We start from the raw sequence: 72,089 nt of genomic DNA on the forward strand, positions 1-72,089 counted from the left end.
TGGATATTTGTGGTTTAGCAGGCCCTTTCAATACTTAGCGGACGTATGCTGGGGTGGCACTTTCTCAGAAGAGCTGTCTCCCTCCCCGCTCAGCTAGAATTGTCTGAGAACTCATTCTTGGCGTTCACTGCAAGCTATAAGCTTTGTAAGTGGTGCCCCCAATGTGATCGCCTTGAAGTTACGCGTGAAGTTGGAAAACTCATCAATTTTCGGGGAATCCCGGTAAGGGACAGTCCTGGCTCCCATCAGGAGGACGGTATCCACGCGTAAACTACCAGGGGTTGGGTTATCATGGGTCAAGAAATGACCAAAGAACAGAAAGTATTTTTTAAAACAGTGCAACAGCTACTTAAGGCTATCCAGTGCACTGTAGAGCCTGGAGCTCTACACAAGCTTCTGTTTTTAATTCTGCAGGAATGCCCTCGGTTTGCTGATCAAGGAACCTTAGAATTATTTATGGGTGCAGGTAGTCCGCTGCCTGGAAAGAGGATATGAGCACGGTCATTTTACTAATGTTACTATTTTGACCACCTGAGCGCTGGTACGCTCCGCGTTGTATCCTTTTATCTGCCGGATTGCGGTGAGTCAGCCCGCTCATCTTCTCCGCCTGAAGGGAATTCAGGAGAGTTAAAGGAGAAGGAAAAACAGGAACCAAGACAACAGGGAAAGACTCTTCCCCACTCTTCATTCCCTTCTATGGGGAATAAGGAAGAGATTTTTGCTAGTGAGGATGAGGACGGACCGGAGCCTTTTCCTTCCCCTATAGAAAAGTCATTGCCTTCCTTTCCTCCACCCTTAAAGGGACCTGCATCCGTTGGCCCCATTCAGCCAACAGCGCCTCCCTTCCGCCTTGAGGAGATTGGCGGCCGCCCAACAGATGGTTCTTGGATAAGACCTCGGTCAGTGAACATCTGTATGATCGGGTGGCGGCGTCGGCCGACTGCCGACTCCTCGTCAAACTTCCTTAGTAGAAGGAAGTAAAGGGGGCCTCCAAGAGGGACTTCGGAAGGGAGACTCTGAGGCGCTTTTTGGCGCATTCCTTGTTATTGTTCAAAACAACAGGAGACGGCACGAGAGTTTGCCTTTTACTGCCTTTGAAGGGTTAAAGAAAAGTATTCATGAAAATGGTGTACATTCACCCTTTACGCAGGGGATGATTGAGGCTTTGGGGAATGGTTATAAGATGACTCCACATGACTGGAAAACTTCAGTAAAACTTTTGGTTTCACCTGCTGAATATACTGTGTGGTGGAGTGAGTCCAGTGATTTAGCCGTGTAGCAATCCTTACACAATTTGGATAATAATATCCCGATACAACTTGATATGCTATTGGGAACAGGGCCTTTTGCTTCAACTCAGGCTCAGGCTTAGGCTCAGGCAGATAGCCGTCTATTTCCTCAATGCTCACAGCTAACAATACAAGCATGAAAAATACCCATAAGACAATCCCAGGGTTCTTTTATGATAGTTAAACAGGGTGCCACAGAAACATACATTGAATTTATCAACTGATTGCAGTCTGCAATAAAAAAACAGGCACCCTATCCTAAAGCTGCCAAACTTCTTATGTTGTAATTGGCTTTTGAAAATGCAAATAAGGATTGTCAGGCAGCAATAACTCCAGTCCGAGCCACTGCCACTGAAATCAGCGTGTTTATTAAAGTGTGCCAGAATATAGGCACTACAACCCATCTGGCTCAGACCTTTGCTGCAATGATGACTGGGGCCACATATTATAATTGTGGCCTAACCGGGCATATGGCCAAAATAACCCCACTACTCTTTTCCTACTGTTAAACAAGAAACAATTTCATACTCTCCTAACTTGTGATCTTGATTGGCAAGTAGCAATGACTGACTTTATTGGTAATATCAGCTTTCATTGACCAGCCTCTAAGCTCCTGAACTTTTTACAAACTGTGCCTGTTAAATTTGTATTTATGTTGTCTCTGAGCCCTTGCTTTACACCACTTCTGTCTTTACAGATGGTTCAGGAAAAACTGGAAAGGCAACTATAGTGTGGCAAGATGCCATGCAGAACTGGCAGCACAAAATCCAGGAACATTTTAAAACTACGCAACAGGCAGAGTTAGGTGCCCTCATATTGGCCTTACAAACTTTTCCTCACCAAGACATAAATATGAAGATAAAGTGATTCCACTTATGTGGTGTATAATATTACTCATTTAGATCTTGTACATGTGAAGGGCATTACTAATGAACCCCTACTAGCTTTGTTTCTTGCAGCGCAAGAGCTCCTCTGTACCCGTCATCACCCTCTTTACATCACACATATTCGCTGTCATTCTGGGCTATCGAGTCCCTTATCAGAAGGGAACAATCAAGCTGGTGCTCTGGTACAAACACAGATGTGGTTTGCAGATTCTCCTGCCTTTTTGCAAGCTCAAACTGATCATTGCTTTTTTTTTTCATTAGAACGCCTGCAGTCTTAAACAACAGTTTCATTTGACACTTGCTCAAGCTCGCATGATTATTAAAACTTGTCCTGATTGCCAATGACATTCTCTTTCCCCCTTTTCCTTAGGGCTTGGTGCCAACCCACGAGGTCTGGTGCCTAATGCTATTTGGCAAACTGATGTTACTCAGTATCCATCCTTTGGACGTTTCAAATTTCTCCAAGTTACCGTGGACACTTATACAGGCTTAATATGTGCTACCACCTGGACTGGAGAAAAAACTGAAGATGCAATTGCTCATCTTTTTTAATCTATTATGACTTCAGGTCTTCCACAAACTATTAAAACTGATAAAAGACCTTGCTATCTTAGTGCTCGATTTGCACATGTATTGCAACTTTGGCACATACAACACAAAACTGGTATTCCTTATAACTCAACCAGTTATTAAACATACTCATCAAACTCTTAAAGTATATCTTAATAAACAAAAACGGGGGAATACGGGGCTCTCTTCTCGAGAATAGGACCTGTCGTTGGAGAATCGACTGACAATGATGGTGATGATTTGGACGGCACCTGACATTACCTGGGGACTGCTAAAGAAATTGGACCGACAGGCAACTATCCGGCTTGCCGTCGTGGAGGCCCCTGCAACTGCATCGGTTTCTTATGTATCTGGTGGTAATCAGGGAAACTTCTGAGAAAGTAAGACAGACATAGATGTTGGGGTGGTTGGTAATTCTTGTCCTTTGCCAAGTGGGATCAGCTCAAGAACATGTTTATTGGAGTCATATTCTAAATCCCCTTGTTTTTAATGTTATCGCACTGTGGGATGCTGACCCGCCTTTGTTATCTAATGATACTTCTTGGACAGGAGGTCGATAGGTGTCCCTGTCATACCCCTTAACTGAAAATTTGGGATGGATTAAACTTAATGACTCCTGGTTTTATTGTCTAGTAATCCCCTCTTTGTTTTTCCACAATAGCACATGATAAGTGTACTCTCATTCCTCAGGAGTGTCTTAACTATCAGCCTAAAAGGGATGCTAAACTTGCAAAATTGACCTTTATTTCTGCTGTTACTACTAATCTTACTAAGGTCTCTAATGAAGCTACACAAGTGCCTAATCTTCCTATATGCCGTCCGAGTAGGGACTGGCGATATAAGTTTGAGGCTGTCCAGTGGTCTCCATGCAGACAATCTGCACCGCGTCAAGGGCCTCTGTTTAATAATGGCACCTTACTTGATTGGGGTCCCCATGGTTATCTTACGTCTGCAAATCAGACTATTGGATTTGGGAGTCCCTCCAATAGTTCTATCACCTGGTCAAAGTATGGGCTTTCAGGACCAATATTACAACTAAAAGGGAAACAAGCTTTAAGCCCTGCTCATACCCAAATTTGGAGATTAGGACTTCCTTTATTTTTGAATGATTTCTTTCACATGGTGAGTACATTACTAACGGCAGCACCTATACCCTCTCTTTGCATAATAATGTTACTGACACAGTCCTGATTTGTACTACGCACCCCTATATACTTTTGTTTGGGCGAGGTGTTCTTAACATAAAACAGAATCAGTCCTTTTATAGTAATAAAGTCTCTTCCACTAGTTGGTATGCTACACGCTTGTCTTATCAAAATGTTACACGGTTAAATATAACCTACGTCATGATCTTAAAACGGCATGCAGAATTGTGGCTGCCTGTAAATTTAACCTGGAGCTGGGAAGGAAATTCCACCCAGCAGCTATTTAGAAAAACACTGTCTGATGCTCAGAAAAAAAGATTTCTGGCCACTTTAATTGACTTTTTAGTCTCAGCTATTATCATACTAGCAACTGCTGCTACTGCAGCTGTCTCTCTAACAGAATCTATTCACACAGCCTCAGTGGTGAACCACATGGTATATAATGTAACCCATGAATTTCAGGAACAGGTAAATATTGATAAAACTATTCTGTCTCGCCTGGAGGCTCTTGAAGCCACAGTTGAATGGCTGGGGAGTCAGCAGCAGGCATTCATTACCCATCAAAATTTACATTGTGATTGGCAATATAATCCTATCTGTGTCACACCTCTGCCATATAATAGCTCCCAATATGCTTGGGAGAGAGTGAAAGCACACCTGCAAGGGGCTTATCACGACCATTTTTCTTCTCAAATTTCTACTCTTGAGTGTGAGTTAAAGAAACAACTTGAAGAATGGTCACAGCAATTACAAATAAGTACCCTTCAGCAATTATAAGAAGGCTTTGTGGTTAAACCTGAACACTTGGTTGTCTGGGTAATACTGTAATGCCCAACCTGGTTTTTACTAATGCTGTTTTTAGACTCTCCCTTTCCTTTAATCACCTAGCCTTGTTTCCACCTGAATTGACTCTCCCTTAGCTAAGAGAGCCAGACAGACTCCATCTTGGCTCTTTCACTGGCAGCCCCTTCCTCAAGGACTTACCTTGTGCAAGCTGACTCCCAGCACATCCAAGAATGCAATTAACTGATAAGATACTGTGGCAAGCTATATCCGCAGTTCCCAGGAATTCGTCCGATTGATAACACCCAAAGCCCCAGGTCTATCACCTTGTAAATAGTCTTAAAGCCCCTGCACCTGGAACTGTTTACTTTCCTGTAACCATTTATCCTTTTAACTTTTTGCCTACTTTACTTCTGTAAAATTGTTTTAACTAGACCCCCCCCCCCCTTTTCTAAACCAAAGTATAAAAGAAAATCTAGCCGCTTCTTCGGGGCCGAGAGAACTTTGAGCGTTAGCCATCTCTTGGCCGCCGGCTAAATAAACGGACTCTTAATTCGTCTCAAAGTGTGGCGTTTTCTCTAACTCGCTCAGGTACAACAATATATACACATTTGGGTGATGGCCGCTATACTTACTCTTTTTTGTATCTGTTTGCTAGGTGTCTGCAGATGGCTCTGTGCTGCCACCCGGCACATCTATTAACAGGGAAGAATGATAGAACCTTACCTTGCATTGGATGACCAGCACGCTCTAAGAATTGAAGAAGGGGGAGATGTGGCAGGGTGCACATCAACATATTCAAGCTTATGTACATGACATTTGAGGTCGGGGCATGGAAAAATACTGAGGCACTGTGTATGTTATTTTTGCATAAGAATGTAATTCTTTGACCCTGAGAACAGGACAAGGGGTGGAGTGTGTAATAAGGAATGCTGAAAACAGCCTCCTGAGAATGCGGTTTGAGTCTTTTACAACGCTGTAAGTGCCTAAAGTAACCGACCTCAAATGGCCATCTAGTGGATGTTTGTGGTTTAACAAGCCCTTTCAATACTTAGAGGACTGATGCTGGAGTAGCACTCTCTCAGAAGAGCTGTCCCCCCGACCCCCACCCCACTCAGCTGGAATTGTCTGAGAACTCATTCTTGGCGTTCACTGCAAGCTATAAGCTTTGCATTACTCCTAATATCATAGTGGGTGTACACCATATGTGTATACACTGTAATATTACTCGTTATATCCTAGGCAGATATTATGAGTAATATCACAGTGGTTATATGTTCTGTGATATCACATGTAATGTGCTAGAAACATATGATTCCAATTATCACAGTGGCCATATGTTCTGTGATATCACATGTAATGTGCTAGAAACATATGACTCCAAATATCACAGTGGCTGTACACCCTGTGATATTATTCCTAAAGTCCTAGGGAGATATTACTGCTAATATCAAAGTGGGTGGACACCCTGTAATATTACTTCTAATATCCTTGGGAGATATTACTCCTAATATCACAGTGGATGTACACACTGTGATATTACTAATAATATCCAAGATAGATATTACTCCTAATATCACAGTTGGTGTACACCCTGTGATATTATTCATAATATCCTAGGGAGATATTACTCGTAATATCACAGTGGGAGTACACCCATTGATACTACACATAATATCCTAGGAAGACATACTCCTAATATCACATTGGGTGTATACCCTGTAAAATTACTTGTAATACCCTGGGGAGATATTTCTCCTAAATCAGAGTGGATGTACACAGTGTGTACACACCCTGTAATATTACTTGGAATATCCTAGGGAGATATAACTCCTAATAACATAGTGGGTGTACACCATGTGTTTACACCCTGTGATATTACTCATAATATCCTGGGAAGATATGTCTCCTAATATCAAAGTGGGTGTACACTGTATGATATTACTTGTAATATCCCAAGGAGATTTTACTTTTAATATCACAGTAGGTGTACACCATGTATGTACTAAATGTGATATTAGTCATAATATCCTAGGAAGATATTATTCCTAATATCATAGGAAGTATTCACCCGGTGATATTAATTGTAATATTCTAGGGAGATATTACTCCTAATATCACAGAGTGTGTACACCATGTTTGTACACCCTGTGATATTATGCATAATATCCTAGAGAGAGATTACTCCTAATATCACAGTGGGTGTAAACCCTATGATATTGCTCATAATATTCTAGAGAGATATTACTGTTTATATCACAGTGTGTGTACATGATGTGTGTACACATGCCATGATATTACTCATAATATCCTAAGGAGATATGACTCATAATATCACGATGGGTGTACACCATGTGTGTAAACCCCGTGATATTACTCATAATACCCTAGGGAAATATTACTCCTAATATCTCAGTGGGTGTATGACATGTGTGTATTCCCTGTGATATTACATGTAATATCCTATAAAGACATTGTTCCTAATATCACAGTGGGTGTACACCATGTGCGTACACCTTGTAATATTACTTGTAATATCTTAGCGAGATATTACTCCTAATATTACAGTGGGTGTATATCATGTGCTTATATCCTGTGATATTACTCTTAATATCCTAGAGAGATATTACTCCTAATATCACAGTGGGTGTCCACCACATGTGCACACCCCATGATAATACTCATAATATCCTAGGGAGATATTACCCCTAATATCACAGAGGGTGTACACACGTGGTACACATAACATCCTAAGGAGATATTACTCACAATATCACAGTGGGTGTACACCCTGTGATATTACTAGTAATATTCTAGGAAGATATTACTCGTAATATCATAGTGGGTGAACATGGTGTGATATTACCGGTAATATCATAGGGAGATATTACTCTTAATATCACAGTGGGTGTTCACCCTGTAATATTACTCATAATATCTTATGGATATATTACTCCTAATTTCACAGTTGGTGTACACCATGTGTGTACACCCTGTGATATTACTAATAATATACTAGACAGATATTACTCCTATTATCATAATGGGTTTACACCATGTGTGTACACCCTGTGAGGCTACTCATAATATACTTGGAAGATATTACTCCTAGTATCATAGTGGGTATACGCCATGTGTGTACACTATGTAATATTACTCATAATATAGTAAGGAGATATTGCTCCTAATATCACAGTGGGCATCCACCATGTGTGTACACCCTGTGATATTACTTATAATACCCTAAGGAGATATTACTCCTAAAATCAGAGTGGGTGTACACCATATGTGTACACCCTGTGATATTACTCCTAACATCCTATGGAGATAATACTCTTAATATCACAGTGGTTGCACACCCTTTGAAATTACTCATTATAACCAAAAACACATTACTGCAAATACCACAGTGGGTGTACATTCTGTGATATCACTCAATATCCTAAAGAGATATTACTTATAATATTACAGTGGGTGTATATAATGTGAGTACACCCTGTATTATTTCAAGTAATATTCTAAAAACATATTACTGCTAATATCATAGAGGGTGTACACCCTGTGATATTACTGATAAAATTCTAGGGAATTATTACTTTTAATATCACAGAGTGTACACACATAATGTACACCCACTGTGATATTACTCATAATACAGTAGGGAGATATTACTCCTAATATCACAGTGGGTGTACAACGTGTGCGTATTCCCTCTGATATTACACATAATATCCTCTGGAGATTTTGCTCCTACTAAAACAGTGGAAGTACACCCTGTGCATGCACCCTGTGAAATTTCTCGCAATATCCTAGGGAGATATTACTCCTAATATCACAGTGGGTATACAACATGTGTGTATTCCATGTGACATTACATGTACTATCCTAGGGAGATGTTACTCCTAATATCACAGTGGGTGTACAACATGTGTGTATTCCCTCTGATATTACACATAATATCCTCTGGAGATTTTGCTCCTAACAAAACAGTGGGAGTACACCCTGTGCATGCACCCTGTGAAATTTCTCACAATATCCTAGGGAGATATTACTCCTAATATCTCAGTAGGTGTACAACATGTGTGTATTCCATGTGGCATGACATGTACTATCCTAGGGAGATGTTACTCCTAATATCACAGTGTGTGTACACCATGTAATGTTACTCGTAATATATTAGGGAGATATTTCTCCTAATATCACAGTGAATGTACACTATGTTTATGCACTCTGTGATATTACTTGTAATATCCTAGGAAGATATTTCTACCATAATCATAGTGGAGGCACACCATGTGTGTATACCCTGTGATATTCCTCATAATATCCTAGGGAGATATTACTCCTAATATGACAGTGGGTGTACACCACATATTTACACCCAGTGATCTTACTCTTAATATTATAGGGAGATATTACCCATAATACTAGGAATATATTACTCCTAATACCATAGTGGATGTTATATTACTCGTAATATCCTAGGGAAATATTACTCTTAATATGTCAGTGAATGTACACCCTGTGATATTACTAGTAACACACTAGGGAGATATTGCTCTTAATATCACAGTGGGTGTACACCCTGTGATATTACTAGTAACATCCTAGGGAGATATTACTCCTAATATCACAGTGGGTGTACACCACGTGTGTACAACCTGTGATGTTAGGAGTAATTTTCTAATAAGATATTACGAGTAATATCATAGTGGGTGTGCACAAAGTGTGTAAACCCTATGATATTACTCATAATATTTTATGAAGATATTGCTCCTGATATCACAGTGGGTGTGCACCCTGTGATATTACTTGTAATATTCTTAAGAAATATTACTGTTAGTATCACAGTGGGTGTACATCCTATTTTATTACTTGTAACATCCTAGGGAGCTATTACTCCTAATATCAAAGTGCATGTACACAGGGTGTATATGTATATTAATCATAATATTCTAGGTAGATGTTACTTCTAATATCACAGTGGGTGTACACCATGTGTGTATAACCTGTAACATTACTTGTAATATTACAAGTATCACAGCTGTGTACACCCACTGTGATATGACTCGTAATATCATAGAGAGAGACTACTCTTAATATCACAGTGAGTGTATGCCATTTGGTATTATTCGTAGTATCCTGGGGAGATATTACACCTACTATCACAGTGGGTGTACACATACATTCTAGGGAGATATTTCTCCTAATATCACAGTGTACACCGTGTGTGTAAACCTCGTGATATTACTCATAATATCCTAGGGAGGTATTAATCCTAATATCAAAGTGAGTGTACACAATGTGTACTATGATATTATTCATAGTATCCTGAAGAGCTATGACTTCTAATATCACAGTGGGTGTGCACCCTGTGTATACAAATTGTGAAATTATTAGTAGTATTTTGAAGAGATATTACTTCTAATATCACGGTGGGTGTATACCTTGAGTGTACACCTTGTGATATTATTCATAGTGTCCTAGGGAGATATTATGAGTAATATCACAGTGGGTGTACACACTGTGGTATTACTCATAGTATTATAGGAAGATATTACTCCTAATATCACAGTGACAGTGGGTGTACACACGCTGATATTATTCATAGTATTCTAAGTAGATAATAGTCCTAATATCACAGTGGGTGTACACCCTTTGATATTATTTGTAGTATCCTGGGGAGATATTACTCCTAATATCACAGTGAGTGTACGCCATTTGGTATTATTCGTAGTATCCTGGGGAGATATTACTCCTAATATCACAGTGGGTGTACACCCTGTGATATTATTTGTAGTATCCTGGGGAGATTTTACTCCTAGTATCATGGGGATGTACACCATATTTGTACAACTTGTGATATGACTCGTAATATCCTAGGGAGATGTTACTTTTAACATCACAGTGGGTGTGCACCCTGTGATATTACTCATAATATACTAGGGAGATGTTACTCCTAGTATCACAGTGTTTTTACATCATGCGTGTACTCCCTGTGATATTACTCCTAATATCCTAGGGAGCTATTACCCCTAATATCACTGTGGGTGTACGTCCTGTAATATTACTCATAATATCCTAGGGAGATAATACTTTTAATATCGGAGTTGGTGTACACCTTGTGTGTACACCCTGTAATATTACTTGTAATATCTTACAAAGATGTTACTCCTGATATCACAGTGGGTGTACAGCCTGTGATATTACTCATAATATCCTAAAAAGATATTACTCCTCATATTACAGTGTGTGTACACCCTGTGATATTACTGGTAATATTCTAGGCAGATATTATGCCTAATATCACAGTGCATGTATATCAGGTGTACATTCTAGGGAAATATTACTCCTAATATCAGAGAGTGTACACCCACTGTGATATTAAGAGTAATATATCCCTAAGATATTATGAATAACACCACAAGGTGTACACACATGAGGAAAACCCACTGTGACATTAAAAGTACACACAGGGTGTGCACACCCACTGTGATATTTGCAGTAATATTGAAGATATTATGAATAATATCACAGGGTGTACATTCACTGTGATATTAGCAGTAATATCAAAGATATTTTGCATAATGTCACATAATAATGCCACTGTGATATTAGCAGTAATATCAAAGATAGTAGTAATGTTAAAGATATTATGAATGATATCACAGGGTTTACACACATGTTGTATCCCCCCTGTGATATTTGCAGTAATATCCTTGATAGATATAGTGAATAATATCAGAGTGTGTACCCCCAATGTGATATTAGCAGTAATATTGAAGATATTATTAATAATATTACAGGGTGTACCCCACTGTATTACTTCTGTATTACAGGGTATACACCCAGGGTGTATACCCACTGTGACATCAGCAGTAATATCGTAGATATTATGAACAGAATCACAGGGTGTACACACAGGGTGTACACTTACTCTGATAATAGCAGTAATATCATCAAAGATATTATGAACAGTATCACAAAATGTACACACAAGGTGTATTCCCACTGTGATATTAGCAGTAATATCGTTGAAGATATTATTTTTAGTATCATAGGTTGTACACCTACTGTGATATTAGCGGTAATATCATCGAAGATATTATGAACAGCATCACAGATGTATACCCACTGTAATATTAGCAGTAATATCATCAAAGATGTTATGAACAGTATCGCAGGGTGTACACCTACTGTGATATTAGCAGTAATATCATCGAAGATATGATAAACAGCAATATCCCTTTAATATTTATAATATGCAGTGTTCACACACTGTGATATTAATGAAAAACTCTCTGATATTTATAATATCCAGTGTTAACACTCAGTGTTTACACAGTAAGATATCAACAAAATATTGCTCTGATATTTATAATATTTAGTGTAAACACACTGGGATATTAATGAAATATTGCTGTGATGTTTATAATATCCAGTTTCCCCACACTTTTTACATACTGTGATAATAATGAAATGTTGCTCTGATATTTATAATATCCAGTGTTTACAGACAATGTTTACACAGTGATATTAATGAAATATTGCTCTGATACTTGTAATATCCAGTGTTTACACACTGTTATATTAATGAATTATTGCTCTGATGTTTATAATATTCAGTGTTTACACACTGATTTTAATGAGATATCACTCTGATATTTATAATATTCAGTGTTTGCATGCAGTGTTTACACACTGATATTAATGAAATATCCCTCTGATATTTGTAATATCCAGTGTTTACAGTGTTTACACAGTGTGATATTAATAATATGTCAATCTAATATTTATAATAACCTTTGTTTACACAGTGTTTACACACTGATATTAATTAAATATTGCTCTGATAGTTATAATATCCAGTGTTTACACACAGTTCTTACACAGTGTGATATTAATGAAATATCACTCTGATATTTATAATATCCAGTGTTTACACACTGTGATAGTAATGAATTATTGCTCTTATAATTATAATATCCACTGTTTACACACGGTGCTTACACAATGTGATATTAATAAAATATTGCTCTGATACTTATACTATCCAGTGTTTACACACTGTGATATCAATGAAATATTGCCCTATTTATGATATCCAGTGTTTATACCCTGTGATATTAATTAAATATCACTCTGATATTTACATTATCCAGTGTTTAAACACAGTGTTTACACACTGTGGTATTAATGACATACCATTTTGTTATTTATAATATCCAATGTGTACACACTGTAATATTAATGAAATATCACCTTGATATTTACAATATCCAGTGTTTACACACTGAGATATTAATGAAATATAGCCCTGATATTTATAATATCAAGTGTGTACACACTGTGACATTAATGAAATATCACCCGGACATTTATAAAATGCAGTTTTTACACACCGTGATATTAATGATATATCACCCAGATATTTATAATATCCAGTGTTTACACACTGTGATATTAATGAAATATCACCCTGATATTTATAATATCCAGTGTTTACACACTGTAATACTAATAAAATATCGCTGTGATATTTATAATATCCAGTGTTTACACACTGTGATTTTAATGAAATATCAATATTACTACTAATATCCAGTGTTAACACACTGTAATATTAAATAGTGTGATATTGTTCACAGTATCACCAATATTACTACTGATGTCCAGTGTTAACACACTGTAATATTAAACACAGTGTGGTATTATTCACAATATCACCGATATTACTACTGATGTCCAGTGTTAACAAGCTGTGATATTAAACAAACTGTGGTATTATTCACAATATCACTGATATTACTACTGGTGTCCAGTGTTAACACACTTTGATATTATTCATGGTATCACCGATATTACTACTAATATCCAGCGTGTGTTGTGTTAGCTGACAAATGTTTCCAGATTAGTGGTGAAACTTGCATTTTCAGGTTTTTTAGATAACTATCTGTTTATTGGAGTGGTGGTTTTTAAAACATGGCTACACAAAGTTTTTGACACTCTTCCCATCAAGTGGCAGGGTCTGTCTCCCCTCCCTTGGATCTGAGCAGGCTTGAAACCAATTAGTAGAGATGAAGTGATGTGCTGAGATTTCTGCAACTAGATCATAAAAGGCGAGTAGCTTCCATCCTGTTCACTGGAACACTCACGCTCTGATCTGTCATGTAACAAATCTGACTATTCCGGAACCACCATGATGGAGAGAGTACTTATAGGCACTCAAGTCAACAGTCACAACTGAACTCCCTGCTGATGACCGACCTCAACAGTCATTTGTAAGCGAGCCATTGTGGATGGCCAACCCAACCAAACCCTCAAGTAAGGGCAGCCCCAGCAAACATCCATCTGCGACCACGCGAGAGACCCTCAAATAAGAAATGCCCACAGAGCCTTTCTCGGGCTCCTAATTAACAAACGTGTGAGCGAAACAAATGGTTGTTAGTTTACAAAACTAAGTTCTTGGGTAAATTGTTATACAGTGATAGTAACTGAAGCATTATGGTTTGTGGGCTGTTATGCTAGGAGGGGACTGAAAGGGAATGGAAGAGGAGAAACATGTGTCGGACATTCCTAAATTGGCTTGTAAATCAGAATCTTGTGGGAATTTGTAGAGTCTCTAAGTCTTAGGTGGGCCCAGGAATGTTTAAGAATAATCTCCTGTGGAAATGCTAAACTACTTGTATCACAATAGTAGTAAATGGACAATTCAAAAGGACATAAATTTCTCTTCCTCCACCATGGGATTCCCTTCTGTTGTTTTTTTTCAAAGTTTTCCTGGATATTTATTTCTCCAGTGAATTCAAGATCATTTTGCCATGTTCCTCCCAAAATCTTGTTGCTCTTTTGATTGCGATCCCATTAACTGTATAGGTTAATTTATGAAGAAATCATACTATTCAATACTGGGTGTTCTTATCCTAGAATACAGTTCAGATGCTCCTTGATTTATGATGGGATTACATCCCGATAAACCCATTGTAAATTGAAAATATCGTAAGTTAAAATGCACTTAATACATCTAAGCTACCGAACATCACAGTTTAGTTCTGCCCACCTTAAATGTGCTCAGAAGACATATTAGCCTACAATTGGCAAAATCATCCAACAGAGCCGATTTTATAACAAAGTGTTGAATATCTCATGTAATTTAAAGGGTACTATACTGAAAATTGAAAGTCAGGATGCCTGTATGGGTAGTGCGGTGTGAACCCAAAATAACTGAGACAGGTCTCAGTCAATTCAGAAAGTTTATTTTGCCAAGGTTAAGGATGTGCCCGTGACACAGCCTCAGGAGGTCCTGATGGTGGTTCTATACATTTTAGGGAGACATGAGACATCAACAAATATATGTAAGGTGTACATTGGTTCGATCTGGAAAGGTGGGATGACCTAAAGTGGGGATGGGGGCATCCAGGTCATAGGTAGATGAGAGAAAAATGGCTGCATTCTTTTGAGTTTCTGATAAGCCTTCCACTGAAAACACAATTTACAGGAATAGTCACTTAGGCCTTAGTCTCTTAGTGAAACAATATGGCAAAGGAAGCAATCAGATAAGCATTTGTCTCATGGTGAGCAAAGAGAGTACTTTGAGTTCTGTCTGTTCTTTGTTCACAAGGAATTTCCTTGTGGCCTAGTGATATTTGGAGTCCCAAGATTTATTAGTGAGTTCCATTTGGCTTAGTGGTTTTGGGCTCCTGAGATTTATTTTCCTTTTTCAATGGTTTCTACTGAATGCATATCACTTCTCCACCACCGTAAAGTCAAACCCTGGTAAATTGGGGACCATCTGTATGTTCCGCTTTCTCCAAGTGTCTCTATGTGTCCCTTGGCAGGGCTATACCATGTCCATCGTATACCTCCTATTTCTGTTAAGGTCTATCATAGGTGTGTTAAGTTATGATTGCAAATGGGATTTTCTACCACTTCTAGTTAATTTTTAATTGATATTTCCTATAGGAAAGCTGTTTTTTATGTTTACTTTGTAATCAACCACTTACTGAATTACCATATCTCTGATGGTTTCTCAGTTGATTCCCTTTTGTTTAACACACATCATCTGAAAATTATTTGACCTCCACTTTCCAAATTGTATACTTCATTTCTCCCCCTTGCTAATTACATTGCCCAGTGCTTCCACAATACTGTTAAATTGTCATGATATGGTGGGAATGCATGTTCACTAATGCCTTTTGTTTCCAGTTTGGCAAACTCATACCAATGAAATCTGATACAAGCAACCCACAATCAGCACCAGGGGTACCACTGATATATGACACCACCTTTATCAGCTTACTTCTTCAACCTGGCCTTGATACATAGTGCTCATTTTCATGATCCCAGGGGAATAAGAGGTCAGTAAAATTTCTTCAGATTCTCTGAGACAGGCTGGACCTCCTCCCCAATGGGGAGGGGTGTTCCAGGAGTGGTCATTCCTTTTGCATTCTTCTATTACAACCAAGTATAGGATATAATGATGGCTCCTCAGTGGGAGAGGTCAATCTTTTTTTTTTTTTAGACACAGTCTCGCTCTGTCACCCAGGCTGGAGTGCAGTGGCGCGATCTTGGCTCACTGCAAGCTCCACCTCCTGAGTTCATGCCATTCTTCTGCCTCAGCCTCCCGAGTAGCTGGGACTACAGGCGCCCGCCACCACGCCTGGCTAATTTTTTGTATTTTTTTTTTTTCAGTAGAGATGGGGTTTCACCGTGTACCATGTTGGCCAGGATGGTCTCAATCTCCTGACCTCGTGATCTGCCCGCCTCAGCCTCCCAAAGTGCTGGGATTACAGGCGTGAGCCACTGCTCCCGGCCGGGAGAGGTCAATTTTACAGGCCTAAGTGATGACACACAGCAGAGGCTAAGAGGAAGTGCTGTCTATCTCTCATCATTTACTTCTTCCTTGTCTCTCTGCTACTGGAGAATGGCGTGGAGAAATCAGGCTCTTAGAGATGAGTATCAGCCTTCTCCTCTCGCCTGCCTTGAAGAGTGTTCAGGGAGCAAAAGGGTTCATGCCAGGTGCGGTGGCAAGGCTGAGGCAGGAGGATGGCTTGAGCTCAGTTCAAGACAGCCTGGGCAACATAGGGAGACCATGTCTCTTAAAAAAAAAAAATACTGGGTGTGGTGCCTCATACCTGTAATCCCAGCACTTTGGGAGGCCGAGATGAGTGGATCATTTGAAGTCAGGAGTTCAAGACCAGCCTGGCCAACATGGTGAAACCCCATCTCTACTAAAAATTACCCAGGTGGAGGCTGGGCTCGGTGGCTTACGCCTGTAATCCCAGCACTTTGGGAGGCCGAGACAGGCAGATCACCTGAGGTCGGGAGTTCAAGACCAGCCTGACCAACATGGAGAAACCCCATTTCTACTAAAAATACAAAATTAGCCAGGTGTGGTGGTGCATGCCTGTAATCCCAGCTATTCCAGAGGCTGAGGCAGGAAAATCACTTGAACCTGGGATGTGGAGGTTGTGGCGAGCCGAGATCGTGCCATTGCACTCCAGTCTGGGCAATAAGAGCAAAACTCCATCTCAAAAAGACAAAAAACAAAAACAAAAAATTAGCCAGGCAGTAATGGCACGTGCCTATAATCCTAGCTAGTCAGGAGGCTGAGGCAGGAGAATTGCTTGAGCCTGGGAGGCAGAGGTTGTGGTGAATCGAGATTGCGCCACTGCACTCCAGTTTGGGCGACAGAGTGAGACCCTACCTCAAAAAAAAATTAGTCTGGTGTGATGGTGTGCACTCATAATCCCAGCTACTTGGCAGGCTGAGGCAGGAGGATTGCTTGAGCCCAGGAGTTCAAGGTTGCAGTGAGCTACAATTGTGCCACTGCATTCCAGCCTGGGGGACAGAGTGAGACCTTGTCTAAGAAAAAAAGAAAAGAAAAGAAAAGAAGAAAAGGAAAGAGACACAGAGAGAAGGAAAGAGAAAGAAGAAAGAAAGAAAGAAAAGAAAAGGGCTCCATGAAGAAAAGAAAAGAAAAAAAAAAGAAAGGAAAAGAAGGAAACAAATGGACTCCACCTCCACTGCGCTATTAAGTGGGAAAGATTATTAACTGACCCAGAGGTTCTTTTCTCCCCTTCCAAGTCATAACAGCAGAACAGTTTTCAAGGAAAGGTCTAACCAAGCCAGAAGTGGTTGAAAATGTATTTATTTTTTTCAAATGATCTTTTTCAAGCAATAAATAAAACCAGACATATTGACTTCTAAAAAACAAAACCAAACAAACAAAAAAAATCCCCTAAACTATATACATCCTACAGAAATACAGGCATATCAAATGTAGAAATGATATCAATCTGAAAGATGGGGCTATTTACACAAGTTACAAGAATTGCATTGCTGTCTTTAAGAAGTCTCCTCCTTGAATAACTCATAAACTCTAAGGGAGAGAGGGTACTGGTGGGGAAGTGGGGTTCAAAGAGGAGACATCCTCCATCTTTATTGATGAACAAGACAGTCTCAAGGAAAAACATCAATACCCAAACACTGTATTGAGTCCCTTAACAAGGCTCCACAGATCAGCTGGCTTTCAAAAAGCCTGGAAGGGTGCTCCACTCAGGAACTCCCAAGAGAAACCATCTTGTCCCTCAGCCAGGCTGGGACTGGCGGTGAGGCCATGCTGAGCCAGTGGCAAACCCGTGGCTGTGGTTTCCACAGGACAACCTGGCTCTGTGCTGTCACACCCAGCCTCCAACAGCGCCTTGACATCCAGAAAACATGGCAGTTTCCCAAGCTTGGCTGCACAGGGAAAGCACCCGGGGAGCTACGAAACACACTGATGCCAGAGTCCCCCACCTAGAATTGGTTGAACTGGTCTAGGAGAGCCTGGGTATCAGAATTGTAAAAGTTCCCCAGGTAATTCCAACGCGGGACCATGGCTTTACTACTACAGGCTTGGTTGGTGGCCAATTCCCAGTCTCCAGCCTCTTCCTGTCATGTTGGAGTCAACTATCCTATGTCCCTCTCTCCATCTTCCCAAAATTTAAAAACCTTTCTCATGGCTTCCCAAATTGGAAAACTCTCTGGAATCCAGCGTGGATAAGCAACTGAACAAAATGGCCTTGGGAGGGAATGATGGGAGTTGGGGCCTACCAGTCACCTGCTCTTCAGCCTAATACTGCTCTGTGGGAAAACTTGGTCCATTTCCCCAAGGGCTCCTCAACACACACCCGTGGGTTAGACATTCTGGGAGGGAATAGGCAGCATTCCTCACTCTACAGAATACCCAATGAGCATCCTGTCTTTCATGGCTAATAGCAAAGTTGACAATCAATGAGGGTCAATGCTTTCCTGTCATTACAGAAACTTCCCATCACCAGAATCCCTTCATGGGAGGGATGGATGCCTATTGAAACTCACTGACCTTTTGGACTGACTCTGGGGTGTTATCTTCATCAGAGCTATTGTAAGTCATCCAAAAGGCTTCTGACGAAAGAACAATTTTTAAAAAGTCTCACTTTTCAATCAAGCCAATGTCCTATTTTATTTCTAAAAGTTTTGGGACTCGTGCTGTTATCAAATACAATGAAAATGGCTTTATAAATAGCTGTTTTGACATTGTGATAGAAGGCTTGAATTCGGAGGAAAGATGTCGCTGGAGCTAGTCCTGAGTTCTGACTGTCCCTGTGGTGGGAATCCAGTCTGGGAAAGCAGGACTGTTTTGGCAAATGTGTACTCGTTCTATAAAAATGGAATCTGTTCTGCAGGTTACTGTCCCTCCCCGCCCAAGCATCCCCTCTGTCTTGTCTCTCTGCTGCTGGGACCCAGGGCTTTTTCAGCTGCAGAACCCACTGGACTTCCAGGAATCAAGGAAAAAGTGGGAATATCCAACTGTGCTGTCTCTAAATGGTTCCATTGTCTGGGAACCCAACCCCTCCATGCTTCACCCTGAACTGTTATTTCTAGAGGAAGCAGGGAGCCTCTGGCTCTTCTAAAAATTGCCAGTGGGAGCTCTGACCTCACCCACAGGCAGAGCTTGGCGAAGTCAGGATGAATGATGCCGTCACAGGTTCATGGTTCATGGAAGGAAAGGTAACCAACCAGGTACTGTCTAGGATGCCAGATGAGAAAGAGTATCCCAATGTGACGGTGACATTGAGGCTTGATGTTATTTATGGGTGAGCAAGAATGTTCATTAGATGTAGACTCTCAAAGGGCTAAAAAAAACCATGCTCTCACTTCTAGACAAGTTTGCAATAACCTCTAATCTGGCACTCCATAACAAGACTGTTCCACAATACTACAAACAAAACAGCATGTAGCTTGTTCCCTCCTCCCTCCCCCCCAAACCCTCCCCACAGAAAACGTGTCTCCCTCCAAAGCCATTCTCCATTTAGAAAGGCCCAACTAAGGATTCAAAATGGCACCCACATGCCCACGATAGATTCAAAATGGCACCTGCGTGCCCATGACGCACGTCACGGGAGCCAGCGGCCAGCCCTCTCACCAGCAGTCAGCCCCAACCCCACCCTGGCGCTTTGATTTCCAGTTTGGGAAATTCATACCAATGGAATCCGATGTAAGCAATCCACAATCCACTGATGCTCTCTTGCCCTTCCACACTTCAAGAAGACCTGAAATGTGGTGTCCATTCCCCTCTTTATTCAAAAGAGGACCTTCAAAAATATTCACCCAACTAGGAATTTAAAGAACACAAGAAATTGTTGGTATATTTCACTTCAGGTAACTGCCCTAAAATTAAAACCTCCAATTTATGCAAAAAAAGAAAAGATGGTGCTTCAATTTACAAAAGGATTCATTTCAGGGTTGTCTCTAGTTGTCTGGTTTCCCCAATGGCTGGCCTTGCCAAATGATTTGCTGTAGGAAAATTTGAACTGCACCCAATTTTCCAGGAGCACCTTAGTGTGATATGGCATATTAATCACAGACGATAGACAAGTCTTAGGCAGGTTTATGCAAAAAATGCTCCAACCACCCAGTGATCATCGGAGAGAAAAAAGCTTGACTTACTGTGGTGTAAAGTTGCTTTGGGGGCCTACCTGCCCATGAACCAGCTTCAAAAGCAGTTCACATTGGTCATGATGTCACACACCTGCAGTCCCAGCTACTCAGGAGGCCGAGGTGGGAGGATCTCTTGAGCCCAAGAGTTTAAGACGAGCCTGGGCAACATAGTGAGATCCTGTCTTTTTTTTTTTTTTTTTTTTTTTTAAAAAAAAGGCAATTCAAACCTAATCCTTCCCTTTCTTCCTCCTCCCACCCACCCCGCCTGCTTCTCAGTGGCAACAAACGCAAGTTGCTCATCATGCTACCTTGCACATACCTACAAGACATCATTTACTTCCTAACTGCCTTGACATCTGCATGCTACGGTGCTCAGCTGTTTGACATCAACATAAATATATTCTAAATCCGCTGTCACTAGGCTTTTTGTACTTACATACTCTGAAGAAAGTCTTAATAAATACTTTATTATTAAGCATAATTATTCACCTGTTGGTGACTGAGAAATGAAAACCACACCTTCGAAGACTTCTTTTAAAAAACGAAATTCCTTTAACTACAACAACGACAACAAAGGGACAAGTACACAGAACCAGGCACTTCTGGGAAACTTGTCTTCTTATCCCTTTGCCCTCCCTTCCTCCCCCTTTAGTAAAGCTGGTTGGGCACATTTGCTAGGATCTGTGGGTTTCATCACTTCAAGCCTTACTGCTTAAAAAAAATGAGGTAAGAAATTTCTATCGGAAAAGTGAAACTGACACATAAACCAAACCAAGGTCTTCCCTGGCTGCTGCGGCAGCCGTTATTGCTCTAAGTTGGAGTGTTCTGTTTGCTTTTATTATGTATTCGGAGTCCTTATTGCCATTCTGGCTGGCCTCGTCGTTGGCCAAGGAGAAATGATGGGGAAGGAGCTCGGTCACCTGCTCCCAGCTGCTCAGTCCCAACTTTCTGCCCGCACGCGGCCCGTCCTACCCTTGCTGGGAGCCAGCTCTGGTTCTGGGGCCCCCAGGGCGGCTCTAACAGCTAGGAGAGGTGGTGATGGGGCTGTGCAGGTAGGGCAGGCTGCTGGGGGCCGAGTGCACGCCCACGGAGACCGGAAAGCTGAAGACAAACTGCGAGGTGGGGGTGGCGGGGGTCTTGCCCCGCTCCCGCAGGGGTCCCGAGGGGCTGGCGGCCTCCGCGGCACAGGACGTGGCCAGCACCTGGGACTCGAACTGCAGCAGCTGCCCCATGAAGCTGAAGTTGGGCGAGATGATGCTGCGGCGCTGCTTAACGAACTCGAAGGCCTCCTCCAGCCTCACCCGTTTCTTCATCATCAGGTAGGCCAGGCAGATGGTGGCCGAGCGCGAGATGCCCGCCTGGCAGTGCACCAGCACGCGCCCACGGCAGTCCTTCACGGCATCTGGGGACAGGGTTCAATAGGTTAGTGCACGTTTCTGCAGATCCCAGCCCCGACCAGGGGCACCAGGCAGCCCCTGGGGTTGGGGGGCTCTGAAGGAAGGACTAGCCATGCTAGACCAAGGACTGGAGAGGAAGAAAACCCATGTTGGCGGGTTTCTAGAATGCCCCCCATTCTGAGGTCTATTTTCCTGAATCACTAGGCTGGAGCTGGTTAAATCCCATTATCCGTTCAAGGATTTCCATTTGCAGAAACAAAACAGTGGGGTCCAGGGTGGTGGCTCATGCCTGTAATCCCAGCACTCTGGGAGGCCAAGGAGGGTGGATATCTTGAGCTCAGGAGTTCAAGACTAGCCTGGGCAATATGATGAAATTGTCTCTACAAAAATACAAAAATTAGCTGGGCGTGGTGGTGCACTTGTAGTCCCAGCTACTCCAGAGGCTGAGTCAGGAGAATCACTTGCACCCCGGAGGCGGAGGTTGCAGTGAGCTGAGATGGCGCCACTGCACTCCAGCCTGGGTGACAGAGCAAGGCTCTGTCTCAAAATAAATAAATAAATAGAAATAAAATAAAAATTGTGACTCAATGCTCCCTGTGTCTTCCTCCCCGTCCAAAAACTCTTACCATCTAGGCACCCAAGCCATGCAAGGGGAAGGTGACTGGCTCTGCAAGCTAAGCCTGTGTGTAGGTCCATCTTCCCTCCTCCCTCCCAACCCAACATCCAATGTATAAGCCTTCCCAATGAGGAAGAGGGGGAATGGGGACCCTTGGATTCAGTGCCTCCAATGTCCGCCTTCAACCCAGGCTTACAGGGGTTCTTTCTCATCCTTCCCACCCGCCCTCAGTCCCAGGAACCCCAGAGCAGGGCCAGCCTACCGATGTACTCTATGGCTTCCATGAACCAGGAGCTGATGTCGGCCTTGTGGTTATCTTCCACTGGGATGCACTTGTACTGATAGTGTCCTTCAAAGTGGTTTGGGCAGTCCGAGGAGACATTCAACAGAGCCGTGATGCCCAGGGCGTCCAGCATGTCTCTCCGGGCAGCATGGTAGGCACTGCCGAGGTAGAGGAAGGGAAGGATCTCCACAGGACCCCCCTGCACAGAAAGGGAAACAAAGGCCCCGAATGACATGAGGGTAAAGTGCTTGGCACAGGGAGTGGAAGCTTGTCTGAGAAGAGCTTTTCTTTCCAAGCCCAGGGAGAATGCCTGCTGGGCCTGGCCCTCCCAGGCTCCCCCTGTAGCCTCCTGGAACTCTTGGAGGGGCGATGGGCCCAGTGGGACTTCTCCAGCCTTTGCCCTCTACTTGTGAGCAAAGAGGCCAGAGCAGGTAAAGTCTTGTGGGACTCTCCTGCACCTCGCCCATGGCAAAATAAGCAGCAGGACAATGCCGGCCTTATGGCACCATCTGTGACACTGAGTTTATATCTGCTAATCATCAAGCCATTTGCTGTGGGGTTTAGATACTTATTTGTTTTGATATGTATTCACTGGGCATATCAAAAACAGGTGTGCGGCGGCTCGCATCTGTAATTTCAGCACTTTAGGAGGCTGAGGTGGGAGGATCATGTGAGCCAGGAGTTCCAAGACCAGCATGGGCAACACAGTGAGACCTCATCTCTCAAAAAATGAAGCTGGCATGATGGTGCACACCTGTAATCCCAGTTGCTTGGGAGGCTGAAATGGGAGGATCATTTGAGCCCAGGACTTTGAAGCTGCAGTGAGCTATGATTATGCTACAGGACTCAAGCCTGGGTAACAGAGTGAGACTCTGTCTCTAAAAATAAACAAATAAACAAGGTGATGCCCTCATGGCCACACGGACAAGAGTAAGGATCTTGGTAAAATGAGGCAACGGTGGCTTAAATTTAGCACATGAGATGTGGGCAGCAGAGTCCATCTAACTGAAAGGGCTGGAGGGTGGGCTTGTAAGAAACACAGTGGCTCAAGCCGGTTTTCTTGGAGGGAGGGTGGGTGACCATCTATGTTCATTTGGCTGATACATGGGAGCAGCCTGCCTGTCGGGGACCGAGATGTTATTTCATGGCCTGCTACTTCAAAGGAGAAAGACCTCAGCTTCCCAGAGAGCAGGTCCCCCAGGGCTTCTGGAGGCCTCCTCACTTGTCCGCACACCACGTTAGAGGCCAAGCCAGGGAGTCATGTCTTTAGACTTTTTTCTTAGGAGGATATTTAGAGAGGGAAGGGGAAGATTTCCAAGGAGTAAATAGGCCCTACCTAACATCCCACCCCAATACTCAGGGTTCACCGCGTTCTCCCCAAATTGAGGCATAACATTCAAAGACTTAAAAAAATCTCAGGATTGGATGCAGTGGCTCACGCCTGTGATCCCAACACTTTGGGAGGCCAAAGCAGGAGGATCACTTGAGGCCAGGAGTTCAAGACCAGCCTGGGCAACATAGCAAGACCCCCCCCCCCCATCTCTACCAAAAACCTTTTAAAATTAGCCAGGCATGGTAGCGCCACCTGTAGTCCCAGCTACCAGGGAGGATCCCTTGAGCCCAGGAGTTCGAGGCTGCAATGAGCTATGATCACACCACTGCACTCCTGGGTGACAGAGCAAGACTGTCTCCAAAGCAAAGACAAAAAACACCTTCAGAACTCTGAGAAGAAGGTATCCACTGGCCCCTACGCTGTCCCTGGTCCCACTTCCAAGCCCTGCCCCCCGAGTCTACCTGGTCGTGTAGCGGGGTCCCACAGGAGCTGCAGCCCAGGTCCAAGGGCTCTGTGGCGCTGGGGAGAACCGGGGGTGGGATGGCTGCCAGGGCCTTGGTTTTAGAACAGAATTCTGGGTACTCGGAGGAAAACCTCTCATAGCCGCCTGTAAAGGAGAAAGAGGCTCAGGTTAATGGGGTCACTAAGCCTGCAGGAAGTCAGAAAGAACTCGACTCGTACAGACTCAGGCGGGCTGCTAGGAAGGCAGGGGCTGGCGTGCTCCATATTGGCCACTAGGTGGCGCTGTGGACCTAGAGAATGGCCATGGAGCGGTTTCCAGCGATGCAGAGGACACACTCGCCAGGACTGCAGTAAAGCTGGAAGGATAAGCTTTATGGACAAGACTTGGGTTAGAGAGGTAGACATACAAAGGAACACGTGCAGGGGGATGTGCAGAAGGGACTCTGTGGAGTAGCTCCTCAGGACAATGACAAAATAGAGAAGGAAAGGTCACGCTGGGCTTCCAAGGACACTAAGTACCTGTAGAGACACCTGCCACCCCTGATTCCAGCCCTTCCTCGGGGGAGGTTCTCCAATGTGAGAAAGAAGGAAAAAAATGACCCTGGTACAAACTCTTCTGGATCTCAGCAATGGAACAGATGTCCATTGCACATCCTCATGAACAGCCGTTCCGTCACCAAGAGGCCAGAACAAGAGGAAAACGGGCTTAAATCTAAATAAACCCCTCATGCTATGTGCAGGTTTGGGGCAAGGGAGTATTTCCTGACCTGAGAGTGGGTAAGCCCTGGAATGGTTATCTGTGGGATCATCTTCCAGAGAAGGGAGATCTTTTAAATAAAAAAAGAAGATGATAAATGGCCAGCTGAGCTGGGATAGGGTGAGTGCTCCTATTCAGGAAGGGAGGAGGCAGGCGGGATACAGGGAGACGCCACAGGGAGGCCATCCAAAAAGACAACATTTCAAGCCCTATCTCTGGCTTTCTTGTGACCTCTGGGACTTCCTTTTGAGGCCAACTTCCAATCCACAGTACTATCAATGTATGGCCCTGCTTTTATTTTTATTTTGCAGTTTCTGTAGGGCCAGAAATGGATTCAATTGATTCAGTAGGGCCTGTGCGTTGGAGAACCACCATTCCAACAGACCCATTCAACTGACTTCAATGACAATTTGGCCGACAGTCCTGGATGTCGCTACCTTTGTGGTCTTCATGACAGTGACATAGGACCTCTGTGCCCTAGGGCCATTCATAGAAATTTTCCAATGTGCAGACATGTGACGGTGAGTCAGTCACTTGCCCCAAATCCCAACCGTAAAGACTGCTTCCTACTGAGAGGAAGGAAACGGTTCTCTACCACATCATAAGGCTTATAGAAACAGGGCGTACATTTTTTCCTCTCTGACCGGAGACTTCTCTATTCCCCTCCTCTCCCTCCCTCAGGATATAAATGGATCTCTCTCTGGTCACAGGCCCTTGTTCCTGCTGAGTCACAGTGACCAGCCTCCCTGGATGGAAAACCTGCTGGTGGGGCCGGTACCGTCAGCCTCGGTCATGCTGGTGGCCTCGGCAGCCACCTCATCACAGAAGCACCCCCTCCCTCCCATCATAAACCCCTTTCCTTATTCGGTTGCCACCACTGCTGCCCAAAATGCAGTAATTAGAGGATGGGGGAAGAAGAAGGAAATATCTGTCTGCAGCTGAAGTCCTTCAGGGGCTTCTGTGATGGGAAACTTCAGTCCATGCTCCCTTTTGGAGAAAGTGGAAGGGAAACTCATTCATTAACAGTGGTTGAGCACTTGTATCCCAAGCCATCACTTGTTACTCTATATACTTCTCTAGGATTTGCAAAAATTCTAGCTACATGATCCTTTTGTCTATTACATAATTTGAGCTATTAAAACACATTTTAAAACGACATGTTAGACACATGTGGTGTCCTGCAAAAACTCACCACCAAAACAGACAAGCCGTCGACTGCACTCAAAAGTGAATGGTTGGGTGGCCCAGGAGTGCCAGGGCAGGCCCCACGGTCACAGAGCAGAGTGTCCCTCGGGGCTGGAGAAGCAGGAAGAGCCCAGAGCAGCTGAGAGGATGTTGTCTCCATTGCTGAGGGTATGGAACAGGGCACTGGAGTGAAGTTCCGGGAAGGGGATAGGCTCTGCCATGAGGTTGCACCCCACCCTGAGCATGTATCACCTGTACAGCCCGGGCCTCCTGAACCTCTCGGAGCCTTCTCCTCGTCTGTAAGTGATGAAAGTCCCCTGCACAGAGGCCTTTGAGGACTGGTTCCAACAGCCAGGCTCTGCGCCTGGCATCAGGGAGACAGATCACAAAGTTTTCCCTTCTCGGTGCCTACATGGAGGGGTGCCCTCGGGTGCCCTCAGAAGAGATCCTCAAAGGCCAAAGAGGAACCGGGGACAGGGTGATGCTGGTAAGGTACTGGGCATTTGACAGCCTGCTCTCCCAGAAACCTGTCTCTTGGTTTCCGGAGACCTCCAGACCTCCATCTTCTCTCCCAAGCATGGCCATGGCTGCCACTCAGCAGAACCCTTGTCAGGGACCTGGCACCGACTGCTGGCCACGGAGTGGTGTGGGGGGTAAGGAGGGCCCAAGTGACCCATTTGGTGGGGAACAGGCTAGATGTGGCCTGAAGGGGCCGTTTGTCATCTCCCCCAGGCTCATCGCAACTGTCTGGAAAAGGCACCATTAGAAGGCAGCAGAAAAATGATTACGGAAAAGTCATTCCCTCTGAGGGAGTTTTAAAGAACAAGCAAAAATGAACAAGGTGGGCCGGGCGCAGTGGCTCACGCTTGTAATCCCAGCACTTTGGGAGGCCGAGGCAGGTGGATCACGAGGTCAGGAGATCGAGACCATCCTGGCTAACACGGTGAAATCCTGTCTCTACTAAAAATACAAAAAATTAGCTGGGCGTGGTGGCAGGTGTCTGTAGTCCTAGCTACTCGGGAGGCTGAGGCAGGAGAATGGCGTGAACCTGGGAGGTGGAGGTTGCAGTGAGCTGAGATCGCGCCACTGCACTCCAGCCTGGGCGACAGAGCGAGACTCCATCTCAAAAAAAAAAAAAAAAAAAAAAAAAAGGAACAAGGTGAAGAAGCAAATTCGCTCAAGGGGCAGGAACACTGGAAGGTTCTCGTCCCTGACAGTGGTGGCCAGCTTTTGGGGGGTCTGTGGCTGGTTTCACAAGATGCTACACTAAAGGGAGTTCCTTCTGGTGGGCCCTGGGCTGCACTCAGGCCAGCACTCATGGGTGAGAACAATATGTTCTGGGCTGGTGGAGCCCAGAGGACACAGTGAAGGTGATGCGGGAGGATGCATGCAAGTTACCATTTATCCATCGGTGGAAGAAGCTGCTCAAATCCATCCCCCACAGGGCCGTGCCCCAGTAAGTCATCTCTGGGTGTCAATCTATGCCACCTCTGCCTTCCACCCCTTCCTGGTGGGCCCTTCTCCAGGGGGCACTGCCTGCAGGTTTCATCAAGTGAAGACAGACTTTTCATGCAAAAACAGAACTGATCCAAATAGGGCACTGCTGATATTTCACCAAACTCTGCTTCTATCCATTGGTTTCCTAATCCAGGCTGTCATTAAAGAGTCATGACCCACATTTTTAAAATGGAATACAATAGAATAGGAATTAGGAGGATGCATTGCCCTTAAAGAGGATATCATTTCATGGAACTTTTCTTCAGATGTGCATGTATCCCTCTCCTGGGTCACGATATAAATTAAAATGTGTTTCTTACTGTGGGTGGGGTTAAAAAAGATTATTCTAAGGCGACTTCCACTCTGTCCCTCCTACCCATCCCCAAATCCATGCAAGTACCATAGCCACAGCCCTTTTAAGAGCTAGATTTAGATAACCTAGTTTTATCCCAAAAAATCATGAAAGGGAAGGCTTATTCTCATTGTCTACAAAGGGGCTAGGCTCCTTCCCGTGCCCCTAGCAGGTGTGCAAGGAGAAGTGGAGACAGATCCAGGTGTAAGTCCAACTCGACTTGTGGAACTTGGACAAGCATGTTCCCTCCTCAACTCTGGTTTTTCCCACTCTCAAAATGTAAGAATTTCTGATTATAATGATCTTTAAGTTCCAGTATCCTCTGCTTCTAAATATCCAGGATCTACTTATTTGCGGGTCAGTTTTGCCAGCTCTGAAGCAGCAGGTGCCTAAAATCTGCACTTCTATCTCCTGAATAATTTCATTATCAAATGTGCCATTCTGAATGAATGAATTCTGTTTTTCCTATGCCCTTTGAATGTATGAAATGAATGTATTGAACGTGTCTGTGTCCTACTGAATGTAATTCCATAAGAGGTTTCTTACTAATTTCAACCTGTTTTTCCCATGTCCTTATTTAAGAATATATTTTCTATTCCTAAATCTCTCATTTTATCACCTTTATTTTACAATTTGAAAGTCTGGAAGAAAAAAAGGAGTGTGATTTTCATCAGACTTACTTGAAGAATAACTCCATCTACAACTCCATCTACAGTTCAACTCCACCGTGCCTCCTCCTTCTCACATCCTCATACAGGGAGGCAATTTTCAAAGTTTAGTGGAAATGAGGACCCCTCATCAGAAGCTCTCTACCGCACTCCCCCATCCCTTGCAGGAGTAGGAGATAATGTATGTAAAAGTACTTTACAAAGGGCAGATTGATGTAGCGCTGATAATATCACCATAATATGACTGTTAATGGGATTTGTGATGGGGAAGACTGTCCTTTGGTGGTGACTATAGTCATGGATATTTTTTTTCCCCCCAGACAGGGTCTGTCACTCTCACTCTCTCGCCCAGGCTGCAGTGCAGTGGCACGATCATGGCTCACTGTATCCTTGACTTCCCTGGGCTCAAGCAATCTCCTTGCTTCAGCCTCCTGAGTAGCTGAGACTACAGGCACATGCCACCTCGCCCAGCTAATTTTTGTATTTTTTGTAGAGACCAAGTTTGCCATGTTGTCCTGGCCTCAAGTGATCTGCCTGCCTCAGTCTCTCCAAGTGCTAGGATTGCAGGTGTGAGCCACCATGCCCGGCCTTGGTCATGGATCTTAATGTGGCTGCCACTTTTTCCCCATTACGCCCCCAACACTCAGAAGAGTGCCAGATCCCAGGCAGGGCTCATGGCCTTGCTCTTGCCAGAAAAGTCATGCTCTTGCAAGAAAGTCTGGGGTTGTTTGAAGGCCATTTGCCTTTGGGAACTCTACTTTATGTGACTGCTGACTTCGTAAGCACCTATGTAAATGCTGAGCTGTATTTAAAATCCAACTAAGTGAACTTCTCACCTTGAGACTCGGAACACAGACACCTGGACCTTCCTGGCAGCTGGCTGACACCTAACGCCATGCTGGGGGCTCGAACTGGTTTGCAGTCTCTCCCAGTCCTCCTGGGCGATCTGCTATGTTCAGCAAACTGGCTTCTGTTGGAGTGAACTTTTCTTCCCGTCGTGCTTTCTCTTTGTTAGCCGGGAACTGCCTCCCGGTAAGGAAATCAGCTATCTGGTTTCCGATGTTCTGATTTTTTTTCAAGGAATTTCTTGGCTCGGTAAAGTGGCCACCCTTTCTCTCTCCCTCATTTTTCTGAGCAGTCCATTTTTGTGGGTGGAGCCCACCTCTCCTATAAGCACCCAGGATAAGCCCAAGGAAGTTGTGACGGTCTAAAGGGTCAAATTTCACTCTCAATTTACACCTACATCTGTCTTTAGTTACTTTTGTTAGTTGGAGACATCCAATGTAAATGATGCCTAACATAGTGAGTTTGCTTCATTGTAAAAAATCACCTGTAAGACCTAGCACTTACGTTTCCAATCCTTGGCTGTCATGGGCATTGTATTACATTTGTAAGCAGAAACTACCGTATCTGCAAGCAGAAAGGCTATTATATTTGCAAGCAGAAAAGCTAGTCATTTCCCTTTAAGTAGAAAAGGTATGCAATATTGACATCCCCCAGAGCTGTGCTGTTTGATGCCATTGCCCTCCTGGGGAACTGAAGACAGAGATAGCAATGGTGGGGCTAGAGAGAGAAAAAACAAAAATGTCACCAGAGTTTCCAGAGCTGTTAATTGTGTCCCTCTTCCCCCACATTCATCAGTGGCCTTAGTGACTGTTTTCTACAGAAAGGGTAATATCACAGGCTGTATGGTCAGGCCCTGGGCTATTGGATCCTATTGGGTACTATAGGGTGAGTGGAAGGAGAAACTGGAATAGCTAGATGATCTTCCCCATTTCTCGAACAGCTCCAGGACAGCTTTTAAATTAGAACTGACAAAGGCTGAGGGAAGTTTTAGGTAGGTGGAAAGGAAGGTAATGTTTTTATACCTGAAATCTTTTTGCGTAACAGAATATTTTGTTATTTGGGGTTATTAAAGGCAAAGAATAGGGTAAGAAAAAGCTCTTTTTGTCTTTCTCTAATGACCAGGGGAGTCTCAAACTCTAATCCAAGGATTTATGAATGAGAGAGAAAGAGATTTCAAGAAGTGTATTGTGATAAAATCTGAAAAACTAAAATTTCCAAACTGACCCTAAAAACGCCTTACAGGATTTTAAATTAAATGAGTTTTAAAAAAATTACCCCACTGGAAATCCTTTACTAGAAAAGATAGAAAACATTAGATTTTTCTTTATTGCTTTTAGCAAAAGTCGGGTAATCTGAGGAAATGTAAAGGCTAGGTTGTACTTTATTGATATTAAGTGAAGTTTACCTCCTGCCACCTGCATGGAGTAACCAGTTCAACGTGGTTGAAGTAACCCTTCAACGTGGCAGAAATAGAAAAACTGAATTTTAAAATGCAGTTAAGAGAATTAGATAGCTTTGGCGGGAAATGCTACTATCACTTCTGAAAATACTCTGTTGCTTTTACTGCTTCTCCTAACCCCTCCAAGAATGGCAGACACCAACCATCAGGCCTTCTACTGGCTTCCTGTCCTGCTTTACAGACATGCCCAGGCACACCTGAAATGAGACATACATACATTCCCTCGCTGGAAAATAAAATGAATTACTCCAGTAGGAAACAAATTCTCCAACCCTTCACCAATTCAGGCATTTACTAAAGATAATCTACAGGGCTTTTTCTTCCTTTGCTTTTCAAAATTCCCCTTTAGGTCTCTGCCCCAGAGCCCCCTCCCGGGAAACCACATTTGCTCCACTGCACTGGCTTCCAGGCACGGAAGGGAGGTGTATCGGGAGACCTGGGAGACACCCTGATTTCCTTCCCCAGCCCCTTCCCGCAAAGCTGTGGGAGCAGATACTGACTTTTTCCTTCTGACCTCTCTAGGGATGCCTTTCCATTAGAGGGCAAAGAGGAAGAAGAGGAACTGGGTTAAAGATGGCCTCTGCTGAACACATATGTCAAAATCAGCTAAGCTAAACAAAAAAGGGCCCAGTTAACCTCAAAGATGTTCACCACCACAACAGAGCAGGCTGGAAGATTCCCCCACCTCTCAATTTTAGGTCCTTGCTTCCAAGGGCAGGCTCCCTTTGGAAGCAGAAGCTGAACTTCTGGCTAGGAGGGGCTATTCCAGAAGAGACCGAAGCTAAATCTGTGGCCCAGGCCTGCACACCTCCATCTGCAAGGATGTCCACTCTGAGATGCAGAAGATGATCCTCCCTGCCCGCCTCGCCCGCCTCGGGGCCGACTACGAGAGGCAGTGCAGGCTTCAGGAGGAAATAGCCCTTAAAGTACTTCTCTTCCGTTGGCCAGGCACCTCTCCACCCACAGAGGGCTGTCATTTTACCTAGAGGTTAGTACTACCCAGTCATTAACCTTGCCCAGAATCTCCAGGGCTCTCGAATCGGTCTGGCTGGGGAAATGGAGGAGGTTAGGGAGGGAGGACTCTCAACGGGATTCACGAGGGACAAGGAAATGCCGCGCGCCCTGGGGATAAACCTTAAAAAATAATCCCTCTGTCCCCGGGAGCGGGGCCTAAGTGGCTGCACCCCCGGAAGCCCAAGGGCCAAGGTCCCGGAGCGGCCGCTCTAGGGCGGTCCCCTCGGGATTTCTTCCAGGAAGGAAAACAAAACACAACAAAACAAATCCAGACTCCACGTGGGGCTGGAGCCCAGTCCCAGCCCTGCTGTGTTCTCGCGGGTCCCGGGTTTGGAGGCCAGCGAAGGAAGGCGCGCCCGCGCTCTCCATCGGGGGGACTCGAGGGCAGCGCCGTGCGGGGAACATCCCGGCCAACCCCGGCTATTCGAGAGGACTTGCGTCCCAGAGGAATTGCCCTCATCTCTCCCACCAGCGCCGACAAGCTCAAACAATAGCGCGGACGCCCACCCTGGTGGCCTAACCAGGACCTGGCCCCGCTCAGCGGCCAGGCCTTCCGGGACAAGCCCCTTCCTGGCACTTTCTCTTGGAGCGCTTTGGGGAGAAGGGAGGGGGACTGGGCTCATTTGGAGAAGCAAAAGACAGCCCTCGCGGAAAAAGAAAGAAAAATCAGCAAAATCGCCTTAGCAGTTCAACCAAAGGTCAACAGCAGCGTTTCCCCAGCAGCTGACAGGTCAAATGGGCAGGAAACAACTGCGGAGAACAAAGCCCCCCGCTGTTCGGCAGGGGCGAACCCGGCTCCTCCGCACTGAGCAGTTTTGTTGTGCTTTTTGGAGGGGAGACGTTTCCGCCCCCTTTCCAGCTCCCTTCCTCCCTGGTGGACAGGTCGGAAGAGGAGCGGAAAGGAAAGGAAGGGAGGGAGGCGGCGAAGGCGCCTGCGGGGGGAGGAGCGGCTCTTTGATGGCTGTGTGGGGGGGTCTGAATTGCCTCCCGGGCTCAGAAGCGCAGACCCTACCCGCGCGAAAGAATGCGCGGAATGCGGCGGCGGGAGGCGGGGGCGCAGCGCGGCAGGGGGCGCCCGGACCCCACGCGCCCTGCCCACTCCCCAGCCCCAGGGCCGCGGACCCACCCGGCCCTGCAGGTGTGGCGGGCGCCCGGTCCCTCCAGGGACTCGGACAGCACGCGATTTTTCCAGGATTTCCGACTACCAAATGTGACAAGACAGCCCCGCCGCCTAGAGTTTCGCCAGGGCTCGCTAAAATCCGGCACGCGCCGCCATCAGATAGACGAAAATCCGGGCTGAACAAAAGGTGGTCATTCTCCGCTGCCCGGATTTGCAGGAGCTAGAGGACCGGTTCCGCCCGGCGTCCCCAAGATACCCAGTCCTTCAGTCTCCCGCTCCCACAGCCTGGATCTAGCCCGGGACGGGGATTGGCCACCTTCCAAGCTGAGCTCGGAGTTGGGTAGCGGGGACGCAGACACAGATCGCTCTACACTGTGTGTGCAACCCAATCTCCCTTTCTGCATTTGCCAGGGTCTTGTTTTCGGTGAAACTGGCAGGGCCAATTGTACCTCGGCACCCACCCCTCTTCACCCTTTTCTCCACCTCTGCGATTCTCCCGGTCGGGCTCAGTGCAGGGCCCCAGCACGCCAAACCAACAGGCCTATCTTGTCCCCACGCGCCCCGTGGTACTTGGAAACTGTTCCCGGGACTCAAGATGGACCGTGCAGAGGAGTCGCTTCATCCTCCAGGCTAGGACCGTTAGTGTCAATAAACGGGGCCTCGCTAGGACGGTGCGGAATTGCAGGTGACCGGAGGAACCCGTCTGCACTGTCCCTGAGGACTTGAACCTCGCACTTGCACAGAAACCTTGCAAACCCGTACACACCAACACACACACAGGGGCGCGCGGGGATCCCCGCAACCACGAATCACGCCGGAGACTCCTTCCCGTGCCATCTCCTCCTCTCCAGCTAGCGCCCGGAGCCCTCGTTTACCTTTGAGCAGGCAGATGTCGGTGCGCTCGGCGTTGCGGCGCAGCGCCTGCACCACCAGCGACACGGTGCTGTCCTCGCGGAGGCTCTCGGCGCGCGGGCTGCGCTCGTCGTAGACGATGACCGCCGAGTAGAGGCCGGAGCGCAAGCGGGCGCGTACCTCCTCCTCGGCGGGCAGGATCTGCTCCAGGCTCACGGAGCCCTTAGCCCGCCGCCGCACGATGGTGTTGCAGCGCACGTTGACCGAGCCTCGGATGTAGCCCGCGCTGTGCGCCAGGAACGGTCTGCAGTCCAGCAGCAGGCACTTGCCGCCGCTCGGCAGCCCCAGGGTGCCGTGGCTGCCGCTGCCGCCCGCGCCGCTGCCGTTCTCGTCCCGGTTCATCAGCCTTTTGAGCACACTGCAGTCCATCTCCCGCAGCTCCTCCATCGTCACCATGGTCGCCGGGAACCGAGGCGGCTGGGCGCGCGAGGAAGAGAAGGGCACCCGGGCCGCCTAGGCTGCAGAAAGGGGCGGGCGAGAGCTAAGAAGGGACGCCTGCAGAAGTGGCCGCAAACTTGGTCCTCAAGGGCTTCCGAGGGCGAGCCTCTTCTCCCCTGTCCCCTTCCTCCCGCAGCCTCGCGGTCACATAGCAGTCGGAGCGGCCTCGGGCGCCCAGCCGGGCGGCGCGCAGAACGGAGGGGGAGGCGCCGGTGGAGAAGAGTGTGTTTACGAGAGAGGACCGCGGACTCTTTTCGGCGGCGGCCTCCAGTGTATTTTTGCCGGTCGCGCGGCCCGTGTAGCCACTGCCGCCGGCGCTGCCGCTCTCGACGCTCCCCCGGCGCTCAGCGCACTGCCCCAGCCAGAGTTTGCTCCTCGGCTTAGAGATTTATTAATGCTCCTCCGCGCTCCCGGGGGAGGGGGCGCTAGGTACTACCCCGCCAGGCCCCGCCCCGTTCCATTCCGGGCTCCGCGCCGTCCCCCGCCCCCCGCGCTGACTCCCCGCCCCCTCCGGGCCCCTCCTCCCACACCCTCCCCGGAGCTGAATGGAGCGCGGCCGCTGGCTCCCGGTCACGGGAACTCGACGTCACAAAGAGCGGAGTAAACAGGGCGCCGGGTGCTCGCCATCAGGCCCATTCATAAAACCGAGGCCGAGAGGAAGAGGGAGGCGGCCTCCGACCCACCGCCAGCGGCGGGCAGCGCCCGGACTTTGTGAATGGAGCGCGCGGCGCCTTTCGCCGTCTGCCCGCGGGCCCAGCTTGCGCCGCGCCTCCAGCCCGACACCGGCACCTGTGCCGCCGCTGCACCCCGCCGCTAGGCTGGCGGCGCCAAAGGAGATAGCCGGCTGAGGAGGCCAGGGCTCGGGTTTGAGCTTTCATCCCTTGGCACCTTCGCGCTTCCCCGCGTGACAGCCCCGTAGGTTTTTCCCGGTTACCCAAGTGGAGAGGGGACCGGAGCGCCGCTGCCCACCTAGCGGGGCCTGACACCTCCTAGCCCCAGACTCCTTGTGCGCTTTCGGCTCGGCCAGTCCTTTCTGAATATGCGATTCCTGAGACGTTAGCGTATGCATTAGCGTGATCGATTTTCAGCTAAAGCCATTAAATCAATTTTATAGCTTCCCCAGGAACGTGGGCAACCCCCTGCTTGGAAGATGAAAGAGAAAGTCCTCCCGCCCGAAGCCCAGGATCCGAGTGAGGTGTGGGGTTTGTTGCTTTACGACCCAAAGGGAGGCATTAATTGCCGAAATGGTGTTCCGAGGGAGGAGAGCAGGCTGCACTCCTGTCCACGCTTCCTAAAAGATGTTTATTTAACCCTGGTCGGGGGAAAAACAAGGTTTTCGGGTTTGGGAAACGTCTTCACCCTATCTTGCATAGTTGTGAATTATCCTTTCAAGAAATGACAGGGTCCACGTTTGTTGCGGAGCTGGACCCTGGATAATGTACCGGCAAAGAATGACCTTTTGAAAGGACTTCAGCAGCTCTGGGTCCGATTCAGGTTTCTGGGCATCCCTTTTTCCTGGTCACGTAGCAGCCCTCCCCATCCCCATTTCTCTTTTGCATTTAATTTCCCAGAGGCGGCTTTTGGCTGGGGGTTTGTGCACGCACGCGGTGGGGACCGTGCAGAAGCCAAAAATCATTCGCCCGACATCTTGCCAAGTCTTGTTAGTGAGAATTAATCACAGAGCAAGGGAGTTACAGGACTCGCTCGCAGTTTCGGAGGCTGCAGAGTAGCGTATTCCATTCCAGGGCGCGCGTGGAAGCCCGACCCAGGCAGCGAGGGCAGCGGAACCCGCCGGGTCTCTCCGGCCCCAGCTCGCCCTCTCCCCATGCCTTTGTTCCGGGCGGAGCGGCTCTCCCGAGCTCTCACCTCCGGTCCCGGGGGCCATTCCTGCACTCCCCGACCGGAGCTCGGCGGAGCCTCCACTTCCGATACCTTCGACTGTCCTCGTCCCCCACTGCGCCCCGAATGCCTCGACCCCCGGACCCTACTCGGATGGGCTGTGAGGGGCACCGCTTGGGCAAGGTGATATTTCCTTTTGCTCCGGGCTCCAAAATGGCTTACGATGGCACTGCACGGATCCTTTCTCTTTTTAAAATTTAGTATTTTATTCATCATGGATTTTTTGCATCTTTTTTTTCTTTTAAAGAGGCATTGCATCAAGATATTTCTTTTGATTATTGACTTTTCGGCGCCCTTCTTAAATGTTGCGCTCAAGGCTTGTGCTCACTCTAGTCCAGGCCCTGGAAGGGGCCACAACTGTTGACTGACCGAGGCTGCCCGGTGGCAGGACCCTGGGCGTCGGGCACTCCGGGTGGGAGATCAGTGGTCAAAGCCGCACTGCGTGGCCTCCCTCTGGGGAGGGCAAAAGGTGTCTGAGTCCAGTTTCCTATTCTGCTGAATGGGACTGTGGGGGTCTATCTAATAACTCGCTTTCGATAAGGAGCAAGGAGCCCCAGGGGCCCCGACAGTCCAAGGCTGATTTTGCTTTCCCGGGTTGCTCTCCAGCAGCTCAGAAATCCGCCGCCTGCCGGGACCCAGGGCCGGAGCTCTCCCGGCGCAAGTAAACACCGATTCCTTTACAAAGGATTTAATAAGACATTTCTGGAAAAACCGTCTCAGGAGGCAGGTCCGGGCCAATTTCACGCGTGTCGCAGGAGCTGGGGAGACGTCCCTGGGGCGCACGGGTCGCGCTCTGGGCCAGCCTTTGTCTCCCCTGCTCTGGGGTCGCCTCCTCCGCCGGACCCGCGCCTGGCGCTCACGTGGCCAGTAAATAACAGTCAAATCCAGGGGGAGGAAAATGCCCATAGAACAAAGAGGCTTGCTTTCTGCACCTGACAGTAATCGCTGGTGGAGAAGCCCTAAATCCCGCAGGCGATTCACACGGAAAGGGGTGTGGGAGGGCGCGTGTGAGTGTGTGTGTCCACGTGTGCGTGCCCGCGCCTACGCGGCTGTTCCCTGGAAGGGAGTCACAGCTTGGGACTTAATGTGTTTAAGCCGAGAGCCACTTGAATTGCGAAAGCGAAGGCCTGATTTTTAAAAAAGACTAATTTTTAAAATCCACACCCCATTGCCAACTCAGGAATTGGCCTTCAGTTGTGTGAATTTCAGCAAAGGAGATTTAAATTACCATATTGTATTTATCGGGATACTGTGTAAATATCCTAGATATATATTTTTTAATTGTATGTTTGTGAGCCATTGGTCCACAGTTAAATGAGTACAACGCGAGGGCTACTCCATGCCGGCTATAGAGATAATGATAAAACCTGTCTCCAATTCGTCTGCAGTCTGTGGACAAAACAACCAGTTTAAACAGGGACCTTGTGAAACAGCTTGTCAATAAGCAGATCTTGGAGAAAACAAAGGTAATTTGGAGCAAGACATGGAATGTCATTTCAAAATTAATTTAATTAACTAAGGCATATTTGTAGGAATTGGGATGGGATTGCCCAAGGAGAGGTCTTTTATTTATATTCAGCAGTAAACCTCGGGGTGAAAGAACTTTTAAAAATTCACTGTGACAAGTAAATCCAGCTTCTCTTTCATCAGACAGTCCTTAGACCGACCTTATTAGTCACTGTCAGGCTCCAGCAAAACGCCTGCTCTTGTTTAGGAACATTTCTTTCCAATTAGGAAGTTGTATGATTGGGGAATCTAAAGCCCAGAGAAGAATCCCAAGAGAGAAGTAAAGCTTCTATTCTAGTTTTGATGCCAACCTCTGACTCACTGCTCTGTCCCAAAGTGCCTGAATAAAACTTGCCTGAAAAATCATTAATGAATTAATTAAGGTGGTGATGGAAAGAAAAGTCCTGTGGCTTTTCCTTTCCTGAGCAAAGAGGGAGCCTTGCTATTACGCCGAACTGGAACAGGAATAATTCATTTTGCACAGATCTTGTTGGTTAGGCTTCTTAGATCAACTAATTAGGGAACTTGCCCCCTGGTAGTGGGAAGGCTCAAAAGAACTGGGAGACCCTCTCCTGCTCCTGAAAGCAGAGAAGCCTGTGGTCTACACAGCGTGTTCTTAGGCAACGTTTAGAAATGGAATTGAGAAATGCCTGTCCTTCCCTGCGTACCTCTGCCCATCAAGTCAGGACTGAAAGTGAAGGAAAGTCTTCAAAGTTCACACTGAACCTAACCAAAAACCCTCAAAGACATAGCCTGAGGATTTCTTTTTTTAAGTCCTGACTTTGTTACAGATCTTTTTTGTTTTCTATGCTTGATACTCTAGCACTTATTAATGATTTAAAAGGCTATGTATCGGCCAGGCGAGGTGGCTCACGCTAGTAATCCCAGCACTTTGGAAGACCGAAGTGGGCAGATCACCTGAGGTCAGGAGTTTAAGACCAGCCTGGTCAATATGGTGAAACCCCGTCTCTAATAAAAATACAAAATTAGCCAGCATAACGGGCACGCACCTGTAATCCCAGCTACACTGGAGGCTGAGGCAGGAGAATCGCTTGAACCCGGGAGGCAGAGGTTGCAGTGAGCTGAGATCACCCCACTGCACTCCAGCCTGGGCGACAAGAGCAAAACTCCATCTCAAAATAAATACATAAATACAAATAAAAAATAATAAAAGGTTAAGTTTCTAACCCAGGGTCTCTGCAGAAAGGTTTTAATGCATTGCTTTATTTACTGCTTTATTTTAAAACTATTCAATCTAGGCTATGCCACCATCTAGCTTGGTGGCCTTGGGCAAGACAGTCTCCTTTGGCCTCACTTTCTTCACCTGCAAAATGAAGAGTTTGGACAGGATGGTTTCTCAGGTCTGGTCTGTTTCTGACCCTGTATGATTCTGAGCAGAAGAAGACTTGTCAGCTCCAAGTCCAAGTTTCACTAGGTTTCCCATCTCGCCCTCTGAAGAGCTGAGCACACTATAATGCCATAAGATAAAGGACGATCTCTAGCTCCTCCTTGTCCCTGCTTTAGAATATAAACTCATGGAGAGCAGAGCTCATAGTTTTTATTTATTTGTTTAGTGACGTGCTAACGTCCCAAGCATTTTGATAAAACGTCTTCAAAATTTCGGAAACAAATTTTGGAAAGAAACACTTCTCCAAACAGGATAAAAATGAACTCGGAGGCTGGGCATGGATGGTGGCTCATGCCTGTAATCCCCCAGCACTTTGGGAGGCTGGCAGATCACTTGAAGTCAGGAGTTGGAGACCAGCCTGACCAACATTAAAAATACAAAAATTAGTCAGGCATGGTGGTGGGTGCCTGTAGTCCCAGCTACTCGTGAGGCTGAGACAAAAGAATCCCTTGACCTGGAGAGGCAGAAGTTGCAGTGAGTCAAGATTGGGCCACTGCTCTCCTGCCTGGACAGGGCGAGAGAGCGAGACTCCATCTCAAAAGACAAATAAACAAAACAATACAAAACAAAACTCGGTTATTTGGGGTCACTCTAGCTGTGCCTATTCTCTTATGCATTCAACAAACGTGCTAGACTTGGCAAGAGGTGCGGGAAGTAGGGGGACAAATTTGTCCAAAACACTGTGCCTTCAAAAAGCTGACAGTCTCATTGGTCTAGTCAGGGTGTGATTGCCACTGTACATTGCCAGAAAGCAGGATCTAACAAAGTGTCATTAGAGAACAAACAGCATGCCAGGAAGATTCAGAAGAGAAAGGGATGGAGCCGTGTTGTGGGATTAGGGAAATGGAAGAAAAGGCCATCATGAATAAAGTGCATTTCATCTACTTAAATGTTATCCTTGAAATGTCCTTGAGTTCTCTTGTAGGTTCTTTTTTTTTCTTTTTAAACTGCTATCTCACCTCTGACATTCATTCTGCCCTTGTGCCTTGTATTCTTTTCCTTTCATTTGTTAGCATCTCTTTTCCCCAGTGGGTTTGCCTGCTAAAAATAGATGAGCAATTGGTGTGGAACTACAAGGGAGTTAAGATGATGCAAAAGCTCTGTAGAAAATCTGTGCCATGGACGAGCAACCGACCTAGATGGTAGCTGACCTAAGTAAGGGCCTGACTCTTTCATTGCCATCTTAACCAAGTCAGTTGTTCCGTACTTTGATTTTACCATCTGTAAAACAAAGGAAAAATAATGTAATTATTGTTTACATTTTATATTTACTTTTTTCAGGACAACAAAATGTCTAAATCACCTTTCCAAGGCTTCAACAGTGAATGTATTTTCCAAATCAATGTTGGAGTACATGGTCAGAAAAGATGTCTTTTGGACTTGTGAAATTACTTATATAAAAGTTCTTACCAAGAAGGAAGCATAAAAAACACATTTATTTATATGTTTACTAAATCTTCTTTTATTGAAAACAATAAGACAACCTGAAAGCAAGTCTATCAGAGAAAATCTGGGACTTACGTCTTCACTGACAAAATAATAAATAAGACAAAGTGATAGAAGACCTTTGTCATGACACCTGTTTGCTACCAGAGCCCCAGGCCATCGTCGTCCACTGATGTCTCCACATTAATTCTGCAGAGGTCCTGGATAGTCTTCCCTGCCCTGTCTAATGGTCAGTTAATTCTTCTTGTAAGCACATCATGGCTGACCAAGTGCTGGACAGTGCAAAGAAAGGTGTCAGAGCTTTCATCTTAAGCCTTGATTGGATGGTGAGTAGGTCTCCTGCAGCTAATCAGTGGCTTTAGAAACCCTGGAGTCCTTCAGAAACCCTAAAGTTCTTCTGATTTTTCTGGTATACCGAAGGAAAAGGCCAACAACCAACAATTTCTAAATAAGAAATTTCCACCTTAGCTAAAAGCAAAAGGCCTTTGATACTGTATGAGATTGATCAACTCACTTCAGTTGAAATAATGGTTTTCTGAATTCAAGGCATGAAAACAGCCTTTCCCCACTGGATGGGATGCTCAGATTACCAGCCCTGGAATGAAACAAAAGGAGAAGCCTATCTCACCCCACACTTCTCAACCGTTTGCCATTCTGAGATGACACCTGCAGAGCTACAGCCCCACCTGCCCCAGCACCCACGGGTGCCTTGGTCATCCTGCACTATGGAGCTGCTCGTCTCTCCTCTATGAGGAGTTTTAATCTTCTATGAGTCCAGTTTTTACATTTTTAAATTTCTTTTCCTTTTGTTTTTAGTTTACACATAATAATTGTACATATTTATGGAATACAGACTGATATTTTCATACATGTATCTACATTGTGTAATGATCAAATCAGGGTAATTAGCATATCCATCACCTCAAATATTGATCATTTCTTTGTCTTGGGAACACTCAAAATCCTCTCTTGTAGCTGTTTCAAAATATACAATAAATTGTTTTTAACTATATTCACCCTACGGTGCTTTAGAACACAAGAACTTACTCATCCTATCTGGCTGTAATTTTGTATTCTTTAAGCAACCTCTCCCCATCTTCCTCTCCCTCATCTAATAACATTCTCAGCCTCTAATAACCACAACTCCACTCTCTACTTCCATGAGCTCAAAGTTTTTTTAGCTCCCACATATGAATGAGGACATGCGGTATTTATCTTTCTGTGCCTGACTTATTTCATTTATGTAATCTAATTTTAAAACAATTATTTGGGCTCTCCGGAATCAGTAATACAAAAAGAATACAGCAAAATGTGCTGTTTTCTTTTGCAGAAAAGAATTATAGTCTCTCTCTACCTTTTCCGTTGGAATTAGCATAACAGTCCTCAAGGGTTTACCCACTGAGGGAAACACCAAGAGTCCCCCTTAAGCAGAGGGTAATTACATCCTGCTATTCAGCCCATTTACTGGAGGTTAACTCATTAGCACCCCGCCAACTCCATTTTTAATCTAATCTATTTCTCTATCTCCTCCCCTAGACTCACAATGCTGTGTGTCCTCTCTGTCGCACAGTCCTAAAACTCTTCATCAAGTAACCAGGCGAAGAGGTCTGTCTTCTCTTCCGGAAGCGCAAGATCCCTTTTCCAAGGACTGTCTGGATGCCCCTGCCTTGAACTGAGTTTTATCTTCTGCAGACCTGGGCTTAATTTGCTGCTCTGAAAAAAGACACAGGCTCTGTAGCCAGACAGGTGTGGGTTTTGATGCCAGAGCCACTGTTTAAGTAGCTGGGGAACTTTGGGTACGTTTCTAGCCGTTGCTTTTCACATCTTGTCACTGGGAATGTTATTATTATTTTATTCTATTTTTTTTTTTTTGAGACGAGTCTTGCTTTGTTGCCCAGGCTGGAGTGCAGTGGCTTGATCTCGATTCACTGCAAGCTCCGCCTCCCGGGTTCACGCCATTCTCCTGCCTCAGCATTCCAAGTAGCTGGGACTACAGGTGCGCACCACCACGCCCGGGTAACTTTTTGCATTTTTAGTACAGACAGGTTTTCACCGTGTTAGCCAGGATGATCTCGATCTCCTGACCTCCTGATCCGCCCGCCTCGGCCTCCCAAAGTACTGGGATTACAGGCGAGAGCCACCACACCCAGCCGGGAATGTTATTAACACCTAGATTCATCATTGGGAACGTTTTCAAAAGATGTATTATTATTCCTTATTCCTTTCTCTTAGACAATTTTTTCTTTTTAAGCTGAGAGGTGTAAATAGGGCAACATTTCTGATTTATACATTGTTTTCTCCATGGAGATGCATTTGGCAAAACTCCAGGTGCACGGAAACGCGCAGGTGGGTCTTCGTGCCATTAGGCTGGGCTGCTCAGTGGGCCCAGCTGTTAGTCCAGGTGTTTGCCTGTTGGTCAACAGAACAGGAAAGGCTCCTGGATTAGCTCTGCTGCTTTCCATCCATGTCGATTGCTCCACCTCCCATCCTCCCTGTCTCCTTGATTCAACTTGATGCTATCCCCGTTTATCCAAGCAGAGAAAGGTGCTCCTTCCCTCTTTTAGTTTTCTCTCACCCTTCCTTCTTTTCACATCTATTTCTTACTGTTTCCTGCACAGTGCTTGTCTTTTCTCTGACATTGTATGAGCAGTTTCTTTGATACAATGGTAGTCTCCAATTATGCTAACTGGGCAAGCCAGCCCAGAGGTCGTGGAACAGAAAGGCTCTCAGACCGAGTTAAGTCACTCATATCGCAAGTTTTATTGAATCAGCTGAAAATATCCAGTGTTTTCAGGGGGAAAGATGTGAGATAGGTTCACCCACTTAGCTTAAGGTGCAAGCAGGTGGCAGGACCACACGACCCGTTCCTCAGTGACTCAGTGTTCATGTGACCGGTGTTCTCCGCTACATTGACCTTCCAAGCTCATGGGGTAGTTACTTTGGAAAAAGGAGGCTCTGCAGAGAAAACTGCCTGAAGCCAAAATGATCTTGCTCTACCAGAGAGACGAAGGGGCAAGTATGCCTGGCCAATAAAGAGCTTGCTAAACAGCCATTGCTTTTCTCTGTGTTTCTAGACAAAGCTCATGTGGGGACAGATGGGATTAACGTAGTTTCACCAATGATGGTTGATTCAGCGATAATGTGCCTGTCATATAGAGGTGGCATAATACACATGTTGTAACTTGGCCCATTCATCTTTTTTCTGACTATAAGTGTCAGAGGCGTGTGAACCAGAGCAACTCCATCTTAAATCAGAGCTGAGTAAAATGAGGCTGAGACCTACGGGGCTGCATTCCCAGATGGTTAAGGTATCCTAAGTCCCAGGATGAGATAGAAGGTCAGCATAAAATACAGGTCATGAAGATCTTGCTGATGAAACAGGTTGCAATAAAGAAGCTGGCTATAACCCACCAAAACCAAGATGGCCAAGAGAGTGACCTCTGGTCTTCCTCACTGCTACATTCCCACCAGCGCCATGACAGTTTACAAATGCCATGGCAACATTAGGAAGTTAACCTATACGGTCTAAAAAGGGGAGGCATGAATAATCCACCCCTTGTTTAGCATATGATCAAGAAATAACCATAAAAATGGGCAGCCAGCAGCCCTCAGGGCTGCTCTACCTATGGATCAGCCTTGCTTTTATTCCTTTACTTTCTTGATAAATTTGCTTTCACTTTACTCTATGGACTTGCCTTGAATTCTTTCTTGCGCAACATCCAAGAACTCTCTCTTGGGGTCTGGATTGGGATCCCTTTCCTGTAACGTAAGCAACATTTTTATTTGTTTTATTCTTTTTTAAGAATTGTGGTATAACACACACAACATAAACTTTACTGTTTTGAGGTTTGAGTATAATTCAGTGGCATTAAGCGAATTCACAATGTTGTGCAACCATCACCACTGTCCATTTTCAGAACTTTTGCATCACCCCAGACTAAAAACTGTGTGCATTAAACACCAACTCCTCATTCCCCTCCCCTTAGCCCCTAGTAACCTCGATTCTACTTTCTGTCTCTATGAATTTGCCTATTCTGGATACCTCGTATAAGTAAAATCATACAGGATTTGTCTTTTTGTGTCTGGCTTATTTCAATACTTGGCATAATGTTTCCAAGTTCACACATGTTGTAGCATGTATCAAAATTTTATTCCATTTTAGGGTTGAGTAATATTCCATCATTTGTGTATACCGTATGTTTTTTAATTCACTCATTTGTTGATGAACATTTGAGTGGTTTCTTTCTTTTGGCTATTGTGAGTGATGCTGCTACAAACATGGATGTTCAGGTATCTGTTTGAGTCTCTGCTTTCATTTCTTTGAGAGTATATACCTAGAAGTGGAATTGCTGGGTCCTATGGTAATTCTGCTTAACTTTTTGAGAGACCACCGGTTTCATCCTTTTTTAAAATCAGTGTTCAATACTCACATATTTTATTTATTTCTATGGCTAACATTTGTTTTTCTTATTTTTTTATAGCAAAATTAAGTATTCCTAAATATTGCGGCCAATTCACCTTACAACCCCTGCCCATATTATCTACCCAGCAGGCACTGTAAGATCTGTTCTTGGATACTGACAAACATTCTGCAATCCTCAGGCCACAGCTGTGCACCAAATATTTGGAACAGGGATCAGTTAACTGATTAATTACTATGACTTTGTGCTCGGGGAACACGCCAAGCACCAATCCCCCACCTTCCCCACCCTGCCTGTGTCTCTGTTCCCTTTGTGTCCCCTACATTCTTTCAAATACCTGCAAATCCACCTTCTCTACCACACATCAATGTTGCTGGCTTCCATTTCTTATTGATTTTGTATGACTTTGAGGTTTCCTGCCTGGGTACCCAGGACCATGACTCTGTCTCTGGAGATACCCATCTTGACTGATACACCCTAGCCACCTCCTCTTACGCTCCCTTTACTCCATCCTCAGTCCAAGAGCTCCAGGCACTTCCAGTCCTGCCCCAGAGATGCAGGTTTCATCCTCTCGCATGCTTTGCAGGAACTTCTTTATTTTATTTTATTTTTTTAAAGATAGAGTTTCATTCCTGTCACCCAGTCTGGAGTATAGTGGTGCAGTCTTGGCTTACTGCAACCTTTGCCTCCCGGGTTCAAGCGATTCTCCTGCCTCAGCCTCTGGAGTAGCTGGGATTACAGACAGGCGCCACCATGGCAGGCTAATTTTGTGTTTTTAGTAGAGACAGGGTTTTACCACGTTGGTCAGGGTGGTCTCAAACTCCTGACCTCAGGTGATCCACCTGCCTAGGCCTCCCAAAGTGCTGGGATTACAGGTGTGAGCCACCGCACCCAGCCCTTTACAGGAACTTCTAACACAACTTGCTGCTTCCACACAATGGAGGTGCACAAGTCGGTCATACAGAAACATGCTTATATGTGTAGCTGGCTCTTTAGAGCAAACCTAAGCTAAAGGATATATACTTCCTGGCCTAAGGCATAAGCATCACATACATTTTTTTTTCCCTTTCAGAAGGGATATTTTTAATTTTTGGAATGAACTGTGGTTAAAGCATATTGTCGTCCAGACTATTAGGTCAGGCAAAGATTTTTTTCCTTCTTCTGTTTTATACATGTGAATAAAGATGGAATAAACAAAGCATGCTGTTAGGTATTTTGTGCCCATGTCAGTATAGGCAATTCTAGAACAGATTTTTTTTTTTCTAGGATGTTTGAAGATATAATGTAACTTCTCTATCACTGGTTTGAGGTGAAAGACAGAGGTTTTTAGCAGTACCTTCACAGTCTTTGGGCTGTGTAAAACACAGAAATAGAAATAAAAATGACCAGGATCGGTTGGGTGTTGTGGCTCATGCCAGTAATCCCAGCATTTTGGGAGGCTGAGGCAGGCCCATCGCCTGAGGTCAGGAGTTCGAGACCAGCCTGGCCAATATGGTGAAACCCTGTCTGTACTAAAAATACAAAATAATGAGCTGGGCTTGGTGGCACATGCCTGTAATCCCAGCTACTTGGGAGGCTGAGGCAGGAGAATTGCTTGAACCCAGGAGGCGGAGGTTGCAATGAGCCGAGATCATGCCATTGCACTCCAGCCTGGGTGGCAGAGTGAGACTCCGTCTCAAGAACAACAACAACAAAAACCAAAAAATAACAACAACAAAAAACCCACCAGGATTTCCACTTGGAATTTCTCAAGTTTGAAGAACACCAAACTGCAGAAGGCTAAAAATATAGATTTTCCCTTACTTATGAGAGTTCCTATTCCTGTGCCTCTTTTTTTCTCTTTTTCTTTTTCTTTCTTTCTTTCTTTTTTAACAATTGACTGAAGAATCAAGAAAAATGCTGGAGATGGGCTTAAACATTCCCTACTGGACAGTTCTGGCTAAGGCCTTCTCCCTGTATAAAGTTCCCCAAGACCTTACATTGCAGAAGATGAAGAGTGTGTATGTATGTGTGCATGTAATTTTTTTTTCTTCTTGAAACACCCATTTCCAACCTCTCCCTCTATCCCTGGATTCATTTTTGTGAAAAACAAAACAAAAAACAAAGCCCTAGTTCCTTCTCCACCCCTTGCAATTCAAAGGAGTTTTCTCCTTCCCCCTTTCTGTGAGTGTTACTTATGTTATCGTTCATTCATCGCAGAATGTACTCAAATTTAATGCTCACAAAATTTAGGGACCAATTTCCTTTCACCTCCAGTCTGAGTTGCTCACTTTTCAGTGAGTCTTCCTCACTAGAAGAGGTTATCAGCAGTCACTGGGTGGTGATTGATAGGCAGGAACAGGAAAGATCGGGGGCACCCCCAGGAGTGGAGCATGTTGCATTTCACTGTGATTATTGTGGATGAGAAAGGCAGTTGCTCAAAGTATGCCAAGGGAAGAAGTGCCTGGTATCCCACTCTGCCAATGCCCTCAAGGTCAGCTTAGGCTTACAGTCAGGAAGGCTCACCCAGTGTTTATCCTGCTCCCTTCCGTACTCTTCCTGTAAGTCAAGTCCTGTTTTGAGAGAAGTCCAAGGGCAGTTGTTGCCAAGAGAATTAAGATGGAAAGAGAGTTGACAGAAACATATGCCACATATGCTACATGCTGAATTTTATGAGGGGTTTCCTGCCTACATGGCTTAGTCCATTTTGTGCTGCTGTCAAAGAATAGCAGAGACTTGGTCATTTACAATGTACAGAAATTTATTTGGCTTATGGTTCTGGAGGCTGGGAAGTCCAAGACTGTGGACTAGACAACAAAAAACCCTCAGTAAATGGGAACTCGTATTAGTCTACTAGGGCTGCCGTTGTGAAGTGCCACAGACTGTGTGGCTTAAACAACAAAAATTTATTTTCTCACAGTCCTGGAGGCTGGAAGTCTGTGATCAAGATGTCACAGGATTGGTTTCTTCTGAGTCCCCTCTCCTTGGCTTATACATGGCTGTCTTCTCTCTGGTCTTCTGTCTGTGTCTGTGTCCTAATCTTCTCTTCTTATAAGGACATCAGTCATATTGGATTAAGGCTCATCCTGATGACTTCTTTTTGACTTAATTACCTCTTTAAAGACTTTATCTCCAAACACATCACATTCTGAAATACCAGGAGTTAGGACCTCTATATATGAATTTGGAGAGGACATAACAGAACTGTTGCTATTTTCTCAGAAAGAGGCTTGAACCTGGCAGCACTCTTCTTTCTTATACTCTTACCAGAAGGCACTTCTGTGCAGTAGAGAGAGTAAGCCAGGGCTGACAAGAGCTTGACTACATGTTCTCGAGTCAGCCAAGGCTGGGTTTGGACCCTAGCTCTGACCTTTCCAGCTATGTGGCCTTAGGTCAGTTACTTAATGTCTCTAATCTCCAGTTTTCTCTGCCTTGAAATGGGGACAAAATAGACCACCTGAGGGTAAGCCTGAGGATTCAATGAGATGATATAAAACAGCCTAGCATGGTATCTGGCTCAATACCCAATTTTCTTACCTTGACTCTAGGCTCAGGAATGTGTCTTCACTTCTCTGAGGTCTCCAAGGACTTCCCTTTCAGGGATCAGACAGATGCATCTATTTGTGATAAGGTGAGCAACTGTCTCCTGGGTCAATGGCTTGTGCCCATCTCACGACATCTTTGAATGTCTAGGGAAGATCTCAGTCTCCTGGGGACCTCATCTCTTCCAGATTCCTGCAGGCACAGCCGAGCCAGCTTCCTGCTTGGTCTCACCCCTCCCAAACCTTCTCCACAGCAGTAGCTCCTTACCCGGCTGGGCTTGGGGTTGAGGGAGGACTAGGGGCTTCCATCCCCCAGAGGTACATGCCCCAAGACAAGCAGAGGATGGGGCAGAGATCTGGTGAGGATGCCAGAGAGGCTGAAGCCTGAAATAGTAGCTCTCCAGCCTTGAATTGGGGCCGAGGCAAATGCCACTTGCACTAGCTGTCAGATTCCAGTGATTCGCAATTCCCCAGGCTGGGTAAGGTGACCTGTTTATTTGTCAGGAGAGTGAGAAACAATTGCTAAGAGCAGTTGAAGAAGGTGAGGAAGAAGAGGGAGAGTGCCAGGTCAGTTGGAAGAATGTGACCCTTCTTGCTGTAGAAGGCAGTGTGTGGAGGACGTCCCCGGAGACAGGCAAGGAGCTTCTCTCTCTGAAGGAGGTTGCAGAGCTGCTGGAATCAGTGCACCAAGTGCCATCCACACATCTCCCCCATGGCTCTGTGGTGCTGGGAGTGGGGGCTTCCTTGAGGTCCAGGGCTCTGAGGGGCAGCGGCATCTGGGGGACTTTGGGCAGCAACACCTTCTGAGAGAAGAATGATGGGGGGGTGGAGAAGAGCCAGCCAGGCAAAGGGCAGCTGCACGTGTTTGACCTGGCACTGCCTGGGGCAAGCTGCCCTGCTGGTGGCTGTATTCTCCCTGGCCTCCCTGTCTTGCCTTTTCCTGCCGTTTAATGGCTGGTTTCCACCTTTTCCAGAAGGTTCACAAAGATGAAGAGGTGACAGAGAAGCAAGTCCATTTTGCTTGGCAGAGGCAGCTGTGTTAGAGCTGTTTGGGTGTTGTGTACTCAGAAGCACCCCTTCTTCCCGATACAACAGGACATAGACAAAGGGTAAATCATCAATGGCCATTCCATAGCCCAATTGTCTGCATGAAACTTTGTCAGGGAGTGGGCAAGGGAATGTGGGATTGGAAGTAAGCTTCCCAGCCTTCCACCGCTTGTCCACGAAGGCACTTAGCCCCACTGCCCCTCAGCCAAGCCTGGCTGCATGCCTGGAGCTCTTTCCCCACTATCTGCTAAGCCCTGCATGGGTCTGGTAGCCTTACACTGGGTCTGCCCAGGCAGGGCCCGGGCCTGACCTTTCACCATGATTTTCTAATTTCTGCTCCATCCCCTCTGGGCTTGGGTTCTTGTTGCCTGTATCTTATTTCCTTGGCTGGGTCTGGTGGTCAGAACTTTCCTCAGAGGGAACTAAATCCCACCTCCTAAATAAGGGGGGCTGAACCACCAGCTTCTGTACCCCCAGAGTGACACCCAGTGTTGGAGCTGGTTACACTGACCATTGACCACTGGGATTTGCATTTCCTGCCCTTCCTTCCCTCTCCCTTCACCCAGTGACCAGCTAATCCAAACCAGGTTAATCCCTCCAGGCCACCAACCTGCCCCTGTGAAGTTCAGCATGCTTCCTGGCTGAGCCACAGCCTTACCACCTGAGAGAGTGAGGGTGTGGAGAAGCATACATATCGGTGGACTTCAGATTGATGGTGGCCTGTCCCAGAGCCATCTGTGACTCCTCCCACCCTCTTCTTTGGCCCCCTCCCTGGCAGCTGGCATGTCTGTCTATTGGCTCTGAGTCTAGGCTTTTACTGCCTCTTACCTGGAATATCACACCAGCCTCCAAACCAGCCCTCTTGCCCCCAGTTTCACAACTCCAATTCTATTTCCCGATCGCAAATGTTTTAGGACTCTCTATTGCCTCCCACATTCATGGGATCTACAGTGGGACCTTGACCTCCCTTCCTAACATCTCCCACCCCTCATCTGGAATCACCCCTTGCTCAGCTTCCTTGAACCACGTGTCTTCCTGGTTGCATTCTTTACTCTATCTCCTGAATGTTTTGGTTCACACTGTTTTCTCTGCCCGAGTTGCCCTTTTCCTGGGCCTCTTGGGATAGTTCAAGGAAGATTTTGCCCAGCTTGGAGCAGGCATGTACGAATCTGCCCTCAGTGTTATCTCCAGCATCCTCCCCGGAAGCCTTATGCAAATCCTGGATCTGTTTGAGAATTGCCCCACGTCTCAATGATGCAAAACAAAAGTAAGAACCCATCTCAAGAGAGACTTCAAACTTCACTTCTGAATCAATCGGAAATTTGGACAAAACTTTTCCACATTATGTCTGTCCCTTTCACTTTCAGTTCAAGGAGACTCACTGACTTTTCTTAAAGGATGGGACTCCCCTTACTGGGCAAACGATAAGTTTGTGTCTGTAATTGAGACTGCACTGGTTATCTTTGTTCCGTGACATGATCACATTCTATATTTTCTTGATATTCCAGCCAAGGTGTTGCTTTTGAAAGTTTTCAGTGTTCCATCTGCTCTCTTGCAGTGATCCCTCATCTTCTTTTATACATTCATGTAACAAATACTCAGACATTATTTTTTGTTTTTGTTTCTTTGAGACAGAATCTCACTCTGTCAGCCAGGCTAGAGTGCAGTGGTGGTGTGCTTATAGCTCATAGCTCACTGCAGCTTCGAATTCCTGTGCTCAAGCCATCCTCCCACTTCAGCCTTCTGAGTAGCTAGGACTACCAACAAGCACCATCATACTCAGCTAATTTCTTTATTTCTGTAGAGATGGGGTCTTGCTATGTTGCCCAGGCTAGTCTCAAATTCCTTGGCTCAAGTGAACCTTCTGTCTCAGACTCCCAAAGTGCTGGGGTTATAAACATGAGCCACCGCACCTGACTGAGCCATTGTTATTCCACTAGGCTCTGTTATTTGCACTGGGTTGTGGTATTGAGCAAAGCAAACAAATATAGACACAAATCCCTGACCTCATGGAGCTTACATCATCTATGGGTAGAGACAGACAATCCACAACACAAGAAGTGACATACATGGTGTGTTAGATGGTGACAGACTGGGAGCAAAGTGGAACAGGGGTAGGGAGTGTGGGAAAATGCTTCCAATTTTGAATAGGAAGGTCTTGGGAGCTTGACCTAACCCGGTTTGGGTATGTGAAATTCTTAAGTTGTTTTTGGTAAACAGTAGTAGACACTAAGGAGTTTGAGGCAGGTGAGATCATGAGCCACTCAGCCATAATGCCACTATCGGGGAATAATCAAAGCACATCTCAAACGGAATTCTGCTTGATTAACCAAATGATTATTTGTAAAGTAGACCACAAATTGTTAATACAACCTGTTCTGAATTCTCATCACTCTCTACATTTCTGAGGTTCTGGCCTTGTAGTTGGGATCAGGTAGTCACACATTCTCTCAAACCAACAGATGGACACAGGGCGGATTAGGCCTCAAGTCTCTCCTGATGAATACAGGTTATAAGCCTTGTGTAATTCTTATGCCCATTTATGTAAGAGTAGGGGTTGTCTGGGCTGGGCGTGGTGGCTCACGTCTATAATCCCAGCACTTTGGGAGGCTGAGGCAGGTGGATCACCTGAGGTTAGGAGTTCGAGACCAGCCTGACCAACATGGTGAAACCTTGTCTTTACTAAAAATACAAATATTATCTGGGTGTTGTGGTATGTAACCCTAGCTACTCCAGAGGCTGAGGCAGGAGAATCTCTTGAACTTGGGAGGCAGAGGTTGCAGTGAGCTGAGATCACGCCATTGCACTCCAGCCTGGGCAACAAGAGCGAAACTCCATCTAAAAAAAAAAAAAAAGAAAAAAAAAGTGAGGGTTGTCTATAAATAATTGTAGTCAATGATTTGAGCCAATCCAAAAAAAAAAAAAAATTCTCATTTTACCTTGATTTTAACTTTCACCATGTTATTTAACATATTGCTAGTTTCGCCAATAAAGCCATTTTTAAAAAAAATTAATGTGTTAATTAGCAAAGTATTGGTTGTTATTTGAGATGCAGGTGACAGAAACTCTTCAGATTTAGCAGCTTTTGGAGGGTGGTCTTTTGAGGGCCTGCTGAACTGTGCATTCTCGATTGCACGTTGGCTGACTGGCTCTAGAATTAAAGCTTCAGTGAGCTGGCACATACATAATGTCCCACTGATTGTACTGAAGTATTTTAAAGTAAATTACAAATATTATAAAGGTGGTTGGAGAAGACTGGAAGGTGATGGAGGAGTGAGTCCTGCATCCTTTGGGAAGCATGCTAGGCTGAGGGGACCATGTGCGCAATGGTCAGCTCAGCAGGAGTGTGCCTGGCCTGTCTGAGCAATAGCAAGGAGGCCAGAGTAGCTGGTGCTGAGTCCAGGAGGGAGAGAAGGGGAGTATGTGGTGCCAGAGAGGCGGTAGGGACCAGATCACCTGGGGCTTCATTGGCCATTGGGTGATGGAAGCCTTTGGAGAGTTTTGCACAGAAGAGTGACATGAGCTGGATTGGATTTTCCAGGATCAATCAGGCCACCATGTTGAGAATTGACTGTAGGGGACAAAGGCCAAAGTGGGAAAGCCAGTTGCGAGCCTGCTGAAATAGTCCAGGTGAGACTAGCCAGGTCTGCAGATAAGTTGCAGGTAGAGTGACAGAATTTGGCAATGGATGGGGGTGAGGTCTTAAGAGTAAAAAAGAACCCAAAGCCAACTTAAGATGTCTGAGCTGAGCAGCCAGAAGATGGGAGCTGCAATTCACTGACACGAGGAAGACTGCTGGAGAAGAGGTGTTGGGGAGGGGAAGAGAGGATCAGGAATCCAGCAGAACAAGCTTGAGAGGTGGAGTGGTGACGTGGAGTGTACAGTTGCACATGGGAGCCTTAGGTTTAAGAGAGGAAAATAGGCAGGGGTCGTAAATTTGGGGATAATCCACATAGAGATAACACTTAATGCCATGTATCTGCATATGATAACCAAGAAAGTGAGTGCAGGTGGAAGAGAGGAAAGAGCTGGGTATGGTGGCACACATCTGTAGTCCCAGCTACTTGGGAGGCTGAGGTGGGAGGATCACTTGAGTCCCGGAGGTCCAGGCTACAGTGAGCTATGATGGTGCCACAGCACTCCAGCCAGGGCAATGCAGTGAGACCCTTGTCTCTAAAAAAAATAGAGAGGGAAGAGACCCCAGGACCAAGCTCTGAAACTCTCTAACATTAGTTTAGGGAGATGAGGGAGAATTAGAAAGAAATCTGAGAAGCCGCTGATGAGATGAGATGGGAAAGAACGCCAGAGAAGCAAGTGATCAGGCAGAGGAGGGATCAACTGCAGAAGAGGAGGACCGACGTCTGACGACTGGGTTAAACAATGTGGAGGCCACCAGTGACCTTGGAGAGAAGTAGTGCAGATAAACAATTGGGGTGGACTCAAGAAAGATGGGAGAAGCAGAATTGGAGACAGTGATTATAAACCAGTCTTCTGTTCAGTATTGCTGAAAATGGCAAGAGAAAAATGGGAGGTAAGTCCTAGAGTTTCCAGTGCTATTTGCATGAAGTCATTCCTATATTTCTTGATCATTTACTACAGGCTAGGGATGGGTGCTGGACGAACAAGGCCTAGCCACTCCCCAGCAGAAGAAATTCTTCTGCAAACAATGACAATTCCAAGTGACAAGTATTCTAATACAGGATTGTACTAAGTTCTGCGGGAGCATAAAGAGGCAGAGACAAACTTTGTGGAAGCCCAGGGAAGTGGCATTTGAGCTGGTTGTAAAGGAAGGGTGGTGGCTGCCAGGTAGAGTAAGGGAAGAAAGTTGTTCTCAATGGAAGAAAGAGAGTGTGTCCAGGCACAAGACGGGGGATGTCTGGAATTCATGCAGTGGAGGGAGGTGGGGGCTGAGGCTGTTAAGGTTGTAGACTTGTGTGGAAATTGAACTTTTATCCCAGAGACCACAGGAAACGCTGGGAGTCTTTTTAAAAATAATTAGTTAATTATTTAAGTAGTCAAATAAAAATTGTATATATTAATGGTATACAACACGATGTTTTGAAATATGTATGCCAGCCTGACATGGTGGCTTACTTACGCCTATAATCCCAGCGCTATGGGAGACCGAGGCAGGAGGATCGCTTGAGCCCAGGTGTTTGACACCAGCCTGGGGCAAGATGGCAAAACTTCGTCTCTACAAAAAAAAAAATACAAAAAAATTTAGCCAGGCATGGCGGTGTGCACCTGTAGTCTCAGCTACTGGGGAGACTGGGGTGGGAAGATCACTTGAGCCTGGGAGGTCAAGGCTGCAGTAAGCCAGGATCGCGCCACTGCATTCCAGCCTGGGCAACAGAGTGAGACCCTGTCTAAAACAAAACAAAATAAAACACCGAAAAAAGTATGTATGCCTTGTGTGTTAAATTAAGATAATTAACATATACATTACCTCACATACTTATTACTTTTTGTAGTGAGAACACTCATTACTACAAAAAGTACAAAAATCACTACAAAAATCACTTTTAGTGATTGTCAAGACCACAATACACATTGTTTTAACTATCGTGCCGTGTTGTCCCATAGGTCTCTTGAACTTGTTCCTCTTGTGTAACAGACATTTTGTGTACTTTGACCGACATCTTCCTACTCCCTTCCCCCAGCCCCCAGTCCCTGGTCACCACCATTCCGCTGTCTGCTTCTAAGAGTTCAACTTTTTTAGATTCCACTTGTGCGTGAGATGAAAGAATGTCGGGATCTAAACTGTATTTGGCGAAGATACTTCTGGGGTCTTAGGGTTAGAGACTAGAGGCAGAGAGACCAGTGGGGGATTTTTGCCATGGTTTCGGCAAGAAACAGGGGGCCAAGATGAGGGCAGTGGCTGAGAGGAAGTTCAGGAGGGGAAGGATGTGGTGGGAACCACAGGGCTCAGTGACTGCTGGAGATGGGGACTAGCGGAGGGCAGGCCTGGGTAACTTACAGGTTTCTGGCTGGAACTGAGCAGATGTGTTGATGAGTCTTTTCATCCTCATAGTACTTACCACGTGATAGGTTCCTGAAAAATAGGCCTTGCTTGTTTGCACTTAAATATGAAAATATGAAAAACCTACATATATATATATATATATATATATATATTTTTTTTTTTTAAAGAGAAAAGGTCTTAGTCTTTTGCCCAGGCTGGAGTGCAGTGGAGATTATAGCTCAAAAAACCTATAAGTGGGCCAGGTGTGATGGCTCACACCTGGAGTTCCAACACTTTGGAAGGCCGAAGTGGGAGGTTTGCTTGAGCTCAGGAGTTCGAGACCAGCCTGAGCAACATGGTGAGACCTGTCTCTACAAAAAATTTAAAAATTAGCCAGATGTGGGGGTGCATGCCTGTAGTCTCAGCTACTCGGGAGGCTGAGGTGGGAGGATCTCTTGAGCCCAGGAGTTTGAGGCTTCAGTGAGCTATGATCATACCACTATACTCCAGTCTGGGCAGCCGAGGGAGAACTTGTCTCTAAATAAGCAGAAAAAAGAAAAAGTAAAATAAAAAAAAATTTATATAAGTGAATTCTGAAATCAGTTTGCAAGAAATCAAGAGCCCAGCACACAGAATGCCCAAGTTGAGAGAGACTCGTAGCTGGACACTCACCATCTCCCTGAGGAGCAAAGATAACCACGAGGAATAACCGGAGCAGTACTGTGTGACAGCGTTGACAATCTGTGATGTCCTGTGTGCTGCAGATGGAAGTACTCTGGGGGTCTGGATAAGAGAAAGACCAGATGAGACTTCCAGATAGGCCCTGAAAGGCAGGTAGGATGAGGACAGCTGTGAATGTTTCTTATGCCTGTGCTACCTGCCAGCAGCTGTTCTAAGTGATACCCGAACCACAGATCCTCACACACAGATCCTATGAGGTGGACCCTGTGATTGCTCCCAATTTACAGATGAGGACAGTGAGGAACGCATAGCTTAGGTCACTCCCCGAGGTTCTCTGGTAGGAGCTTGCAGGTGGTGAGCTCAGGTGGGCTCGCCCTAGAAACTCTTGAAACCTCCACAGTGCTCACTGATGTACACAGGTGGAAGGGCCGTGGATAGCCCTTCAGAAACGCAGCAAGCCTCTGTGACCGGCCCAGGGGTGAGCAGGAGGTGAGCTCTGATAGGCTGTTGGGGAGATGGCCTTCACAGGCAGTTCTTTGTACCCAGAGACAGTTGGTTACCCAGGGAAAATCCTTCCTGACCATGGAAATCCTGGGGAGGAGGAGAAGGGAAGGAAGTGGAGAGGCTGCAGGGAGGTGCGGACCCCCAGCGCCAGGGGTGCAGAGTGGGCAGGCAGGGTGCTAACTGCCCAGGGGTGTGGCAAGCAGGGCCCTTGCCAAGGGTGCTTCCCAGGCAGCTGCTGCAGGCCATGGCCTCGGTCAGGGAGAGTGGGAGGTGAGTGCCCTTGCAGCTCCTAAGGGGCCGGGGCTCAGTGAATGGAGCTGCTCTCGGCAGCAGGCTTCCCTTCTCCTCCTCATCACATCCTCTGGAGTCAAAGGAAGAAAAGGATCTCAGGAAGAAGGCCGAGTGGGAGCAGGCCCTGTGCAGCTGCAGGCCCCCCAGTCCCCCTTCTGTCTCTTACGTAACAGAAGAGACTGCTCTCTCCCGGCTCTCCGGCTGAGGAAGCCAAGTGTGTCTGCTACGTGTGTGTTTCTGCTGCCAGCCACTGCCCAGAGGGGCCACCAGGCACGTCACAGCCTCTTCAGCCTAGTACTGAGGGCAGAGGAACTCCTGACTCATCCTCAGCCCTGAGTACTGCAGAGCTGCTGGCCAGCTGCCTGCCTGGGTCACACGGCTGCCTCTGATGGCCGGAACCTAGCAGAAGGGGGGCTTTCGGAGCCCCTTTCCACAGGCAGTCCCGGCCAGTGGGGAAGAGGATCTCACTGTGGTTTTGCAAAGAAGACAACGCCATGTTATTACACATTCATGCTACAAAGACATAGTGACTGCCAGATGGGCTGGGTGCTGCTCTGGGCAGTGGAGCCACAGCAGTGAAAAAAATGAATGAGAAACCCTGCACTTGAGGATCACATGTTTCTAGTGAATGAATGAGTGATGCTAACCAGATTCGTGAAAATTCTATGCAGCCTGAAGCTGGGGTTGTCCCATGGGGCATCCCCATCCTGCGTCCTGCCTCCACTCCAGACCCTGTGCTGCCTGGGCTACCTTATCTTGCCTCCTGGTCCTGGCCACCCCTGGAGTCAGTACAAATTATAGGGAAGGCCAAGATTAGATCTGGAGCTGTGGGCCTCTTCTACCTGCATGGCTCACATCACAGCCTCCAAAAGGAACAGACTTCCCTAAAGCCTGGTTTTTGGCAGAGCTTGCAAAGGAAGACCTGGACGTGCTCAGCCAGACAGAGACAGAGGTGACTCAGGAAGAGTCAGCGTGGGGTTTGCTTAGGAAAATCTCCCACGCAATTTGAGCTTAGGTTGGGCCAAAACGGACGTCCTGGGAAGCTCACATTGTGGACAATAATTTGTCTGGTGGATTTGGAGAGTTCATTCTGAACTCCACACTATCCAGGTCTTTGGTGGGCTATTTGGGATACACACAGGAGAGAGGGCCCTGGGGGAGCCTCGAGGTTAGTTGGGCCATTCGGGCTCAGTGTGCCATGTTGCTCTGTGATATCGCAGGGCCTTGCAAACGCCCTGTAGCAGATGAGGACACAAATTAGACACTGAGGGCACTGGAAGTATTTTCACTTGCCCGGCACTTCTTCTGGCCAGTGCACCATCATTTTCCCTTGGAGAAATCCCTGGGCTTGGTGGAATTGCCAATCTAAATGCTTGCCTACAATGGATACACCCCCACCCCCAGGCCAGCCTATCAGACTCTCTTTCTCTTGAGCAGACAATGGAACAGCTGGCATGAGTTTGTCCCAATGGGACTGTCCATGTGATTGTGCTCCTCAGATCCCAGCTGGCCATGATTCCTGTCCCTGCAAGCCTGGTTGTTCAGTTCTTTCTGCTACTCTAGGAACTACCCTGTATCTGTCTCATACATTCATTTTCTTGCCTAGATCAAGTTGTTTTCTGTTGCTGGCAACCTGAGAATCCTAAGTGATAGGAAAGCCAATCTGCGGCTTGCCCTTGGACCTGATCCTGCACAGGGAGAGGTTGAAATAGGTCCAGCCAGGGTCACAGGGTCCCCGGAGCCCTGCTTTCCCCAGTGATGGTGAAGCCCTGGCAGGAGGAAGGGCAGCAGGCAGAGCCACTCCTGTCCTGTGACGTCGTGGAAGAGCTGGCCTGCCCCTACTCTTTGGCTGGGTGGTCAATGTTGCCATAAAGAAAATTCCTTGATAGCTTGCACCACGGTTTCCAGAATGTCCTTTTTACCTTACCCATGTTTTGGATAGAAGGGAGGGGGCCCCTTTCAGTATGTGCCCAGCGTCTGGCCTGGCCTCCCAGCTCTGACTCTTAGCAGGCCTGGCTCCAGGGTCACTGTCTCCCTCCTTGATCTACTCCTAAAAGCCCTGAAGCTAGGTCAGTGCTAGCAGACTTGGAAAGTGTTAGGCAGAGAAGAAAGAACAAGACCTTTAAGTAGTATCAAACTGTCAGCCGCAGCTCTGCCGCTTGCAAGGGTGGGTCAGCTTTTGCTGCCTATTACATCTCCAGTGCCAGCTCCTGGCGGTTCTGGAGTCCATCTGCTTTTAAGGAGGGCAGGTGCTTCCTTCTCCCCTTGAGTTTCCATAGCATCCTGTCCCTGTACCTCTCTGCCTGCTGCACTCACCATGCTAGTTTTGGAATATGCTGCCCTAGGAGGTAGGAAGTACTCTCCTTCAGTGAGTTCCCATCCAGTCTGGAAGACCACCTACCAGGGATGTTTTAAGGGAATGCAAGCTCAAAATTGGAAGTTGGACAAAATGAACATTAAGATGTTTTCTAACTTGGGATTTGATTATTCTGTATTTCTATTTTAAACTTTAAAAATATTTTTATTAGGATTTGTTTCAAGCATACTGAAAGGCACAAAAATATACAACAAATAACAAACGCATATGTAACCACCTCCTAACTGCCAGATCCTAACTTTTTGCCATGTTTGTTCCTGATACAAATAAACCCTGTGCAGATTTGTTTTTCTAATGAAATATTTATTAAGGTATGATTTACATATAACAAAATGAACGGATTTTAAGTGTGTGATGTGGTAAGATTTGACAAATGTGTACATCTGTGCCACCAACACCCCAGATAAGATATAGACCTTTCCTCATGCATCTTTTCCAGTCAATGCCCCCTGCCACAGGCAACCACTGTCCTAATTTCTCTCAACACAGATCAGTTTTGCCTGTTCTAGAACTTTATATAAATAGAATCATACAGAATGAACTGTTTTTGTTCCTGGCTTCCTTTGCTCATCACAGTGTTTCTGGAATTCTTCCACATTGCTGCAAATATTAGTTGTTCTTTCCTCTTTATTTCAGAATAATATTTCATTGAATAAATGAATATACCACAATTTATCTATTCATCCAATAACAGTCCTTTGGATGCTGTATTTACCTAAGATAAATGAAAGCATATGTCCACAAAAAATCATACAGGTATATTCATTGTAGCTTTTTAAAATAATACCTCCAAATTGGAAACAATCTAGATTTGTATTTTATTTTTAGTTTTTGAGACGGACCCTCCCTCTGTCGCCCAAGATGGAGTGCAGTGGCATGATCTTGGCTCACCGCAACCTCTGCCTCACGGGTTCAAGCGATTCTCCTGCCTCAGCCTCCTCAGTAGCTGGGACAACAGATGCCCGCCACCACGACCGGCTAGTGTCTGTATTTTCAGTAGAGACAGGGTTTCACCATGTTGGCCAGTCTGGTCTCGAACTCCTGACCTCAAGTGACCTGCCCGCCTTGGCCTCCCAAAGTGTTGGGATTACAGGTGTGAGCCACTGTGCCGGCATGCGTTTTATTTTTTATATGAGCATCTTCCCTTCTAGACAGTGAGGAAAAGATGGTTACCTGATTTGCCTGCATACTGTCAGTGTTTTGAACATTGCAGGTGATCAGTAAGTGTTGGCTGAATGGATGAAAGGTCAGGAAGAGGAGTATGCAGAATTCTGCGATCCTAGTTCAAGGGCTTAGGGGTATCAGTCCGAGTCATCCTGCTAGGAGAAAGGCTGAGTTTTAGGGAAGATGTAGGAGTTGGTTCACACCAGAGCCTCAGTGCTAACCACAGAGCCCAGCACATAAATGTTCAGAATGTGTATGATGAATGAATGAAAAGGAGTTAGCAGACTGCCCACTGTGGAATCCACTTGGTCCTCTTGCTTCCAGATTATCTTTACTTCCTGGAAAAACAAACCTTCCAGGATATAGGGACAAAAGGATAATGTTAAATAGGGAGGAATGTCTGGGGGATGGGGCTGGAGATAAGGACCAGGAGGTTGAAAGTTTACAGAATAAAGAATAAGAGGGGTTCTCTCTCCTGCCCCCAAGCCCCATACCTTATTGCTCTTATTCCTGTATACTGATAGAACCAAGCACAGCACTTCTCCCGTTTAGGATCAAGAAATTCACCTGGCTGGGTGCATTGGCTCACATCTGTAATCCCAGCATTTTGGGAGGCCGAGGTGGGCAGATCACCTGAGGTCAGGAGATCGAAACCAGCCTGGCCAACATGGTGAAACCTTGTCTCTACTAAAAATACAGAAATTACCCAGGCATGGTGGCGAGGACATCTGTAATCCCAGAAACTCGGGAAGCTAAGGCAGGAGAATCACTTGAACCCTGGAGGTGGAAGTTGCAGTGACCCGAGATCATGCCACTGCACTCCAGCCTGGGTGACAGAGTGAGACTCCGACTCAAAAAGAAAAGAGTAGAGAAAAGGAAAGGAAAAGAAAAGGATAAAAGAAAAGAAAAGAAAAAAGAAATTTACCTGGAGATCCCCAGGAAGCTCACCTAGGTTGGCTCACTGTCATGTCTAGGACTCGTTGCCTCTCTCACTTCTCAGAGTAGCTTCAGACTGGTGCTTCAGATCCTCTGTTAAGGCATCAAACAAAGGCAGATGGTAAATAGTTTTCATTCACCCAGCCAGGGTCTTCAGCCATTTAGCTCCTCCGGAAACTAGACACTTGGCTTTAGGTGGGAAGGTGCTTTTACAAGGGATAGAAAATATGGCCTCATTTCAGAATGTTTGTTCCAGTGCAGGGATAAATATATTTTGTTAAATGATAAATCTTGAAAACTTTAAGTTCTTCTAGGCAGGAACTGAAGATGTCAAGAGAAGTGTGGAGAAGAGGAGGTGTATTAGGCACTCTGACCTCAGTCTGACTTTTTTGTTGTTGTTGTTTGTTTGTTTGTTTTTTTAAAGACAAGGTTCTAGTCTGTCGCCCAGGCTGGAGTGCAGCAGTGCAATCACCGCTCATTGCAGCCTCAACCTGCTGGCTCAGCCAATCCTCCTGCCTCAGCCTTTAGAGTAGCTGGCACCATAGACCCGTGCCACCACATCTGACTAGTTTTCGTATTTTCTTTTTTTAAATAGAGAGAGGGTCTCACTATATTGTCCAGGCTGGCCTTGAACTCCTGGGCTCAAGTGATGCTCTGGCCTCAGCCTCCCAAAGTGCTGGGATTACAGGTGTGAGCCACTGCACCGGGCCAGCATAACTCTTTATCATAGAAAGATTAGTATGGAAGGATCTAGAGATATTTTTATCTCTTGATGCCCCAGCTTGGCCTGGAGCTCACAAGCAATTTAGTTTCTGATAAGAGGTATTGGGAAAAGGACACTAGGATTTGAAACTCTTGCATTCTTCTGGTTCTGCCTCTAGCTATCATCGGAACTTGAGTGAGTGGGTTTCTTCATCCGTACAATGAGAAAGCTAGATTAGACAGCCTCCAAGACCCCTTCCAGATTTCCAACTAGAAACCTGTGCTTCTAGTATTATGAACTCTACTCACAGATACCATTGATCTCACCAATATAAATGCATTCGAGGGAAACTTCCCAGCAATCTTTTTACAGGGGGCTCATGTGTGTTACAGACGGAGCTGAATGTTTTCAAGGCTGCAATTCAACAGTCATTGCCATTGAGGCGATTTTCCTGCTCATGTTTTCTCTTTTTGGGTCCAATTCAGAAATGTTTTCAGTCAATATGTCAGTGTGGGTGGAAAAAAAAAAAAAACCTGGAAGATTTTCTGTTTTATATCCTTGTTGATAAAACTCACAAACAAGGCCCCATCGCCTTCAATGGGCGGTAGAAGGGTAGGAAATTCTCATCCTTGCAGGTCTAAAAATAAGTCCTTGTTGATGATCTGGACAATCTGATTGCTTGAAAAAGCAGCAGCCTGGAGTTTCACCACATGAAACAGAGGGTGCACTTCCCTGGCTGGGTCCAGGACACCAGAATAATAATAAAGTTGATCTTTTGCAGAAGAACATTGAGAACCTTGGGGCCATCGCTTTCCCCACTCTCTCATTTTATGGCCCTGTACTGAATTTCATATAAAATATCTGAGTACATATTTTAGTGTAAACATCATTTATTTCCTGTTAGGACTTAAAGTGGTTTATATATTCAGCCTGACCTTTAAAGAAGATATGACACGAATAGGATTTTGAAGGATTCACTTTATGGAAGATCTTGAAGATTAAAGATCGTTCAGTCAATAAAAAAGATTTTCTTTTTTCCTACTTGTTGACTAACAAAACTGTTGGCCTCAAATGTTTCCTTTTGCTGGCTTTGTCGGGGCCAAAGGAAAACTATCCCTTGCCCTCTGAAGATTTGCTGAAAACTCAACTGAAATAAGGCAGATTAATAGGAGGAAAGGCATACAAATTTATTTTAATGTGCATGGGTGGGAGGAAGCAGAGGGAATCACAAGAGTGTGATTACCCCACAACTCAACAGAGTTTATTTATTTATTTACTTATTTATTTATTTGAGATGGAATCTCACTCTGTTGCCCAGGCTGGAGTACCGTGGCGTAATCTCGGCTCACTGCAACCTCTGCCTTCTGGGTTCAAGCAATTCTCCTGCTTCAGCCTCCCAAGTAGCTGGGATTACAGGCATGCACCACCATGACTGGCTAATTTTTGTATTTTTAGTAGAGACAGGGTTTCATCATGTTTTCCAGGCTGGTCTCAAATTCCTGAACTCAAGTGATCCACCTGCTTTTGGCCTCCCAAAGTGCTGGGATTACCGGCATGAGCCACCACACCCAGGCTTTTTTCTTTCCTTTTGAATCAAAGATGCCTACCAAGTGACTCAACCAAACCAATAAACCTGTATGACAACCAAGGATGTATGAGCCATCTCCAAAGAGGTGCAAAGAAGGAGTCCTTACAAGATCCAGAGCCACCTTACAAAGACAACAAAAAAAGGCACCTAGAGATGAGCAGGAAGACAAGAGCTGTCCACAGGAGGGAAGAGGATCAAGAACAAGTGGGTAGTGCAAAAAGTCGAGTCACACAAATACATAATCAAAACAAATAATTCAAATGAATTCTTTTTTGTTGTTGTTGTTTTTGTTTTTTGTTTTGATCTGAGTTAAGGGATTTACGTCTTCCAGAAATTGGTTCCCTGACTTGGAATCAAACCCAAGCTACAATGTGAAAGTACAGAATCTTAACCACTAGGCAAGCGACAGGGTAGAGTGAGTGCCTTTTTTTTTTTTTTGCAAATCCCATAGGGAACCCAAAGCAGGCAGTGTGACTGTACAAGGGATTTTTAAAGTTTTTTTTCTTTTTTTAAGAAAGGTCTTACTCTGTCACCCAGGTTGGAGTGCAGTGGAGCAATCATAGCTCACTGCAGCCTTGTCCTCCTGGGCCCAAGGCCCATCTCAGCCTCCTGAGTAGCTGCAACTACAGGCACGCACCACCATGCCTGGCCACTTTGTTTTCAATCTGTTAAAAATCTTGCCAAATGAGTTTTTTTTCTTTCTTTTTTTTTCCAGCAGAGTCTTGCTCTTTTGCCCAGGCTGAAGTGTAGTTGGAGTGCAATGGTGATCTCAGCTTACTGCAACCTCCGCCTCCCAAGTTCAAGTGATTCTCCCACCTCATCCTTCTGAGTAGCTGGAATTACAAGTGTGCACCACCATGCCCAGCTACTTTTTGTTTGTTTAGTAGAGACAGGGTTTCACCATGTTGGCCAGGCTGGTCTCAAACTCCTGGCTTCAAGTGATCTGCCCACCTCAGCCTCCCAAAGTGCTGGGATTACAGGTATGAGCCACTGTGCCCAGTCCAAAATAATTTTCAAGGCTATTATTTCTTTCCTATCTTTTCATAGGTACCAGTAAGATCGCTATTTAAGATGTGAGCGCTCTAAAAAGTTTTAAAAATATATATGGCCAATATACTTATCCCATAAGTGACTCAAGCCAATGAGCCTTTTTCATAAAAAGTCCCAGAGGTAAATTTCCAGGTCTAGCATATCATGGATGTTAGTGATATTTTTTTAAAATCATCACAGAAAATGCAGCCTCCATGATTCTCCAAAAATTCACTACCAGAAATAGACTAAGGTAGGAAAAAGACTCTTGTTGCCACAGATGGTTAAGAATGGTGTTTGTGCATATGGTGCCTCCAGGACCCACAAACTTGTTTGGTGGGAAGGCTTGCCAATCACAGACTCATTAATCTGTGACACCAGGTGGGCCCTCCTGGGATTGGACTTTCCCAGGAGTACCAGGCAACAAGAGTTGAGACAACAAAAGCCCCTCATGGAAGGGACCTCTTATTAAGATAAACTCCCCTGAGAGCTTAGCATGCTAGGAACAGAGAGTGTACTGCTTAAAATTTGAACATGTCTTGTCATCCCCAGTGCTTTTGGACTGGCCACCAGACATGACTTGAAAATCATGCCCCTCAGATAGCAGATAGTGGGGGGCTCCCACTTGGTCACAATTCAAGCTCTCAAGGACATCAAACAAGATGAGAGGTGAACCTCATCCGATCTTTATCTCAGAGACCCATAGTACAATTTGTCTGCTAGTCTGATGAGAACAAAAATTACCAATCTGTAAGGGCTCAAGGAACAGGCTTAGAGGGGCATTAGGCTCATGTTGTACCCTATGATACCCCTCTTTGTGACAAAATGACACAGGAAGACAAAGACAGGAAAAACAAGGACTATTTCTGGGGGGAAAAAATCAGACTATGAATATTCTTAACAATAAATACATCAGTCGCTAAACCTAACACTAGTCACACAAATACTTTTCTCCCATTCATCTTAAACTTGGAAAAAGAAAAAGAGACAAACAGTGACTTTTATCATCTGCTCAACTGAATTCCACATAAAAAAGACCAGGAATCTGACCAGTAAGAATTTCTTACCCTTCTGCCAGCTTGTCAGGTCCTGGGTTCCCTTGACTGCAGCTTCCAGAAAAGCAGAGTGGATTTGGTTGTCCTGCTCACAGTGCCAAAACTGCAGGGGCCAAGGGAAAACTTTCTCGCCACGCTCTGAAGGTTTGCAGAACACCAACTGACAAGAGGCAGATTCACAGGAAAAAAAGGCATATAGAATTTATTTTTACCTGCATTTGGGGGGAACCATAGGAAATCAATGACCCCACAACCTGATGGGTTACAGATGCTTATATACCCTTCATAGGGGAAAGATGGAGAAATGTGGATGGCTTTGAGAGGTATAGTAAATGATTTTTGGGATAATTCAATGGGCTTGGAGAACATACAATGGCCTGGGACAAAGTCTGTTGGGCCCACGAGCAGACAACGGCTGGTAAAATATTCTCCTTGAAATACTGAATGGGACTGAAGCAGAAGACAATGGTTTGTGACAAGTCTGTCCAGGTGTGTTGATAAGCTTCAGCCTTTCTTCCTGCGATATGAGCTTGGTTAATGAAAACTCAGGGAAGGGACCAGAGGTGATTGTTTTCTTCTTTGGTAGGTGCAGACTTTAGGCAGATAAGGGAACTTCAGAGAACAGCTTCATCCTGCACTTTGAGACAGAGAGAAGATTGAGAGACAGGAGGGGGAGGTCAGAGAGACCTGGAGGCTGCTTCTGTAGTCCAGCATGTCAAAATGCCGTATTTTAGGTATCCGTTTCTGAGCCTCAACAGGACCATCCTTTCTTTCAAAGGGCAGCTGGGGTTTGGAGAAGATGGAGCTGGTCCCAAATTCTGCCTTTGTCCCTCACCAGCTATGGGACTGTTGCTGACACACCTAAGCCAGTCCAGACACTCAGCAAGCAGCAGGGGTCACCTGGCAAAGACAGTGACCTTCTGAGATAAGTGGGCTGAGGTCTCTTTCCTCAGCCATGTTCCTAATAGTGGGTATTAGTGAATCTTCAACTAAATTCTACTAAGCATACAAATATTTATTAGCAAGCTGGTACAAAGAGTCCTGCAACCTGGTCACCCAACCTGTCCTGTGTCACTCAGACAGGCGCCTTGCCTGGAAGGTTTGCTCAGAAGTGCAGGGCACATCTTTTGTTAGGTCCACAGGGAATGGGAAAGACAGAATCAATAGGAATGTCCTCTGGCATGAAAATGCCTGACTTGCCCACCTTTTTAGCCTCAAATATGCAAAGCCACTGGAGGCTGTGTAATATTTCTAACCAATGACCTCTTTTAGAATGAACCACCTATTCATGTAGCCAATACAAATATTTCTAGCATCCCTTATGCTAACTAATAAACTCTCTAGTGTAGCTTTTCATACTATAACTTAAATGCTAAGTAACTACCTTTGAAGATATTGATCCTTGATTAGGTCACTTCATCTGTTAACCACTTCTGGAAGGCTAGGTCCTGATTTGTCCTTGAATGCTCACTAACTGCTCGCAGTGTATAAATTAGAAGCATCTGGTGCAAGTATCACACTGTTTTTATGGACATATTTTTAAAGTTGGCTGGATACAGTGGCTCCCACCTGTACTCCCAGGATTTTGGGAGGCTAAGGAGGGAGGATCGCTTGAGCCCAGGAGTTCAAGTCCAGCCTAGGCAACACAGTGAGTTCCCATCTCTACAAAAAACAAAACAAGTTAGCTGGGTGTGGTGGTGCACGTCTGTAGTCCCAGCTACTTTGGAAGCTGGGGCAGGAGGATAGCTTGAGCCCAGGAGTTGGAGGCTGCAGTGAGCTATGATCGTGCCACTGCACTCCAGCCAGGGCGGTAATTTACTTTAATTTTAGAGTGAGTTAACTACTGCACAAGCAATGCAGCAGCGACCAAGGACAAATTACTTAACCTCTTGAAGATTCCTTTTCCCCATCTGTGGAATGGCAATATCATTATCTTGTAAGGGCTTACTGTGAGCATTAAAGGAAACAAATGTATAGAAAATAAACCAATACACATACATACAATTTCGTGTGCATGTGTGTGGGGGTGTGCACATGAGTGACGGGCACATAGTACTTCTAAATGTGGATCCTCTGCACTTCCCTCTTAAGATATCTAAGGAATGAAAACGAGAACGTGACAGGGTGGGATAAGGAAGCACAGATACAGAATAGCAGAAGCCATAGGAAACCTGGAGGATTCTTTAAGATCATCAGAGGCACCCTCCCAGCCTTCTTTTAGAAATGTTCCCTGGTAGAAATTAACATTAAGAGGGAGATTCAGCAAAACAGAGAGACTCAGGAATTTTTCAAAGAGGTTTCCCTCTGAGTTTTTCATCAAAAATATTCCAGATGTCCATTACCCTAGTGCCTCGGAATGATAGGTCCTTATCAGATTACAAAGGAGAGACTGAGGCCTCTGGGGCTGTGCAACAGCCTGGCCTCCGGTGTCATTGTGAAATATCCTTACTCATGATGCTCACAAACTTCCCTGAGCCTCACATTCTTCCTGTAAACATGGGGCATAACAAAATCTACTTCACAGCCAGGCGTGGTGGCTCACACCCGTAATCCCAGCACTTTGGGAGGCTGAGGTGGGCAGATCACTTGAGGCCAGGAGTTTGAGACCAGCCTGGCCAACATGGTAAAAACTTATTTCTATGAAAAATACAAAAATTAGCTGGGTGTGGTGGGCACGCCTGTAATTCCAGCTATTTGGGAGGCTGAGGCTCAAGAATCACTTGAACCCGGGAGGCAGAGATTGCAGTGAGCTGACATCCTACCACTGCACTCCAGCCTCGGCGACACGGTAAGATTCTGTCTCAAAACAAAAACAAAAACAAAAACAACAACAACACCACCAAAAAGCGCACCTAGTTCACAGAGGTGTAGTGGGTGGCGTTGGGAATGTTTGACTTTCACAAACCATTTGCTGAAATTTGTTAAATAACTTTTTTTCTGAAGACTGATTTTCTGATTTTTAATTTTTTAATTAAAAAATTTTTAAATAGGTGTATATATTAATGAGGTATATGGGATATTTTGATAAAGGCATACAATGTGTAATAATTACATCAGGATAAATGAGATATGCATCCCCTCAAGCATTTATCCTTTGTATTACAAACAATCCAATTACACTCTTAGTTATTTTATTTCAATTTTTAATTTTTTTGAGAGGAAGTCTTCCTCTGTCACCCAGGCTGAAGTGAAGTGGCACAATCTTGGCTCACCGCAGCCTCCACCTCCCAGACTCAAGCAATTCTCCTGCCTCAGCCTTCCAAGTAGCTGAGATTTACAGGCATGTGCCACCACTCCAGGCTAATTTTGTATTTTTAGTAGAGACAGGGTTTCTCCATGTCGGTCAGGCTGGTCTTGAACTCCTGACCTCAGGTGATCTACTTACCTCAGACTCCCAAAGTGCTGGGATTACAGATGTGAGCCACCACACCCAGCCTTTTAGTTATTTTAAAAATGTACAATTAAATTATTATTGAGGCTGGGTGTGGTGGCTCACGCCTAATCCCAGCACTTTGGGAGGCCGAGACAGGGGGATTGCTTGTACTCAGGAGGTCAAGACTAGCCTGGGCAACATAGCGAGATCCCATCTCTACAAAAAATTTAAAAAATGAGCTGGGTGTGATGGTGTGTGCTTGTGATCAAAGCTGCGTGGAATGCTGAGGTAGGAGTTTCACTTGAGCCCAGGAGCTCGAGGCTGCAGTGAGCCGTGATCACATTACTGCACTCTAGACTGGGTGACAGAGTGAGACCCCATCTCAAAAAAAAATAAAAAATAAAAAAAATAAATAAATACAAACACACATACTGAATATAGTCACCCTGTTGTGCTATTAAATACTAGATCTTATTCACTCTATTTTTTTTTTTTTTGTACCTATTAACCGTCTCCTCCTCTGATTTTTGTTTTGGCATGAAAAAGTCAAGATTGTGTCAGACAGCAGGATAAGGCCTCAGATCAGGGCAGTTGTTTAGGGAGGAAGCTGTGTTTCTTAAGATGATGTGTGGGAATAGGAGGTGGAAATAATAGGAAAGGAAATCGGGAGTGAACAACAACCAGAAATTTCCTTCCTTAAAAAGGAAGGAAAGTAAAAGAGCCATCTCCTTTCTTTTAAAAAAAAACCTGTCCTCCACCTCCCATCCCGCTCTCGGACCGTCCCCCGCCCCTCATCCCACTCTCAGACTTAAGAGACGTGAAGAGGCCTTTGGTTGGCTTGTCTCTGAGCAACAAAGAGTTGCAGAGTCCCTGCGCACTGCTAAAGCCTCTAATGCCATAGCATTCATTGCGGGGGCCAACCAGGTAACCTTCACCTTCTCCAGGGCTCTGGACAGACCCGGGCCCACCCATACCACCCCTTGCCTTGCTTCCAGAAAGAGACTTGTCTGTGCAGAGGTTTTGGAGAGAAATTCAGTTTTCTTCTTTTTCTCCTTCTCTGTGGAATCTTGGATGATTCTTTCCCTCTTTCACATACTGTGAAATGATGGAGTTCATTGTTTCACACCCACACACAGATGCCTCCCTCTTTCATGTAAAATTCTGGGCTTTTTCTTACCAGACGGGATCTTGCTCTGTCACCCAGGCTGGAGTGCAGTGGCACAACAATAGGTCACTGCAGTCTCCAACTCCTGGGCTCTAGCGATCCTCCCACCTCAGCCTCCTGAGTAGCTGGGACTACAGGCATGTGACATCACGCTCTGCTATTTTTTTAAATTTTTGTACAGATAGGGGTCTCACTCAGTTGCCCAGACTGGTCTCAAACTCCTGGCCTCAAGTGATCCTCCCACCTCAGCCTCTCAAAGGGCTGGGATTACAGGCATGAGCCACTGCACCAGGACTAAGTGATGGGTTTTAGATGCACCAGGACTTCAGAATTTGGGGTCCACCCTGTGTCTTCACTCTTCAGCTTTGTTTAACAAAAACCCAAATAACCCCCAATTTCAACTCAGGATACTCAGGTCTGCCTCTAGCTTTTTTTGTTTCTGTTTGCCTTTCTCCTCTCTGCCTACCTTACCCCTAATTCTTCACATCCTCCTGCCCAAGAAAAGTTTTATCTGCCTGTCCAGGTCTTTGCTTGGGGAAATCACAGAAATTATAATATGCCCGTACATTAAAGAGCTTAGCAGTTGAGAGTTGAGGGGAAGAAAAGGAAGACGAGATCCTCATAAAATGTCGCAATACATAATTTTCTCCTTTTGCGTTTGTTTTACTTCAAATAAAGCCTTGCTTTATCTGATCTTTATACACCTGAAACCAGGTTCTGTCTCTCTTTTTCTCTCTCTCTCTCTTTTTTGCCAATCATTACAAACTTGACCCCCAGGGGGGAACTACATGGCATCCAAATTCATATTCATGTATTTGAGGTTAGGGAGCTTATTTTATTTTTCCTTATATGTGGTTTCTCTGACTCATTTGCTGTTTTTCTTTTCCTCTGATAGGTGACCCAAATGACAAGTCTTCAAGTCTGTTCCAAAAAATAGCTGAGAGCAGAAGCAGAGTCCTCGGAGCATCCTACGTTCCAGGTATGGGTGACAGCCACGTGATAGGGCGGAGGGACACGCACAGGTGACCCCCACAAGC

General features: G+C 45.6%; 1 protein-coding gene and 1 long non-coding RNA gene across 2 annotated transcripts; one reads left to right on the plus strand and one right to left on the minus strand.

Moving 5' to 3' along the window:
• Nucleotides 1-17,808: 17,808 nt before the first annotated feature.
• DUSP4 (dual specificity phosphatase 4) lies at nt 17,809-35,476 on the minus strand. The gene is made up of 4 exons (XM_002818962.6): nt 34,502-35,476; nt 24,728-24,873; nt 22,913-23,132; nt 17,809-22,039 (listed from the first exon to the last, which is right to left on the minus strand). Exons 1-4 carry the CDS (start codon nt 34,932-34,934, stop codon nt 21,654-21,656), a joined length of 1,185 nt encoding a protein of 394 aa, XP_002819008.2. The 5' UTR covers nt 34,935-35,476; the 3' UTR covers nt 17,809-21,653.
• Nucleotides 35,435-45,362, plus strand: LOC129060936 (uncharacterized). The gene is made up of 3 exons (XR_008527843.2): nt 35,435-38,341; nt 41,071-41,561; nt 42,772-45,362. It is a non-coding gene; the product is annotated as an uncharacterized LOC129060936 (long non-coding RNA).
• The last annotated feature ends 26,727 nt before the right edge of the window (nt 45,363-72,089 follow it).

Source organism: Pongo abelii, chromosome 7, assembly GCF_028885655.2.
Source record: "Pongo abelii isolate AG06213 chromosome 7, NHGRI_mPonAbe1-v2.0_pri, whole genome shotgun sequence".
Lineage (NCBI taxonomy): Eukaryota > Metazoa > Chordata > Mammalia > Primates > Hominidae > Pongo > Pongo abelii.

What these genes read in the sequence shown, in the direction of transcription:
- DUSP4 (XM_002818962.6), bottom strand. Translation starts at nt 34,934, where the DNA reads ATGGTGACGATGGAGGAGCTGCGGGAGATGGACTGCAGTGTGCTCAAA. An exon ending in CGACATCTGCCTGCTCAAAG is followed by an intron (nt 24,874 to 34,501) that starts GTAAACGAGGGC and finishes TCTCCTTTACAG; the next exon opens with GCGGCTATGAGAGGTTTTCC. An exon ending in GGACCCCGCTACACGACCAG is followed by an intron (nt 23,133 to 24,727) that starts GTAGACTCGGGG and finishes CTTTCTGTGCAG; the next exon opens with GGGGGTCCTGTGGAGATCCT.